This window comes from Capra hircus, chromosome 25 (genome assembly GCF_001704415.2).
Source record: "Capra hircus breed San Clemente chromosome 25, ASM170441v1, whole genome shotgun sequence".
Taxonomy (NCBI): Eukaryota; Metazoa; Chordata; class Mammalia; order Artiodactyla; family Bovidae; genus Capra; species Capra hircus.
Genome location: NC_030832.1, coordinates 30,869,769 through 30,941,857, shown reverse-complemented (window position 1 = coordinate 30,941,857; position 72,089 = coordinate 30,869,769).

Below are 72,089 nucleotides of genomic sequence, written 5' to 3'. Positions count from 1 at the left end.
TGTGGCCCATTAGGAACCAGGCTTCACAGCAGAAGGTGAGTGGTGGGTGAGCGAGTGAAGCTTCATCAGTATTTACATTACTGCCTGAGCTGATCAGATCAGCAGCGGCATTAGATTCTTTCAGCAGCGCAAACACAAATGTGAACAACGCAAGGGAGGGATCTAGTTTGCACACTCCTTATGAGAATCTAATGCCTAATGATATAATGTAGAGCTGAAGCAGTGATGCTAGCTCTGGGGAGTAGCTGCAAATATAGATTATCATTAGCACAATAAATGTTAACGCGCTTGAATCATCCTGAAACCATCTCCCACCCTCCCCATCAGGTCCATGGAAAAATTATCATCCACGAAACTGGCCCCAGGTGCCAAAAAGATTGGGGACTGCGGCTCTAGGGGGAGTCTGCCCAAGTGGTGTCAGGGCTGGTACCTTAAATGGGGCAACACATCAGAAGTCCTTAAAACTAAGAATTCTCCAGATGGTGAGTGGAAGAAAGGCAAGCAAGGCAGAGGACACAGCATGTGCAAAGGTCAGGAGGCTTGAAACTGGAAATTTTCAGTGGCTTGGAAGTGCAGAGCAGGTGCATGGAGTGCAGGCATGGAGCACAGACTCCATGACAAGGAATGCTGAAGGCAAGGTTGGTATGGCAGTTGGGCATCAGACACTGAAGGACCTTGAATGCCATGCAAAGGCATTTAGAATTCATCCCATAGGCAATGGGGAGCCACTGAAGATTTTTACAGGTAACATGATCCAAAATGTATAAGAGATTCCTTGGCCCCAGAGGGAAGCTGGGAAAGACATCTGGCAGAAGACCTCTTTCCAAAGGTGTTAACAACAAATGCCCCCAGTGATGTGTGCCTCCTCTTTCCTGCTCATCTTCACAGGGTGGATGCTGCTGAGAAACAATTCCTAAGAACCTACTGGGTGTGGTTAGGACAGTGCTTTCACTGAAGGGGATCTGGGTTGACTCTGATAGGGAACTAATATCTTACAAGCTGTGCAGTCCAGCCAAAAAAAAAAAAAGAGAGAGATAAAGATTAATTAATTTAATTAACCCATAGAAACAGGATAGAATGGTGGTTGCCAGGGGCTGAGGGGTGGGTAAAATGGGGAGATGTTTGTCACAGGGCATAAACTTGATAACAGATACAAGTTTGGGGCGCTAATGCACTGATGCAGGTCTATAGTTACAATACTGTAGTACATACTTGAAAGTTGCTAAGGGAGTAAATCTTAAATGTTCTCAGCACAAAAGAGAAGTGATAGTTATACGAGATGACAGAGTTGTTAACCAACCCTATTGTGGTAAATGTTTTATAGCACATAAATGTATCAAGCCATCACACCGCACACCTTAAATTCACACAATATTAAATGTCAATTATATCTCAATCAATCTTCACTGGGGAGTGCAAGAGGCTTCATAAATAGAAAGACAATTCATTGACTCTCTCTGTGCAGATGAATGTGCTAAACGCATAAAACATGAAATGAGGTCAAAGCTCAAAAGATTCCTAAAGTTTTTGGTCTGTGTTGTGCTAGAACCTAAGTTTAAAATTCAGATGGATGTTTCATCTCTTTCCAGTCATAGTGAGAAAGAAGGGGGAATGGCATTCCAGAGCGAACATACTGACCCTTCCTAAGTTCACAGCTGTTGGTAAAGTTACAGAACCCTAAGATGTCAGTTATTAAAGCGCTCTTTTGGATTATCTAGTCCAGGGCTTACAGATTGGTTTCACTGCATGCATAGGCATCATCTGAGAAGGGTGACTGCCTGGGGTGCTAGGGAGAAATGAAGCTATAACTGAGCCCAAAGGAGGAAAAAAAAGGCTGTGAATCAAACTTCTTACATCTGCTGTGGACTCTGGAAGAAGGAAGGCAGCATGCCTTGGAGACCCAGGCATATTCCCTTGTTATTATCAGGGAAATCAAGGCAGCAAAGTACTGGTCTTCTCCCTTGGACAGAAAGAAGATAAAACTAGCCAATCCTAAAGGAAATCAATCCTGAATACTCACTGGAAGGACTGATGCTGAAGCTCCAATACTTTAGCCTCCTGATGTGAAGAGGGGACTCATTGGAAAAAACTGTGATGCTGGGAAAGATTGAAGGCAGCAGCAGAAGGGGATGACAGAAGATGAGACAGTTCAGTGGCAGCACTGACTCAATGGACATGAGATTGAGCAACCTCTGGGAGATAGTGATAAACAGGGAAGCCTGGTGTGCTGCAGTCCATAGGTTCGCAAAGTCGGATATGACTGAGTGACTGAACAACAAGGCAGCAAAGTAATCCGTCTAGTATATCGGGCTCACCAAGGTCCAACCCTGTCCTCCTGCCTTCAGCCTTGTATCCTGTTCTTCCCACCGTCTTCAACACATCAACCTCAATCTGTTCCTAGTTCTTATTTTCTCATCAATTCACAAACTGAACCCCGTGTGACACCTGCTAGCAATTCCCCCTTCCTGGTCCTCCCCTTCCAGGACTTTCTTTCTCCTTCTATAACAAGCTGGAAATTCAGAGTCCATAGTGTTCTACCTGCTCCAGGGGGCCCCATAGGGAGTTTTGATTCTGGAACGTTCTGTCTGCCCTACTTGAGCCATTCTTGGCTGGCAGGTTTTTGAGGTGACATTTCTCATCTCCTTAACTCGAGCCCCTGTGCCTTTACCTAGATTGTCACTTACTACACTTCACTAGTGTTTGAGTTGTAGCTGCTCCTGCGCTTCTAACCCATATGGTCCTTTAGAGAAGGGGATGGGTCTTTGTGTTCTATATGGTGCATAATACAGGGCACAAGATAAATATATGCGAAATGAGCAAATGCGAGGCTCCAAGTCTCATGTTACTCTTTGGTACTTCAGAACTTCAGGACCAAAGTATGTGTTTTTAAATCTGACCAAGGTACTTCTCTTGGCCCTCACCCCTGCCTGGGGTCCTCTGCATGTACCTTCTGCCTGGACCCCTCTGAACCCCTCCCTGGAATCCCCTGCTTCTCCCTCCATGATATCTCATCCCCCACCCCCGGGGAGAGGCGACTCCTTCAGTCTCACTGTGTCAGTCCCTCCTGCGTCTTCCCACGGAGCCTTCTTTGTGCTTCTGTTATACAACCTGCCCTGTTATACTGTGATTTCTGATCTCTCTCTTTCCCACTCAACCAAGAGCTCCTGGGAGCCACAGCCACATCTCACTCATGGAATAGATGCTCAGTATGTGTTTGGTTAAGTCAGTCTTCCAGCAATTTAGAAAAGCCCCACCTCCTCACAGCTGCCCACCTTCCCTCCTACACACAATTCAAGACTTTCACACATCTAGAGCCTCCCCAGAGCTTGCTTTGTGTGGAGCTAAGCACGTAGTAGGTATTCAATAAAAACTCTGCTGATATGAATGTATCTCCTCCCTCCAAAATGAGGACATAACAGCACTTCTTAGCTGAAATCAAGAGACCCAGCTGGGGCCGAGTAAACCAGGAATGAGCTGCCAAAAACAGCTAAGCACACTCGTTCGTGCAGCTGGCAGGCCAAGAACTGCTCACTCCAGCTCTGCCTCGTAGAGCAGGAGCAGCTTTGCCAGGACCTCCTCCCCCACCCCAGGAGCTGTTCTTCTTGCCCTCCGTGGAGATCCCAAATAAGGCAGCCCAAAGCCAAGCCAGAGGAAGATAAAGGAGGAGCTCAAAGAAGGGGCTCATTCCAGCTGCATGGTGCTGTGTGTTTTTAAAGGAGAAAGAAAACAGAATTAGAAGAATGCCTTTTCTCTTTCAGAGACAACCACAAGCAAAATCACCCAGGCTTCCCCACCTCCAGCAGATTTTTTTTTCCCCCTAACAGGACTTAGAACATAGAGAAGAATGGGTCTTGTCTCCTAGGCTTAGAGCAACTACATCTGATAAACAGGAGTGTCATCAGGGCTTCCTGGGCAGGCTGGGGAGGAAGGAAGGAAGGAGGGAGCAAGGGAAGGAAAGAAAGAAGAAAGGGAGGGAGGGAAGGAAGGAAAGAGGGAGGGCAGAAGGACGGAAGGAAAGGGAGGGAGGGAGGAAGCCAGGGAGGACACATGCAATCGGCAGCTACCACAGGCCAGGCACTGTGCCAAGGGCTTTGCACGTGTCCTCTCCCTGAACAATGAAGACAGCCCTCTGAGCTTGTTTTAAAGCAGAGAGAACTGAGGCTTGGGCAAGCACTGTGAGGTGCCCAAGGGTAAAGGGCCAGCAAGTGATGGGGCTGAAATATCAGCCAACGTGTCTGACTGTGATTCTAACACGCTCTCTGCAGCACTGACCCATCTCTCCCTTCCTTTGGGCTTTTCCCAAATCTCCAACAGGTTCAAGCTTTGCTTGACATCCAGTCACTCTCCCCACTTTCTGCTTGATGGAGCAGGTCTACACCCGCTGTGGCTTCTCAACATCAAGGGAACTGACTCAACACCCGCATGCGTGCACGTGTTTTTCACAAGGTCAGAGCTAAAGATCCATGGTGGTGGGGATTAAGGGCAGAACCGTCTCCACACGCCCAAGGCAAGTGGAACACTGAAACCACCCCTTATTTGAGCATCTGTGTGAAGTTTCACCCTGTGCTGACAGGCTTCCTTTGGGCCCCTACCTAGTGCTCTCTGCCCCACGTCCTCCCCTCTATCACAACACACTTGCAGTTTCTCCTTTTCCCTGTGACAGTCTGGAATTACTGTCACCCACGTGCTTCCTTGTCCAGTGTCTATCTTCCCACCAGAAGGTGAAGTTCGGCCACGACGAGGCAGAGCGGGCTGTCCAGGAGTTCTGAGTCAGACCAGCACCTCACCTTGGTTCAGTCCACAGGCCAAACCTGTCTACCTGGTGTGTCTTCCCACCGCTCAATTCACTTGGCCTGAAAGAGATGCATGTCATATATTACCTAGCATGAAGCTGGTCTCCAGCTGGGTACACAGTCTCAACTCTGCCGGCTTCTATCTCTAAGAGATTTCTCCAGAAGCAGCTGCTTAGATCTCTTCTAGATCCTCGAACAGGCACTGCAAAATAAGACAAGGGGTCCTCACCAAGGACGCCTGTCCTCCAGCTGCCCATACCTTCCTTCGGGTTGATGGAAGTACTGCCTCATTTTCCCATGAACTGGTTCTTTGCCAGGCATAAGTATTTGGTTATAAATTGAGAGCAGTTACTGGAATGCCTGTTAAAAGCAGGGCCTTGAACTTTTGATTCTGACCTTCAAACCTTTCTTTCTTATTGGAGAAACGAGAGAAATTGAGCTATCTCTGCACTTGTTTCTTGTGGACAAGCCATCAGCCCTGGTAATTCAGAGCTCATTCATACAAGTAATGGCTGGGCCAACATTGTTTTAAAAACTCTTGCAATGGTGATTTCTGAAAGACCAATCATTCAGACGCCCACCTATACCAAGGGGCAATGTCACACAGCAATAGGTTCCCACCCATCCCCAGTCCTTCAGGCAACTTGCAATTTGTGAACTTAGCTATCAACCTGGAGCTCCAAAATCTGTGTGTGGATAGGGTTAAACAGTTCCACCCAGTGCAGGAATCAGATCAGGCTGACGGCCACTTGCTCCTGTCCCATATCTCCAGGATGCTCTTTAGGACGAATGTCTTAAAATACCACTCAGAAAAATCTCACCCAGTCTGACCTTGTGCAAAGACCAAAACCTGGTCTGGGGAGAAAGTATATCCATGACAAGGTCTCTCCAGCCCCAGACCATATGCCTACCTTCTGCTGCTCCGTTTCCACGCTTGTTTCTCTCCAAGTAGGGAAGCTGGGAGGTACAATCTCTGTACAAGATAATCTCTGGCATCATCACATCTGAGAAGCTGAAGAAGCTGTGAAGTCACCATCAGCCATTCCAAAATCCTAAACCTAAGAGAAGCCAATGGCAAAATTCTTGTGACATCGCAAAACAGATCAATGGTGGTGAAAATGCGTGACTCATACAGACGCCATGGGACCCACCTCACTGATAAGCGTACTGTGAATTGGGTTCAGCTCAAGGCCGCCTCCCACAGTGGAAGCACCTCCTCTTCCCAGAGGCTCCGTGACCCTATCCCATTCATAAACCAGAGCCTGAGCTTATGAATGAATCACACACAGAGCTGAGAAGTCTCACAGAGAGGACTCCTGACCCTCTGCCCTCACTCCATCCCCCCTACAATCTAATTCATCAAATCTGGTTACTGGTTTCAAGTCTAAGTTAATTTTGGATATACTACTTCTCACTCCAAAGTAGAAAAGAGCTGGAGTGCTTCCTAGTTAGAGGAAATAATCATGGAAGTGTTTCTTAGAGTTAATCAAAGGTACTCTTCTTTCCTATATTAAAATATGCAAAATTAAATTATACCAAGATTGGTCTTTATTCTTTTCATTCCCTCATAGGTTTGAGTTGTCACCTTAATGGTGCTCTATTTCTAAATAGCATTTCTCTCCCCAGCACACGAGCTATTTTATTTGTCTGGCTTACACAGCTGCCAGCCTCAGCAGTGTCATACACCTGGCATTTCCACTCCCCCGTGTTTTTGCCTTTCCAGCCAAGAACTCTGGCCTTCTGTACCTGCTCCCCACTAAAGAACACTTTCTTCAATGTAACTTGACAACCCAATTCGATTCAATCCCCAAGCATTACATTTCCATTCCATTTGTACCTCTCAGTTTGCAATTAAGAAGGAAATATGGTCCATGTACCCCCTACATCTTACAGCAGGAAGAAAAATGTATGTAGCTGGATTAAATGAAAACTCCCAGCAAGCGAAGATTCGAAAGTCAGATCAGAAGGAAAGAGCTGCCCTTCTCTGAGTGTTTTCTGCCCCCAGCCAAGTATTCCTTCTCCCTTGCCCCTCACATTGGGGGATTTCATACTTTCTTATGAAGGGGAAAGTCAAGGGCCACAGTTAAGTAGTTGAATTGCAACCCTGAGCCCTAACTCCAAGACACTACCTGTCCAAACACGTTACTGCCATTTACACATTTACCCAGAGGCTGATCTCCATCAATAGTTCTTTTGTTTGGAGTTTTGCAAACTCTGCTGTCAAAGGCAGTTACCGTTGGCAGATGTGAATTATAGCAGAGTTGGCTAGTGTTTCTCTGACCTAACCAATCTGTGGATTCCTCCTGATTATGAAAAGTGCCTGAATGACACCTCCACTGGCCAGAAATCTGTGGGGCCTCTTCTTCCAACCCTCTCCTTCCCCCACCCCCTCGTATGGGTCCCGTTTCAAGTGTTTTTGGTTACTGTGGCACGTTGCCTGCAAATGTTAAATATTCAGCAATCTTTGGGCTCCTTAGTGCTTTTGTGCAAATAGGTCTGCGGCATTGGAAAAAGAACAAGCTGATCTCAACGAAAGAGAGCAACATAACAAGCCAGCAGAGTCAACAGTTCAGATGAAGTTACAAAGGAAGAAGGCTGCCTAGTCAACAAGACTTACTATCTTTTGGGGAGGCAGGATGCCTGCGGGGAGGGGTGGGGGGAATGATTCCTTTCCGGGAAATGAATCCTGCAGGGCCTTGGACAAAAGTGAGAATCCCTAGATCTTGATGTCCTCAAGAACAAAGAGATTGTACCAGTTTGATAGGGTTGTTTGTGAAGACTTAATGAGAGGAGGCATGTGCTTGGCTCAGTAACTGTAAACTCAGATTAGTAACTAAACACACAGCTGAGGGAAGACCTGAAGATTATCCAGAGTAAATCTCCATCTGCAGGTACTTCAAATCTGGATGTTCAAAAAGGGATGCATACGCATGTTTTCTACACACACACACACACACACACACACACACACACACACACACAGCCTGTATTCTTTTTTTATTCCTTGGAATAAACAAAGATTACCATAATAATCAAACCAGTTAATCCTAAAGGAAATCAATCCTGAATATTCATCAGAAGAACGGATGCTGAAGCTGAAGCTCCAATACTTTGGCCACCTGATGCAAAGAGCTGACTCACTGGAAAAGACCCCGATGCTGGGAAAGATTGAGGGCAGGAGGAGAAGGGGGAAGACGGAGGATGAGATGGTTGGCTGACATCATACTCAATGGACATGAGTTTGAGCAAACTCCGGGAGATGGTGAAGGACAGGGAGGCCTGGCGTGCTGCAGTCCATGGGGTCGGAAAAAACTGAGTGACTGAACAACCACCACGATAACAGTAATTCGGCTACCACAAATTGAGCCCTTACTACATGTCAGGCACTGTTCAAAGCATTTTATCTACACTCTTTTCAGGTTCACAACAGCCTTTGAGGGGATGACAGGGTCCCAGTTCGGATTTGAGAAGAGAAGTAACTGACCTCTGAGTACATAGCAGTTATTGGCAGACCCCAGAGTTCACTATCTGGGCTGCCTCATGCCCATGTCCAGGTTCTTATCGCTATGCTGTATGACCTTTCTTCTTAGAGAGAAAACCTGCTAAGTAGGAATGAGAGACCTGCATTCAATCCCTGGGTTGGGAAGATTCCCTGGAGAAGGGAAAGGCTCCCAACTCCAGTGTTCTGGCCTGGAGAATTCTATGGACTGCATAGTCCATGGGGTCACAAAGAGTCGGACACGACTGAGCGGCTTTCACTTTCACTTCACATTTGGGGCTTCCCTGGTAGCTCAGTTGGTGAAGAATCCACCTGCAATGCAGGAGACCCCAGTTTGATTCCTGGGTTGGGAAGATCCACTGGAAACGGGCTAGGCTACTCCAGTATTCTTGGGCTTCCCTCATGGCTCAGCTGGTAAAGAATCTGCCTACAATGTGGGAGACCTGGGTTTGATCCCTGGGTTGGGAAGATCCCCTGGAGAAGGGAAACGCTACCCACTCCAGTATTCTGGCCTAGAGAATTCCATGAATTGTATAGTCCATGGGGTTGCAAAGAGTCAGACACAACTGAGCAACTTTCACTCACTCACTCACTCACTCATAAGTAGGAGAAGTCTGTCCAGTGGGGCCTCCTATTTCCCAGATGCTGGGTCTTATGAAAAACTGTTAAGCAAGCTTCGGTTCAGAGAGAGGGGGATTTCTCCTTGCTCGAGCCGCCAGTCTGTGCTTTCAACCAATGTGTTCCAATAGAACTACCCAAATCCCTGTCCTGCTCCGTGATTCCCTCCCCTGCGTGGCAGCCCCAACAAACAGGGCTGCCCAGTCCAGGGGCATGACCTCTCTCCAGTTTGCAGAGACAGCAAACATACCCAGGGAACACGGGACACTCTCAAAGCACAGCCACACGCCAGGCCTAATTAGCTTATTTTTACCTACGCTGCTCCTCCCAGCAGGGTCCAATCCCTGCAGCCAAAAGGCTAAGAACCCGGCTGCCAGCATCTCTGCAGCGGCTTCTCAGAGCCTGTTCATAATTAATTTTATAAAGGGCCTTGGCTCCCCATCCCCATTCCATGTGCCTGATTCAGGTGAGATCATGACAGTAATCATTGCCAAAGCTCTATCCACCGGAATAAGTATGTGCAGCGCATGCAAGTGTGCATGTGTGTTCATGTGTTTGTGTGTATGAGAGAGGCGTATTCCTCAATGTACCAAGAAGCAACTGATAACAAATGAAGCTCTCACACTTTTCAGATCCTGGATTGGCCTGAAATTCAGGAATATATCCAACTAATTGCGTGCTCTTGTGTGTGTCAGACACTGCCCTCTGCACTGGGGATGTAGAAATGACTCAGACACGGGATCTTGGTCCTTGAGGAAATTACCATCAAAAAGAGCATTTCTACACGTCAATGACAAGACAGGCAGTCAATGCTGTGAGAAGCATGAGGACAAGCTGCTACATAACCACAGAGAGGGAACATCTCACTCCATCTTAGGAGGTCCAAGAAGACGTCCTGAAAGTTATCAAAGCCTCAGATGCGCAGACCCTGGCACAATATAGGCATTCAACAAATATTTTTAGATCAAATAAGGTGTCTTCTACATTGACTGAAAGTAGCTCTACACTGACTCCCTGAAAACCTATTAAGAATTACCTAGGCATATTTGTATCCGCTAGGAATGCTTTCACCTACATTAAATAGCTTAACTAGGGGGTCTATTTTTTTTTCATATAATAAGAAATCCAAAGTTGTGGTACATACATATAACAGAATATTACTCAGCCAAAAAAAGAACAAATTTGAGTCAGTTGAAGTAAGGTGGATGAACCCAGAGTCTTGTGTAGAACCCAGAGTTATACAGGGAGAAGTGAGTCAGAAAGAGAAAAACAAATATTGTATATTAACGCATTTATATGGAATCTATGAAAATGGTTCGGATGATCCTATTTGCAGGAATGGAGATGTAGAAGTTGACAATGGACTTGCGGACACTGGGAGAAGGGGAGGGCAAATGAACTGAAAGGGTAGCATGGACATCAATGTGTAAAATAGACAGTTGGCGGAAAGCTTCTGTAGAGCACAGGGAGCTCAGCTCAGTACTCTGCTGATCTACAGGAGTGGACAGGGCGTAGGCAGGAGGAAGGCTAAAGAGGCGGGGATATATGTACACTTAGGGCTGATCACCTTGTACAGCAGAAACCAACACAAAGCTGTAAAGCCATTATCCTTCAATTAAAAAAAAATAAAAGGCATCCCAAGATAGGTGGCAGTTGGTATTGGTCCAGCATCTCAGTGACTTCAGAAATGACATCTCAGTGATTCTCTTCATCTTTCCTGCACGGTCACAAGATGGTCCCCATAGCTCTAGACATCACATCTACCACCAAAGCACAAAAAGAATGAAAAGCATGCCATCATTTTGGCTTCTCTTTTTAAAGAAGATCTTTCCCCCAATCCTTCAGCAGGTTTCTGCTCACTCTTTGGCCAAACCTTGCTACATGGCTACCCCTAGCTTCAGAGAACCCAAGAAAGTTACAACTTTTAGGCTTCATGGTGAAGACAAGTAGTGTCTTTTTGCATCTGGCATATTTCACTGAGCATAATGTCCATGTTGCAGGATGTGTCAGAATCTCCTTGCTTTTTAAGACTGAATAATATTCTGCTCTATGTATGTACCATATTTTATTTATCCATTCATCCGCTGACAGACATTAAAGTTCTACCTATTTTTATGTCCCCAAATAATGCTTTCTCCCATAACCACAACACTCTAGCCCTCGGTAAACTTTCTCAGTATATTCACCATTTCCGTATGAAATAAGTATCTGTTTTAGATAACTGACATTCCGCATTTTCTATTAGTCAAAGTCAAACCTAATCTTTAATAATATACCTCATTTTTCAGATGAGTACATTCATGGTACTACCTGTGAGGGCTGATAATCAGACAGTATGTAACTGTGTAATCATACCACTTGTTAACATACTTCCATACCAATCAATTAATAGAAGTTACCTCAACCCCCCAAGTGGCCCTGCTTCCCCCTTAATCCTTCAGAACTCCACCATCACCTTGTAATGAAATGGTTATTCCTGGACTAGTTGTTAAATACTTTTAATATCCACGCTACTCTTTTTTTTTTTCGGTCATGCCACATCGCAAGTGGGATGCAGGATCTTAGTTCCCCAACCAGGGATCAAACCCAGACCCCCTGCAGGAGAAGCAACGAGTCCTAACCACTAGCCAACCAAGGAATTCCCCTATCCACACTACTTCTATCCCAAAACTTGTGATAATTAACTGAGACATTATAAAATACTTCACCTAGTGCCTGTGTGTGTGTGTGTGTTTATTAGTTGCTCAGTTGTGTCTGACTTTGTGACCCTATAGACTGTAGCCCATCAGGCTCCTCTGTCCATGGGATTCTCCAGGCAAAAATACCAGAGTGGCTAGCCATACCCTTCTCCAGGGGATCTTGCTGACCCAGGGGTTGAACTCAGGTCTCTTGCATTGCAGGCAGATTCTTTACTGTCTGAGTCACTAAGGAAGCCTAACCTAATGCCGAGGACCTGGTAAATAGTAAATATTTTCACTCTTTTTAAATTAAAATTATTATGACAATTATGCTCCATATATCACTTTTTGAAAGAAGTTTTGGGGAAAACATTCTGTCCAAAAAACTGTTTACATCAGCTCAACTTCAGGGAAGTTGTTCCCCATCTGAGACATCAGCCTCCTCTGCACTGAGAGAAAGGATTTGTTGGAAGCCAGCTGATGGAGATTCTGCCAGGTGGTGGGAGGCCCTGGGGGTAGGGGGTGGGAGGGGATGGTGGAGGAAGAGGGGTACGAGCAGCTCAACGTCTTCACTCAAAGGGCTGCACTCCTCCCATGAATCTAACTGATTTCTCCTTAGCTTTCTGTTCTAGTTTGGCCACTGTCTACACCCAGGGGAAAAAAATATGACAAATTAAGATGATTTAGAACTCACTGACTTTGCTTCAGCTTTGTAAGCAGTTACAGTTAGTGGTTTGGTTGGTTGGTTGGTTGGTTGGTTGGTTGTTTTTTCAGTGAGAGATTTTTCTCACCTCTTGCACGACATCCATGCACCCACATGCACTTCGTAGTATAGTGTTTAATTTCATCCACAAGCAACGCTAATCCTCCTCACTTGTTTGCCTAAGAAATGCCCAAACCATCAGCCCGGTTCAATGCTTTTCTCTCAGCCATTGGTCCTGACGTTTACCCCACCCCTGCCTCTTAGAACAAGGACTCAGCCTGTGCGTCCCAAAAGAGACCTTGAATTCAAACTTGAATCCGCCTGGGGTCATCTTGGCTGAAACCGTGGTTTCAACAGCTCTCTCTCTCTCTCTCTCTCTCTCTCGCTCTCTCTCCCTCTGTGCTGCTGATTACAATCTTAAAATTTCCCCAAGAGGTAAGTCAAATCAGTAGAAGACATGTTACCAAAATGATTCAGGGTGGGGAGTCTGTCAAGCAGTCTGACCAACCAAAAATGCTGTGTGCCAGTGAACACATCAGGGTGGCCTCGGTGTAATAAGAACAGAGCACCTTGGGCCTGGAGGTGTTGGTTCTTCCCCCCACCCACACCCCGCCACATGGCAGTAGGGCATAAAGTACAGTGGCCGAAAAAAGAACGGGGAGCCCAAAATGATCTGATAAGGAGCCGGGCCCACCGCAGAATCTTAAACAGAGAGGGAACGTGATCAGAATAGTGATGGGGACTCCGCTGCATGGGCTGGCGGAGCGGAGAAGGAGCGAAGCAGAAGGAAGGACAACCAGGGCAGACACTGCCGCCGACAGCTGAGAAGCGGATGGAGCCTGATGGATGTCGGGCGACAGGAGGAAGAGGTGCAGGTGGGGCCGGGAATCTGCACACGAAAAACTGCAGGGAGGACAGGGATTCGATGATTGTCTGAATCTGGGGGGTGAAGTCCCTGGAATCAGAGTTAGAACTGCCAGATGTGACCCCGGAGGAAAAAGAAAATGACAGTGGTGGGGCTCAAATCCAGGCTCTCAGAAAACAAGCGAACGGAAGGGCTAAAGCCTGACATTCGAGAAAAGAAGCAGAGAAGCTCTCTGAACGCAGGTCTATGGGAAAACAGTATTATGCTGAAGTCTGGAGTAGCAAATCCAGCCCAACCCCAGGATATAAACACAGCCCACAAGATGACAGAACAAAAAATGGATAAAAGTGACCAAGGCTTGCCTTACAGTTATTGGGGTCCTGAAGCTAGCTCTTAACAGGAATGTTGCCCAGGCTTTATTAAAAAATAACTTATATAAATTTACAAGTAGATAAACTATATTAAAAACAAAGGTGAAGAATATTTAAAACTTATCACATGCTAATTATTTTACTACATTTTACTGTTATTATGGGCTTCCCAGATTGTGCAATGAAAAGAGTCCGCCTGCCAATGCAGGAGACACAAGAGATGTAGGTTCAATCCCTGGGTCAGGAAGATCCTGTGGAGGAGGAAATGGCAACCCACTCCAGTATTCTTGCCTGGAAAATCCCATGGACAGAGGAGCCTGGCTGGCTACAGTCCGTGGGGTAGCAAAGAGATGGACAAGACTGAGCACCATCACTGTTACTACAGTTTATGCCCCTGAGGTCATGGATGTGTGTTAGATCAACAGTGTAGAGATGCTATGGAATGGTGAGCTACTGCACATCTCTGCCCAGCTCTGGGTTTGGTCATGTCACATGAGCACTCTGCAATCATACACGGTGGGATTATTTGTGCCATGGAAATTGGCAAGTGCTCTCTATGGATCAGCTCTTCCAGGTCAGGACTCTGGAAAGCAGCCGCCTGCTAGGCTGAGAGCTGGCCTCTCTCCTTCAAGTAGGGCCACTTGACTTTGAAGTGCCTCTCTCACCAAGGCGATACTCAGGCTGTAAAAGTCTCTTCCATCCATCTTCCTTACCACCTCTGGCTTTTGCCACGCTAGGCCTGGGATGGAACCTAGACCTCAAATGCCCTGCATTAAAGCTCTTGGTATCCTCAGGATCTCCAAACTCTATCCAACTCTCTCTGGTTGTTTGAAGAGTCTTCTTGAGACTTCCCTGCTGGTCCAGTGGTTAAGATTCCGCACATCCACTGCAGGGGACACGGGTTCGATCCCTAGTCCGGGAACAAAGATCCCACATGCCATGCCACACCTTGCAGTCCAAAAAAAAAAAAAAAGAGCCTTCTTTATGGCAGCAGTACATCTTCTGCTGTTACCCAGGCACCTACAAAGATGTTAGCTTTGGGGTTAAATGAAGTTCCCAGAGATATGTTGTCAGGGTCTGCCAGGCTCCTACGGACAATCCCCACCCCATGCCTCATCAGTTCACATCAAACAGGTTTCTGTCAAGACACCTGGCTAACTATAATATAAGGACAGAGGAAGTCACCGAAAGGCAGCTGACTAGGCCTTTTCAACCCACTCCAGTATTCTTGCCTGGGGAATCCCATGGACAGAGGAGCCTGGTAGGCTGCAATCCACGGGGTCACAAAGAGTCAGACACGACTGAGCGACTAAGCGCGCGCGCGCACACACACACACACACACACACGTTAAGTGGAGTGTTCTAGCCACACGAGCGGGTGCTGGAATCCAAGCCCCTCTCTCCAGCCCCACTATCAATACCATCCCCTCCACTCAGACCCCTTCATCTTCCCTGCTGCCTGTTTCTGTAACAAAGAGGCACAGGCGGCTCGTCTCCCTGCTTCTGTTTGGCACCCCTCGGCCCATTTCATCTGCTCTCCAGATGACAGGCACCAATCCGCCTTAGACGCATATCTGATAGAAGCGCACCGCCTTCGGCTGACAGCGCAAGGATGGGGTGCCTGGCCCTCCAAATCCAGCCTTCATACCCTCTCCCATCTCTGCTCTCAGCAGCCCGCCTGCTCCCCTCTCTCCTCCCCCTGCTCTCTCCACGAGGCCTCTCTCCACTCCTGGCCTTTGGCCCATCCTCAGGACTCAGCTCAAGGCTGGGTCGCGGGCCTCTCTCAGGGCCCCCCGCCTCCTAGGCTTCCTGCCATCATGGTACCAATCGCACAGTATTGCCACAATGCCCTTTCCTACTGAAGCCATCAAACCCCACACTGCGTGCCCCACAGCCAGGGCAGCATCTTACTTATGGTGAGACCTTATTCCAGGCATTTTGCTTGGCTTGGCACACACGGAAATGTTTGAAGGAACAGATGGATGATATCAGAGCCTTGGTGTGCTGGCACTTACAAGTATGTAGTCTCAAGGGCGAAAAGGTTAGTGGTTTAAGAGTACAGGCTCTGGAGGGACTTGGATGCATATTTCAAACATGTGTGACCTTGGGACTACCCCTGGTGTAAGTGCTTGTAAGAATTCTCTATGTATTAACTCATTTAATCCTCACAATCCCTCTATGAGGAACACACTGTTGTGGTTATTTATTTTTTTAAACAGAAGAGAAAGCTAAGGCATGAGAGCTATTAAATAACTTGGTAAGTAGGAAAAACAGGATTTTAAACCTCATACTCAACCCCTAGGCTTTACTACACATCAGTAGCTTAGCACAAGGACAGACATGCAGTGTGTCTTATTGTTGTTGATCAGTAGTTAAGTCAGGTCCAACTCTTTGTGATCCCACAGACTGCAGCATGCCAGGCTTCCCTGTCCTTCACTATCTCCCGGAGTTTGCTCAAACTCATGTCCACAGAATCCATGATGCCATCTAACCATCTCATCCTCTGTATCCCCCTTCTCCTTTTGCCTTCAATTTTTCCAGCATCAGGATCTTCTCCAATGAGTCAACCCTTTGCATCAGGCAGCCAAAGAATCGGGCTTCCCTGATGGCTCAGATGGTAAAGAATCTGCCTGCAGTGCAGAAGACCCAGGTTCCATCCCTGGGTCAGGAAGGTTGCCTAGAGAAGGGAATGGCTATCCACTCCAGTATTCTTGCCTGGAGAATCCCATGAACAGAGGAGCCTGGTGGGCTACAGTCCATGGGGTCCCAAAGAGTCAGACACGACTGATCAACTAACACACACACATACACACACACAGGTCTATTGCTAAGTACAAACAAAACAGAATTTCTGTTTGGGGAATTGCTATAGACTGAATTCTTGTGTCCCTCCACTCCCAAGAAAAATTTGTATACTACATTCTAGTCTCTAGTGTGATAGCAGTAGATGGTGATTTTGAAAGGTGATTAGACCAGGAGAGAAGAATCCTCATGAATGGGATTAGTGTCCTTATGAAGGGGACCCAGAGAGCTCCTTTATGTGCTCCACCATGTAAGACTGTAGCAAGAAGACAGCCATCTATGAACCAAGAAGTGGGCTTGCATAAGACACTGATTCTATCAGTGCCTTGATTTGGGACTTGCCAGCCTCCAAAATCCTGAGAAACAAATTTCTGTTGTTGACAAGTCACCCAGTGACTTGTATTCTGTTTTAGCAGCCCCAATAAACTAAGAAAGGATTTTTTATTACAAATTATTTTTAATTTACATAATTTCCAAAAGAAGATCTGCTGTACAACTATTTTAGCCTTGATATCATGGGGGAAAAAAGCTCCAAAACAGTAACAGTCATAACATAAACACACACACACATGCAGACACCCCTCAAACCATTATTTATAACTGGAAAAAATTTCTTGATGAAGTCCAATTCATACCAATTCCATACAGGGTTTTGTTTGTTTATTTGTAGTACAGACCATTAGTTGCTTGTTTTATATTCTGAATTACTAGGGTTTGAATTACTAGAAAAGCTATTACCAGCAAATAGGGTTGGCAGACTGACTTCACCAGACAGATCTGAATATTTGCATTTTCTGGCTTTTGTATGCTTAAGTTCACAAACTAAAGTCCTCATCAACAAGCTTTTTACATTTGAATAGATTACAAAGTGTTTATAGGTCTGAGTCCTTCCAAGACAGTAGTTAATTGGCCTCACAAAACAACAGCAGGAGAGTCTCATTATCCTGATTTAACAAAGGAAGACACTTCATCCGGAGAAGTTAAGGGACTGGATCCAGGCCCAAGCACTGAGTCTAATCATCATTGTCATCAGCATCATTATCGTCGTCACTAATTTTTAACATGCTAGGAGGGCACTCCAACAATCTGTCCTTGTCCTCCAGGAGCTCATAGATTAATAGACCTTTGATGGAACCATTTCTCAAAGAGCCAAGTAGGTAATAAATATATATTGAGAGTCATACTCTGATGTCCCAGACCTCTATTCTTCATTAGAAGCCAAACAGACCAAATCCAAAAGCCATGGGGAGGCCAGCCCTCTGCTGGGTCTCGGTTTCCCTATCTGCAGTAAAAGATTCATATTCCCTGATCATGCCTTCTTTCCTAACAATCAGCTGGCACACTGAAACAGTCAGATCCCCAGGTCCACACATCATCGGTCTAAAATGGGCCCAGGATCAGAGCCTAGGGAAAATATTGTTTTAACTAAGGATGCCGTAGAGGACAGGATGAAAGCTTTGGGGCTAAATGTGTCCAAGGCATTACCATTGTTCAGTGTCACCCTCACAGCTGCTGACCCAGAAACATGGACTATTTTTAGAAGTTTGGACAAGCCCAGAGCCTGACTTATCTCATAGTACATAGAACTGAATTCAACTGAGAACGCTGCATGGCAGTGATCACCGAAGTAGGGCCATGATGAGATACTTTTTCTATAGGGCAGTCTATACAGGAGTAGTCAGGAGAGCATATAAATGAGGAGTGGGCCAAACCAAAGAGCTTGGGCTCCACAACCTCAGACAAGCTACCCACCTCCTTAGAGCCTCGATTTCCTCAGCAGTAAAGAGCATTTAATACACAACACAGATAAACCTTGAAAACATTAAAGGAAAGCAGCCATTCACAAAAGACTACATATTACATGATTCCTTTTGACTCTTTGCGACCCCATGGACTGTAGCCTGCCAGGCTCCTCTGTCCATGGGATTCTCCAGGCAAGAATACTGGAGTGGGTTGCCATTTCCTTCTCCAAGGGTCTTCCCGACCCAGGGATTGAACCTGGGTCTCCCACATTGCAGGCAGATGCGTTAACCTCTGAGCCACCAGGGAAGCCCTGTATGAATGTTCAGGGTAGGCAAATCCACAGAGGCATAAAGCAGGTTAGTGGTACCAGGGGCTGTGGAGAATGGGAGTGATTGCTTTAATGGGTACAGGGTTTCCTTTAAGGGTAATGACGATGTCCCAGAACCGGATAGTGGTGATTGGTTGCACAGCACTGTGAATGTACTAAATTCCAGTGAACTGTACACTTCTGTTTGTTTGTTTGTTTGTTTTTGGCTCTGTCACACAGCTTGCACAGCCTCAGTTCCCCGACCAGGGACTGAACCCAGGCCCTCAGCAGTGAATCTGCTATATCCGAACTGCCAGACCACCAGGAACTCCCAGTACTTTAAAACAGTGAATTTCATATGTGCATTTTACCACAATTTTTTAAACTGTAATTAACAATAACTTGCCTCCACCCTCTGCCCTCATGCAGATGTGAGGAAGTCAGGAATAACAGGAAGAACACCCAGCCAGGCCGTCTGGAGTTACTGGTGTCTAAGCATCTTAGAAGCAGACTGATGGCCTATATCCCCACGAGGGTATCTCCTCTATAATCTGATTCTCCACTTGCATTACCTCATTCAATCTTTTCATCTTTTAAACTGCCCATACAGGAAGCCAAGGCTCAGAGCATCTCAGAGCTTGGCAGTGGGTGGCATAGCCAGATTTGAATACAGTCTGATACCAAAACCTGAGTTCTATTATCATACACTACCTCCTAAGAGCAATGATACTAATTTTTTTATAAGTATACAATTACTTTGTGTACATTTTACACTTTTCTAAAGGCTTTCAAACCCTTTACCTTTATTCTCATCACAGCCCTGTGAAGTAGGTACCATCTCCATTTCACAGATGAGGCTGAAATAAGGTGTTTTCCCCAAAGTTACTGGCTGGATCCTGAGAGTCTGTTCCTCTTCTTCCCCTGAGAGCAGTTTCCATGCAGAGTAATTAGATTATAAACAGAAATAGGGTAGGTCCTAGGAGATCTTCCTAGATCAAGCGTATGGAGGAGAAAACAAGAAAGCCTTTGTTTGGGGTTTGCTTTGTTTTTGGAAACCCTGTATTGCTAGTCCAATATTTTCCCATCATATATGGAGTCCCTAGCTGAAGAAATGCATATTAGCTCAGTTAAATGCACATTTCTTCCCTAAGAAAAACCCCAGGGAAGGAAGTATGCTTAATCTGATGCTTACAGCATCTGAGACAGAGCAGAAGAAAACAAGGCAATAGACAAGAAGCGCTGGGAACCATGCTATATTAAGACTTCTTTCATTAAACTAAGATTTATTGAGTATCTACTATACCCCAAGCATGGTTCTAGGCAAATCTGGGACATCCTTGGCAGTCGAGTGGTTAAAACTGCACTTTCACTGCAGGGGGCATGGGTTCAGTTCTCAGCTGGAGAACCGAGTGAGGCATGGCCACAAAAAAATGATATAATAGCAGACAAAGTCGGAAGAGGTACCTGTAGGACCTGTAGGGCTCGCTCTCCTAAGATGGAACCCTATTATCAGAATGTTGAACAAGTCTATCAGGTATTTCCTGGGATCCAGCAAGTTTGGGAAACAATGCCCTGGAAGGCTTAGAAACACTACACAACCCAAACCTCATACCTCCCAAGAACTAATCATTTCACATAGAAACAGGACAGTCCTACAAGGCATTATGAAGCCCCCACTATAAAATGGTGGGCTTCCCTGATAGCTTAGTTGGTAAAGAATCCTCCTGCAATGCAAGAGACCCCAGTTCAATTTCTGGGTTGCAAAGATCTGCTGGAGAAGGGCACTCCAGTATTCTTAGGCTTCCCTGATGGCTCAGCTGGTAAAGAATCTGCCTGCAATGCGGGAGACCTGGGTTTGATCCCTGGGTTGGAAAGATCCCCTGGTGAAGGGAAAGGCTACCCACTCTAGTGTTCTAACCTGGAGAATTCCATGGACTGTATAGTCCATGGGGCTGCAAAGTGTCGGACACGACTGAGCGACTTTCACTTCACTATAAAATGAAACCAGTTGTCTATACCATTTGGGAAGCATTCCCTTCTCACAGGATTCTGCCCCTTTTAACAAAAATTCAAAAAGAAAGAAGACATACTCTCTATCTGTTTGTGCTATGAACCATCATCATCAAATCAACTTGAAAGAATTTTGATCTCACAGAAATTGTGCTGCTGTGCTAAGCCCTGCAATGCCAAGTTAACCAGAAGGCATTTCTCTCGTAAGGCCATGAACCTGGGTGTACCTCTAATACCTTATAAATAAATAATGGACGTAAAAATAGCAATAATGAACTCAGAAAAATACTAGCTAATTTACACCATAATAGAAATACCCAGGGATCTTTAACAACTGAAGGACGGATGCCAGCCTCCCTAATAAGTATACCAAACCATATTATTCCACATGTGAGTGTAATTTCTAAATTGCAGTGTGTAATTCAGAAGGGTGTATGCTCTCTGAAAGGCAAAAAGTATTTATATGAAGGCTATTACTCAGCTGCATCATCCCCTGATGAGAAAAATCAGAGAAATTATTGGAACAATGTATTCCTTGAGACCCAGGAGCAAAATGTTTCAGAAAAAGGCTGTCATTAACCTTTATGCGATTGTAGAGATAAACCACTGCTCCGTGCCACATGAAGCACACAGAGCTGTGAGCCTCCCTATGAATGCGTTCCCTCTTGACACCCCTCAGGGGCCAAGAGAGCTGCCAGTGCTGAGCATGTGCTGTGCTGTGCTCAGTCACTCAGTCATGTCTAACTCTTTGTGATCCTATGGACCATTGCCCACCAGGCTCCTCTGTCCATGGGATTTCTCAGGCAAGAAGACTGGAGCAGGCTACCATTTCCTCCAGAGAATTTTCCCGACTCAGGGATCAAACTCCTGCCTCCTGAGTCTCCTATATTGGCAGGCAGATTCTTTACCACTGTGCCCCCTGGGAAGCCCCTACTAAGCATCTGTACCCCAAAAAGAGCCCTGCCCCAAGACTGGCCAAGACTGATTGACATAGATAATGATAGAGTCAGCTGATGGGGGTCACCACATACTACAGTCAATTTCCCAAAACCCAAATCTGATGTCCTTTGATAAAATCTAAGTTCCTAATTTTAGCACATGGGATCCCCCCAAAATCAGCCTCTACCTACCTCTGCAACTGCATCTTTAGCCCATTTCACTCCTCTTTCCCTGTCCCCTATTTCCTTACTTTACATCTCACACTCCAACAATTTTAGAATATCTTGAATCTTCTGAACAGTGGTTCTCAAAGGGGGACAGTTTTGCCATACACACACACACACACACACATACACACCTGTACATTCAGAAACTCTGATGACATTTTTGATTGTCACAAGCAAAGCGAGCTATTCTAAGCATCTACAGGTAGAAACTGGGATGCTGCTAAACATCCTACTGTACACAGGACAGTTGCCCACAGGAAATAATAATCCAGCCCAAAATGTCAATACTGTCATTGTTGAGAAACTCCTCCTTGGTAAATTGTATTAATGGCCCCAAATTTTCACCAGTCCCTCTCTCTATACCCTCAGCCCTTTAAGTTTACAATGCTCACCCATCATGGGTAGGGCTTCATTCACTATCCCTTAACTCCGAGCTCGGTCATGTGACTTGCTTTGGTCAACTGAATGTAGCAGAACTGACAGAGTACATGTTTCCACTTGTTCTTTTGCACCTCTTCTGGTGCTGCGATCAACATGCTAGAGGTTTAGTACCGGAAGGAGAGTGAGAGAAATGTGAAATGGAGCCAGTTCTAAACCCAGGCTAAATCTTCCAGTATACTGGCAAACCCATGAGAAATGATTATCATTTGAAACCACTGAGTTTTGCGGTGATTTGTTACACAGTGATAGCTAACTATTACACATACATGCTATTTCATGCCTGTGTACATGCTGTTCCCTCTGCTTAGGAAACCCTCTAGCCTCTCTTATCTTACTTGGAAACTGTTACTAATCTCTCAAAATCCAATCTGAGTATCCCCTTTTCTGAAAAGCCTTCTTGGAGTCCCTACAGAAAAGTAATCTGCCCCTCCTCCTCAACACACTTTTACCGTTGTACTGTACTATATGTATTAACTTGTCTTTCTCTCTTACTGTATAGTGAACGTTGTAAAGGCAGAGAATTCGTCTTGACTCTCTAGCCCTAAGGCAGCACAGCAGTTAGAGTGGACACTCAGGAATATTTATGAAACGCAAAGGGATAGATTGGAAATCTGTGGGAAGGTGATTATCAAGGGCATTTATCAGCTTTGGCTCTCATACTGGAATGGTGCCCAGAACATGGCCCAACCCCTGTGACAAAAGAAGAGACCGTTTGGCTCCAGCCTGCAGTCTGGATTTCCCTGCCAGTCAAAGTTGTCATGGAGAAGAACAGCCTCTGCCATTATGGTTTAGCACAATGAAACTGTTTAGAGGAGAGCCTTACCTTCAGGAAATTCCAATGAGCCTGTTTTATTGTTACCCTCCAACAGTAATGACTCCTATGGGATTAAACAGAGTGTAAAGTAATTGCTAAAACATCCCCTGCTGTGGACAGAGAAGGCTGAACAAGATGTAATGATCCTACTTCACTTGGGAGGGAGGGGACTGGCTCATGGAAACTAAGAGTGTTATTGGAGTTTTACAGGGTAGGAAGGGGTAACCAAGAGAGGAAAAAGATTCAGTCTGATAGGAAAGAAAGACTTCAAATTTTGGAAATAAAGCAGCTAAGGCTGAAACCCCAATCACATCTCCCATCACTTTACACCTCTGAATCTTGATTTGTTCAGCTATAAAACAGGGTCGTAAAACACTTTTCCTCTAAAAGGTGATCATGGCATCCAGTCCCATCACTTCATGGCAAACAAAAGGGGGAAAAGTGGAAGCAGTGACTGATTTTATTTTCTTGAGCTCCAAAATCACTTCAGATGGTGACTGCAGCCATGAAATTGAAAGACACTTGCTTCTTGGAAGGAAAGCTATGACAATCCTAGACAGTGTATTAAAAAGCAGAGATATCACTTGGCCGACTTTGCTGACAAAGGTGCGTATAGTCAAAGCTATAGTTTTTCCAGTAGTCATGTACAATGTGAGAGTTGGACCATAAGGAAGGCTGAGCACTGAAAAATTGATGCTTTTGAACTGTAGTGCTGGAGAAGACTCTTGAGAGCCCCTTGGACTGCAGGGAGATCAAACCAGTCACTTCTAAAGGAAATCAACCCTGAATATTCATTGGAAGGACTGATGCTGAAGCTCCAATACTTTGGCCACCTGATGTGAAGAGCTGACTCATTGGAAAAGACCCTGATGCTGGGAAAGATTGAAGGCAAAAGAACGGGGCAGCAGAGGATGAGATGGTTAGATACCATCATGGATTCAATGGACTTGAATTTGAGCCAACTCCAGGAGGTAGTGAAGTAAAGAAGAGCCTGGTGTGCTGCTGTTCATGGAGTCACAAAGAGTCGGACATTGAATAACAACAACTAAAGGATGTGATGATAAAAGAGATAATACATACAAAAGTGCTTGGTACAAAAGGGACTTTTTTAGTTCCTTTTCCTCCTGTAGTAATTTGGAGTAGGAACATATCAGAACAAATACGCCAAAATTAAGGGGCCCCGGCCAAGAAAACATAATCTCCAAAGAGATAGTCTTACCAGAAAACTGAGTAGCAAACAACTCAGTGGCAATTGAAAAACACTAGAAACCTCCTTCCTCACCAGTAGAGAGCCATGTGGCTGGATTCTGGCCAGGAGCCAGCAACTCTCAACTGCCTTTCTTTGCAAGGATGGCTTCATGAACAAATGACCTTAACAGTCATACAATGTCCTCTGCTCAGAAGGGGCTCACACTTGGTTGAATGCTCTGCTTGTTACTGCCTTGAAATTCTCTATAATTTTTGAATAAGAGGTGTCAGATTTGTATTTTGCATTTCGCCTGCCCTGGCGGGTCAGCAGTAAAGAATCCACTTGCCAGTGCAGGAGACATGAGTTTGATCCCTGGATTGGGAAGATTTCCTGAGGAAGGAAATGGAAACCCCCTCCAGTATTCTTGCCTGGGAAATCCCATGGACAGAGGAGCCTGGAGGGTTACAGTGCATGGTGTTGCCCTGCTCTCTTGTCCTTCATTCCCTGCAGATAAGGGATAGGATAGCTTTTCTCTGGGTATGCCTATCTGCTAAAAGATATGTGTATCTCGAAGGGTCCCAACCACTGGGAAATTCTAGCCTGAAAATTGACAGTGCCATCCCTAGCACACAGAAGTCCCTAGGAGAGGACACTCAGGGGCAGAAGGTTGGGGAGGACGCTGACAACTGCAGATCAGGACTATCAGGTAGGATGCCTTCAGCTGCAGGTAACAGAATATGGGACCAAGAGAACTTCTCTGGTGGTACAGCGGCTAAGAATCCACCTGTGACTGCAGGGGACCCAGGTTGGATCCCCGATCCAGGAAGCATCCACATGTCTTGGGGCATCTAAGCCCGTGTGCCACAACTAATGAAGCCCATGCTCAGAGCCCACAGCCCGCAACTATTGAAGCCTGCATGCCTAGAGCCCATGCTCTGGAATAAAGAGACGGCATGGCAAGGAGAAGCCTGCTCACTGCAACTAGAGAAAGCATGCGTGGAACAATGAAGACCCAGTGCAGAAAAAAATAAATCAGTTAATTTTTTAAAAAGAGAGAGAATATGGGACCAAGAGTGATGATAGAGACATGTAATTATTTAATAGCTCATCTAACTAGAGACCTGGAAAGAAGCTCTACCTCTATGTTTCAGCATCTCTGTGACTCTCCTCGCCTTGATCTCTTGGTCACAATATGACTACAGTCATTCTAAACACAGGTCTTCCCACAACACCACTCAAAGGACAGAAAGGAAGAGAGCCTCTGCCTATATTTATTTTCATTAGAGGAAACTGTCTTACCAGAAGTTCCCCAGCAGACCGACTAGTGGGTCTCAATGTCTAGAACTCAGACCGATGGTCATACCTACCGATAAGGAGAGCTGCTGGGCAAGCACACATCTACCAGAGGGGAATGGGATGACCACAGCTGCCTCCTATGATCTCAACAAGGGTGGGTCCTGTTATCAAGGAGGAAGGAAGAATGGTCAGTGGATAAATGACATTGGATTAGGTGTCATTCAATTCCTGTATCTCTTCTTCCCCTGAGGAGCTGATGGAAGCCTGCCTTCCCACCTCTTGCCAGAACTGTTCAGTGCCACCCAAGCCCCCTTAGGCAGGGTGTGGGATAGGGAGTCAGGACAGTTCATCATCCCATGCGGACAACTCAACTAGTTTCAGAAACATCCAGAAGCTCTCTCATTTACTGCAAGATCCATGTTCTTGGGTAATTTCTATATTTACTCTGAGCCTGTTTTCTCTCCTGTAAAATGGGAATAAGCATGCATATTATATAAGGTTGTTGTTTTTGTTTACTCACTAAGTCATGTCTGAATTCTTTTGCAACTCCTGGACTATAGCCCTCCAGGCTTCTCTGTGCATGGAATTTCCCAGGCAAGAATACTAGAGCGGGTTGCCATTTCCTCCTCCAGGGAATCTTCCCAACCCAGCAATCCAACCTTTCTCTCCCACATTGGTAGGTGGATTCTTTACCACTGAGCCCCCAGGGAAGCCTATGGACAGGACTAAATGAGATCATTGTATAAAACACACAGCAAATGATAGTTTCACCTTCCCAGGGTGTTAGAGGCAAAGATACTGAGCCCCAGAAGAGTTAAAAACTTGACTAAGGTTATGAAGTCAGAGGGTAGTAGAACTGAAACCTGAACCCAGGCCTTGCTGATGTTGGGCCTGTGCTGCATCTCTGCTCCAGGGGCATTTTTCCACCCAGCAGACTCCAACAAACACTTGCCTCTGCACCTTGATGACTTTTAGGAGTTCAAGGGTTTCTTGCTAAAATGCAGATGCCCTTGGGAAAGACACCACCATTATGAGCTATTTCTGGCTGGAAGGTGGCTGTTCTCCTGACAAAGGAAGGTCTTGTGGGAGCTAAAGCCCCGGTGGAAAACAGAGTAAAAAACAGACCAAGAGCCCCCACGTGCATATTTTCTTACTCTGCAACTCTGTCTCCAAAAAAATCACATCCAAAGGAGTCAGATCTGTGTGACCCTGGGTGTCACCACCTCAAACACAGTTGTATTTTCTTTGAGCTGACAGAACAAGGGTAGAAATGTATTATAGAACTGTGTTAAGTCATATTAAATTAGGGCAGTGTTCAGATCCTGGCATGGAACTTTAGATAATAACGGTTTATTGACTTGGAAATTACGTTCAGTCAGAATTAGGTCTGTCAGCATAAAGCTGGATTTTGGCAATGCAATTATTTTCAGCAACACAGCATTTGGGTATCAATATCAATAACATTTACCTTTAAAGAAGAAAAAAAATAAACACCTACTACCGTGACCTCCCAGGTGACTCAGTGGTAAAGAATCCACCTGCCAATGCAGGAGATACAGGAGACGCAGGCAGGTTTGATTCCTGGCTTGGAAAAATCCCTGGAGTGGAAATGGCCCCCTGCTCTAGTATTCTTGCCTGAAAAATTCCAAGGACAGAGGCGCTGGGCAGTCTACAGTCCAGAGGGCCACAGAGCGGGCCATGACCGAGCATGCACACACCCCATGACCATTAAGAATTAGGCACTAAATAGGAGGGCCCCACAGGCTGTAGTCCCCAAAGCCTGAGGCGTCCATCGACAGAGTAACACAGATCCAATGACTCAGAGTCTGGCCAGAATCCACCTCCCGCTTCACCGGTAACTGTCCTAGTCTGCCCTTTTTTTTTTTTTAATGTCTATTTGGCTGTGTTGGGTCTGTCGTGGCACTAGGATTTTTGTTGTGGCACACAGACTCTTAGTTCTGTGGCAAGTGGGATCTTAGTGCCCTGACCAAGGATCGAACCCACATATGCTGCATTGCAAGGCAGATTCTTAACCACAGGACTACCAGGGAAGTCCCTAGAGAGCTATCTTCTCACTGTACCCTCACATGGTGGAAGGGGAAAGGGCGCTCTCTGAGGTCTCTTTTATAAGGACACTCACTAATCCCATTCATGAGAGTTCTGCCCTCATGACCTAATCAACTTCCAAAGCCCACACCTCCTAATACAAGCAGACTGCTTACTGGAAGGTAGCATATGAATTTGGGGGCGACACAAACATTCTGTCTATAGCACCCACCCATCTGCCTTCCCCATGTTATAAATAGCAAGAAACCCACAAACTGTGATTTGAAGAAGGTTAAGAGATGAGCTCCCCAAATATCATTTTCCTGTGGCATCAGGTCTGGACTTCAACCCTTGATACGCGTGTATTCACTCACAGGCGGTACAGATATTCTGTTCCAACTCTAACTGGTTCCTGCAATTCAATTCTAGGGTTACCGCCTGCAGTTACTATAGAGCCACTAGTTAAAGACTCAGTCCTCGGTAAGGCTGTCCTCACTTCCAATGCCAATTGTGCTTCAGGGTTTCTCAGACCACCAATGCTTTTGACTGACTGACTATAAATTTGTATGTTCCCATGACAGGCTTGATAATTTGTTAGAATGACTCACAGAACTCCGGAAAGTGCTATACTTATGATGACAGTTTTATTACAAGGGATACAAATCCCAACTAGTCAAATGAAGAGACACATAGGATAAGGTCTGGGAGGGTCCCCAGTGCAAAGCTTCCACACCTTCTCCCTGCGGAATCAAGGCACTTCACTCTCTAAGTACACTGAGGATGCTCCACTGAGTGCCGGTGTCCAGAGCTTTGGGGTTTCATTGTGTTAACAATGAAATCATTGATTAAATCACTGGCCATGTGACTGAACTCAATCTCCAATCCCCTTGCTGCCTAGAGGTGAGGCTGGCTCAAAGTCGAATGCTCTAATCATATGGCCAGACTTTCTGGGGATCAGCCCCCATCTTGAAGCTATCTAGGGGTTAATTAGGAGTCACCTTATTAGCACAAGCTCAGGTATAATGGGGGGTTCATGAGTTAAAAAAAAAATAAGACACTCATTATGTGGGAAATTCCAGTTTTAGAAGCTCTGTGCTGGGAACCTGAGACAAAGACCAGACAAGTTCTTTATTATATGACACACATAAGCTGCCTTTGCCAGCATAAATATAGCAAGGCAGGTAAGCTGCAGGGCCTTGGAGCCTGTCATTTCCCTTTTAAGAGGAGACAGAGAAAGAGTTAGTTACCTTGGCTTTTCGTTTCTATAATATTTATTTCTTTTTGTTTTTCTGAACAAATATTTCTTCTCCTGATACCTTAATCCAAATTCTGGACTGCTAATGTTGCCTGCCCAAAATACCAAAGTAGGACCCCCTCCCCACCCCCAGACCCAATCTCCTAACACAAACACATCACCATCAACCACCAAGCATTGTTTCAATGACATTATAAACCCAGAGAAATTTTTAAATAGGATACTCATTTTGTATTCCTCACAGTCAGCACCTATTAAACTGCCAAGAACTTATCTGGTGCTCAATAAATACTTGTTCAGTTTAATTAGCTAGTTAATCTGAATATTAGCCATAACATATCCAATTCAAAAAGCCACAAACATTTAATGAACACAAACTGTAAGCCAAGCTCTTGAAAAATAACAATGAATGAAGCATAGTCCCTGGTCCCAAGGAGCTGACTATGGCATAAAGAAGACCAAAACAAAAATGACAATAAGAATTTTATTATGAAATTTAAATTATATAATAGAATAAAAACAAAGAACTATGAGAACTTTAGCAATGATTATATCTGAGTAGCAGTGTGTGTGTTGTGGGATTGGAAGGTAAGAATGCAGAGGATGGAATTTACAGAAGAGAGTGTGTGTGAGCCATCCAAGTGGTCTTCAATGCTGCTGTATTTGAAATGCCCTGGAATGGCAATCTCCCCACTGCTACATTCAGTTCGAAAACATATCAAACACAACGATAGATTTCTCTCAACACAAAGCCCTTTTAAAAATGATTACGTGACATTCCAAAAATTCCATCCACCTTTCATTTCAGTCTTGAAATATGAATGTGTTCCCTCCAAATGAACTTTATGTGTCCGAGGTAAAATTGAAACCATGAGCTATGAGTGTGACGATTTTATAATTACTCTTAAATGATGGCTGAGCAAAGCTATGTAGTATAAGTTAGTAAAAACATGAAAACTAATTAGAAATCATTTGAAGAGGCAATATAACATGATGGTCATGAAGACAGGCATTGACAAATGATAGACACACTAGGTACGGATCTTGGTTTCAACACTGACTAGCAGTATAATCTTGGACAATTTACCAAACCTCTTACAACTTCCATTTCCTCATCTGTAAAATGAGGTTTTTAAAAAAAGTGTTTAGATATAGTACCTCACAGTAGGATAATTATGAGAAATGAATGAAACGCCTGGCACATACTAAGTCCCCAAACAAATGTTAACTTGTAGTGGCAATGCTATAGTAATAGTAGTAGTAATCTATGCCTACTTAGTTTCATGTATATTGTAATTTCGTATCATACAAACTAAGTTTCTTGAATTACTGGAGGAATGTTTTTAGTTATATAGTCACTCATCAACTTGCCAAGACTGTATAATATTTTACAGTAAATGAGTAATAAAACATTGAATCAATTCATTTTGTCACTGGTTTACGACTTTAGGAAAAAGGAGCCTGGCTTAAGAGGGGGAGAAAAATGAGTCAGTTATATCTTTTTATTTATAGTTTTTTTCAGATGGTTGGCATTTTTAAACCCTCCTTTTGAGAGGAAAAGTCAGTTCTCCCAGCTTCATAGAAAACATGTCTTTCCTAACACCTAGAAGGACTCCAGAGGAAGCTAAGGTGATACATATACCCGTTGTGATGTCACAGACTTTCTGAGAAAACTTGATGAACATGCCAGGCCAAACAGAAAGGAATGTTGTAGGCAAAATTACAAGGTTTGTAAAAACATCAGCAAAAACAAATCCCACCTATTTAAAGGCTGACATTTCATGGAAGCACAATGGAATTAGCTCTCTTTGTACAAAAATTTAAGGGCAGTTACCTTGCAAGGAAAGAAAGAAAATATAATTAATTAATGCCAGTGATGGTTGACCATAGCAGGAAAAACACAATGTGTCACCACCGAACTCCTTTGCATTCAATTCAGAAGACACTGTTCATGCAAATGCATCCATTTTAAGTTATTAGTTAAGTGACAGATTGAAACCAGGAATCTTGAACCTAGCAAAGAGCACTTTCTTCTAGTCCTTTTTACACATGCCCAGCATGATGTCCTGCACCTTGTGGGCAGCTAAGAACTGTTGATAATTTTGACCTTGAGATGAGTAATTAGAAGAGAAATTAATTCTAAATCTTGAGTGTCAACAAACAATTTTAAATCTTGCAATTGATTTCAGAGACTGAAGACAAAACAGAGCAGGGATTAAAAGCCACTCAATAGCTATGAAGTTGTGGGTGACTGGTCTCAAGTTCATTATCTGCAAAGTGGAAATATAAAGGCAAGGCTTACCCTATAGAAGATATTAGGTGTGAGGACAGCTATCACACCCAGTACAGGGCCTGCAAAGATGTCAGACATCGATAACTAGTCCTTCTTATAAATAATTAGCAAACACTTGTCAGTGGCTGCACTTAGAAAGGTGTCATTTCTCCTAGACCTATGAAGGGTCTCTGGCTGACCTTAAGAATTAAACTGACATAAAATAGATCAACAGTATAAAAGCATACAAATTTATTTAGTAAGTTTTACATATACCTGGGAGCTTTCACAAGAAACATGAAGACCCAATGAAGTAGGTATGGCCCAAAGCATATATACCAGGTTGGAAGAAAAGCAGTAAATGGTAAAAACATGGCAAGACAAACAGGTTTGGGCTGGCATGGTTAATTATGGAAAAGTAACTAGGAACACAAAGGCTAGTTTAACAAGGTCTGTTTGTACAGATTTCTCTTTTCCTTGATTGCCCGTCTCTGGTGATAAGAATGTTTCTTTCCTCCTGGTACAGAGAAGGCACCTTGCACTGGGGAGTTTTATCTCCTGCTTTCAAGAAGAGAAAGGAAGGTCAGAGTGCCCTTCTTGCATCTGCTGCTCTTTAAAGTACCTTTAAAGTAATCAATATGCCCAAATGGTATGTTCTGGAGTGACATATTCTAACCTCCTAAACTGCCTTTACACACTTGGGGCACGATCCAAATCAAAGGTGATAAAATGAGAAATGCTGCTTTGGAGGTAGAAACTCTAACTAGATCTGTTTCACTGATGAGGAAACAAGGTGCAGAGAAGCTGAGTTGCCCAGGGGCTCACAGAGACAGAAGCAAATCCATATTCCTTTGACTTTGGAGCAGTTCTTCACACTATTCAAAGACTGCCTCTCTCAAAGGGGCATGAAGGTCATCAGAAGACATGCTCCCCAACACCCATAAAACTTCCAAGGCAACAAAGAAGTGAATTTTGGAAAGGATTAGAGTATCAAAAGATGTTTCACAACTTCTACATGAACCCGCCCCCCATACATACACTCCACAAAAGCAGCTGATTCCCCATGGAATCAGAGACTCCCAACCCCAAAGATCAAATGACCCTCAACCCCAAAGATGCACAGACAGTGGTTCTTTCCAGGCCAGGGTAAAGAAGGGAAGCCCAGGAGAAGAGAACCGGGGCTGTCTAGGACGCAGTCTACTTCTAGCCTAAAGATGGAAGGAAGGATAATATTTCACATTGGAATAATCATTGTAATACATGAATTTCATTAAAGATCTTTCTCAAGCCATATTTTTATCTCGTTACAAAAGTAATACACATTCATTGTAACAGACTTGCAAAACATACAAGGGAAGAAAGCAAGTCACAATACCATCACCAGACACAACCACACTTAACAGTCTGACACATGAATTTGTTTTATGTAAATATGCATATTTTAATAGCAAAAAAAGACATCATCCTGTTCTTGTTATTTTGTAACCTGCTTCTCAGGTAATATTTCACCTACCTTTTCCCAAAGTTGAGTTTTCCCCTCCAGGTCCCCTGATAGCTCATTTAGTGGCTATAGGCATGATATTCTCCTTTGTGCATTTATGAAGACTTACTCAAACACTAATTCTGAGATGCCAAGGTGGTTTTTAACTTATTGCTGCTACAAACCATGCTTTTTGTACAAACTTATTCAGCCTGGTCATGATGATCTCCCTAGTATAAACTCATAGATGTAACTATTAGGCCAAATCACATGTTATTTTTAAGACTTTTAATGAATGTTGACAAAATGACCTCCACAAAGGATGCACTGATTTATACTCCCACTAGCAAGGTATGAGGACACTCTCTTCAAAGACAAAGAACAAAAAGCTGCTCAATGATTGAATGCAAACAGTTCTATTAATACATTTGAACCGTCAAAATATAACTAAGTAAGAATAAGTTTATTCTATCCTCTCTACAAGGCTTGCTCACCTTTCAGGAACTCCCCAGGCTCCTTCTATTCTCAGCACTGCAGGAGAACCGCCCTAACTCTGTCACTGGTTTATCCAGGAAAGGATGGTGCCCACCTCCTACTGCTGAGGTAATCCACTGACCAGATTTTATCTGACTTTGTAAATTCTTATCCTTTAAAAGACAGGATTACTTTCTGGGTTGCTGACTTAAAGAGAGCATTTCTTTGAAAGTAAAAGATCTATTAACATATAAAAGAACAGTACACCTGGGCAAATCACCCATCAGCTCAGATAGTCTGTCTCCCAGGGAAAGTACATAAAACTGTGTAAAAGTGAAAGTGAAAAGGTCGCCCAGTCGTGTCGGACTCTTTGCGACCCCATGGACTATACAGTCCATGGAATTCTCCAGACCAGAATACTGGCATGGTTAGCCTTTCCCTTCTCCAGAGGATCTTCCCAACCCAGGGATCGAACCCAGGTCTCCTTCATTGCAGGCAGATTCTTAAAAAGCTGAGCCACCAGGAAAGCCCAATAATACTGGGGTGGGTAGCCCATCCCTTCTCCAGCAGATCTTACCAACCCAGGAATGGAACCAGGGTCTCTTGCATTGCAGGTGGATTCTTTACCAACTGAGCTACTAGGGAAGCCTAAAGTTCACTTCTAAAATCCCAATGGGTTTGACCTATTTGGGTTCCTTTAGTCCAAAGAAAAGCTCATTGATCCTGGAAACCTAAAAAGCCCGGGATCAGTAAGGAAGGAAATGGCAACCCACTCCAGTATTCTTGCCTGGAAAATCCCATGGACAGTGGAGCCTGAAAAGTTGAAGTGCTAGTTGCTCAGTCGTCTCTGACTCTTTGTGACCCCATGGACTGTAACCTGCCAGGCTCCACTGTCCATGGAATTCTCCAGGCAAGAACACTGGAGTGGGTTGCCATTCCCTTCTCCAGGGGATCTTCCCAACCCAGGGATCAAACTTGGGTCTCCTGCACTCCAGGCAGATTCAGTGGAGCCTGGTGAGCTACGGTTCACAGGGTCACAAAGAGTTGGACACGACTAAGCAACTCAGCGCATAGTAAGAAAGACTGGAAGCTACTGATAAAATAAATAGTTATTAGAGTTCAGGATCAATTCACTTCCAGTCTGTTGGAGAAGAGCTAATTTATGGAAGACCACCATGATTAATCTTAGAATAAACAATATTAGGACTCAAGTAAGGTATGAGTTCCTGGAGATAGGAAGCACATTTAGTAGAACATGACTTATTCAGACATGTAATTCTATCCTTAACTCCGTAAAGTTAAGTGTGGCAAAAATGCCAGGAACAGCTTAGCAATTGGAATATGCAATTTAAAATAAGTAAAGATTACTCCCAGGTAGTTTATTGCTTTAACTACATTGAGGCACGTCCCTGTAGCAGACAGCGTAATGACTCTCATTTCATTTTTGGTTTGTGCCAAATACCTTCAGTTAGTTTTGCTTTATTGGCTTCACTCAATTTATTGCAGCACTAGAATGCGATTGTAATGCAACTAGTATTTTAGTTTTATCTTCCACTGGTAATTTTTCTTCTTTATGGTGACTATACTGTCTGCATTAATACAAGCCATAGAAATCATACAGTGTGGAACCTTGTTTTCGGCAGCTCCTTCTCTCATGAAGAGCAGAACCATAAGAGCCAACTTCCATAACACGATGATAGCCAAGTGTGTGCCAGGGGAGAGGCAACAACATAGATAGCAGCATTTACAACTCAATAAAGTGACTGACTTGACTAATAATTTACTAGAAAGCCTAATTTTCCCATCAATTCAAAAACAGGTAAAATCTTCTTTAAGATCTTCTATTTGTAAGCACTCTTCAAGTAAATCCCTGGAATGCAGACGAGCATCCAAGGTGGTAGCTTTTGGAGAAGACCAGAACCCTTTAGAACTGGAGAAGACAATGGCAACCCACTCCAGTGTTCTTGCCTGGAGAATCCCAGGGATGGGGGAGCTTGGTGGGCTGCCGTCTATGGGGTCGCACAGAGTCGGACAGGACTGATGTGACTTAGCAGTAGCAGTAGCAAAACCCTTTAGACACTCTTTGAAAATATATATAGTTAGTCTGATTTGAATCCATTGATTTGACCAACTTCCCAATACCAGTGTAATCTGCTAAGGATTAACTGTTTTATTTTCCTGAATGTAGCTATGTAATAAGCCAAGTATGATTTTACTTACATTTAGACCAAAACAATAGTATACAGTATTACCTTAGTGGTGGTTTTGTAGGACAGGAAGAACGAGGACTGTATCTTCCAGTTCTGAGAGCTCCTTATCCTAGACACCTTTGCAGAGCTGTCCAAGAAAAGAAACAAATTAAGTCAGATCAGTGACATGGGTTCAGCTGAAAAAATATTTCTCAACCATTCCTTGCATCCTACCTATACTTTGCTATGACTAACTTATTCCATAGACTAAGGTATCCTGTAGACTCTTCAACAGTCTTCTATTAAAATCCAGAATTCCAGGGAGAGGTAGCATGGCAAAATATTATCAGTCATTGCTTCTTTAAAAAATAAGTTTATTAAATTGATATATAAACACAGCAGAGTCATAATGAACTAGCTTATGGGATGGCTATATTTTGAAGGATAAAGGGAAAGTTTAAAATATGAGTTCCGCACACAATAATCTCAGCTAGCTCATTGCAATAGGGGCTCTGGGGCAGCCAGGAAACAGACTGGCAAACTGGGCACCAGTGGACAGGAGGGCACAGAAAGTGAGAATAAAGAGGCTTCATTACAAACTGAGAGTAACAAAATATAATAAGTGTTGGCAACTATGTGAAGAAATTGAATTCTTCAAGCATCACTGATAGGAATGTAAAGTGTACAGTCTTTGTGGAAAATAGCCTGGCCATTCCTCAAAAAACCCTAGGATTTCATTCCTAAATATATAACAAGAGAACGAAAAACATATGTACACACCAAAACTCTACATGAGTGTTCACAGCAGTATGATTCATAGTAGCTCAAAAGTGGAAACAGCCCCAATATTCATCAACTGATGAATGGATAACCAAATGTGGTCTATCCATACAATGGAATATTATTTAGCAACAAAAAAGAATGAAGTACGGATATATGCTACAACACTACGACACAAATGAATCTTGAAAACATTATGCAAGGTAAAGGAAGCTAGTCAGGAAAGACCACATGTTGTAAGATTCCATTTATATGAAATATTCAGAATAGACAAACTCTATAGATACACAAAGTAGATTAGTAGTTGCCTAGGGCTGGGGGTTCCGGAGAAGGCAATGGCAACCCACTCCAGTGTTCTTGCCTGGAGAGTCCCAGGGATGGAGGAGCCTGGTGGGCTGCCGTCTATGGGGTCGCACAGAGTCGGACACGACTGAAGTGACTTAGCAGCAGCAGCAGCAGCAGCAGCAGCAGGGCTGGGGGTTCAGTAGATGAGCAGTGTCTGCTAACAGATTTGGGGTTCCGAGGGGTCAAAAATGTTCTAAAATTAGATGATCGTGATGATAGAGAAACTCTGTGAACATACTAGAGAACACTGAACTGTATATCTTAAAGGAATAAATTAAATTATATATAGATCCCACATGCTAAACTAGAAAATCCCATATGCTACAACAAAAACTGAAGATCAAATAGATAAAAATAAATAATTTTTAAAATTGTGTAACTCAAAGTAAGATTACTTAAAAAAAAAAAAAAAACAAGTTGGCCCAAGTTCTTCATTCATTTCTATTACCTATATTTCTAATAAATCTCTAACTTATTCTGAAAAACCATAGAAATGGTGGTGGTGTATGCATGCTCAGTCATGTCCAACTCTTTGCAACCCATGGACTGTAGTCCACTGTCTCCTCTGTCCATGGACTTCTCCAGGCAAGAATACTGGAGCGTGTTGCCATTTCCTTCTGCAGGGGATCTTCCTGGACCAGGGATCAAACCCAGGTCTCCTGTATCTCTTGCATTGGCAGGTGGATTTTTTAAACCGCTGAGCCACCTGGGAAACCCAGTATAGAAATGGATAACCTAATAATTAAAAATATAAAGGATGTGAACCCCAAACCAAATAGAACTGGATTTGAATCTGATAAACACTTTTTGGATTCCTGAGGTAGACAATTTGTCTGGACCATGACTAAATGCTCTGAGTTCAGTTCAGTCGCTCAGTCGTATACAACTCAGGCCTCCCTGTCCATCACCAACTCCCAGAGTTTACTCAAACTCATGTCCGTTGAGTCGGTGATGCCATCCAGCCATCTCATCCTTGGTCGTCACCTTCTCTTCCTGCTCCCAATCCCTCCCAGCATCAGGGTCTTTTCCAGTGAGTCAGTTCTTCACAGCAGGTGGCCAAAATATTGGAGTTTCAGCTTCAGCATCAGTCCTTTCAATGAACATCCAGGACTGATCTCCTTTAGGATGGACTGGTTGGATCTTGCAGTCCAAGGGACTCTCAAGAGTCTTCTCCAACACCACACCACAGTTCAAAAGCATCAGTTCTTTGGCGCTCAGCTTGCTTCACAGTCCAACTCTCACATCCATACATGACTACTGGAAAAACCATAGCTTTGACTAGACAGACCTTTGTGGGCAAAGTAATGTCTCTGCTTTTCAACATGCTATCTAGGCTGGTCATAACTTTCCTTCCAAGGAGTAAGTGTCTTTTAATTTCATGGCTGCAGTCACCATCTGCAGTGATTTTGGAGCCCCAAAAAATAAACTCTGACACTGTTTCCACTGTTTTCCCATCTATTTCCCATGATGGGAACAGATGCCATGATCTTCGTTTTCTGAATATTGAGTTTTAAGCCAACTTTTCATCTCCTCTTTCACTTCCATCAAGAGGCTTTTTAGTTCCTCTTCACTTTCTGCCATAAGGATGGTGTCATCGGCATATCTGAGGTTATTGATATTTCTCCCAGCAATCTTGATTCTAGCTTGTGCTTTATCCAGCCCAGCATTTCTCATGATGTACTCTGCATATAAGTTAAATAAGCAGGGTGACAATATACAGCCTTGACATACTCCTTTTCCTATTTGGAACCAGTCTGGTTGTTCCATGTCCAGTTCCAACTGTTGCTTCCTGACGTGCATATAGGTTTCTCAAGAGGCAAGTCAGGGGGTCTCGTATTCCCATTTCAGAATTTTCCACAGTTTATTGTGATCCACACAGTCAAAGGCTTTGGCATAGTCAATAAAGCAGAAATAGATGTTTTTCTGGAACTCTCTTGCTTTTTCCATGATCCAGCAGATGTTGGCAATTTGATTTCTGGTTCCTTTGCCTTTTCTAAAACCAGCTTGAACATCTGGAAGTTCACGGTTCACGTATTGCTGAAGCCTGAGGTGGAGAATTCTGAGCATTACTTTACTAGTGTGTGAGATGAGTGCAATTGTGCAGTAGTTTGAGAATTCTTTGGCATTGCCTTTCTTTGGGTTTGGAATGAAAACTGACCTTTTCCAGTCCTGTGGCCACTGCTGAGTTTTCCAAACTTGCTGGCATATTGAGTGCAGCACTTTTGCAGCATCACTTTCAGGATTTGAAATAGCTCAACTGGAATTCCATCACCTCCACTAGCTTTGTTTGTAGTGATGTTTCCTAAGGCCCACTTGACTTCACACTCCAGGATGTCTGGCTGTAGGTGAGTGATCACACCATCATGATTATCTGGGTTGTGAAGATCTTTTTTGTACAATTCTTCTGTGTATTCTTGCCACCTCTTCTTAAAATCTTCTGCTTCCATTAGGTCCATACCATTTCTGTCCTTTATCGAGCCCATCTTTGCATGAAATATTCCCTTGGTATCTCTAATTTTCTTGAAGAGATCTCTAGTCTTTCCCATTCTGTTGTTTTCCTCTATTTCTTTACATTGATCGCTAAGGAAGGCTTTCTTATCTCTCCTTGCTATTCTTTGGAACTCACATTCAAATGGGAATATCTTTCCTTTTCTCCTTTGCTTTTCGCTTCTCTTCTTTTCACAGCTATTTGTAAGGCCTCCTCAGACAGCCATTTTGCTTTTTTGCATTTCTTTTCCATGGGGATGGTCTTGATACCTGTCTCCTGTACAATGTCATGAACCTCCATCCATAGTTCATCAGGCACTCTGTCTATCAGATCTAGTCCCTTAAATCTACTTCTCACTTTCACTGTATAATCATAAGGGATTTGATTTAGGTGATACTTGGAAGGCCTAGTGGTTTTCCCTACTTTCTTCAATTTAAGTCTGAATTTGGCAATAAGGAGTTCATGATCTGAGCCACAGTCAGCTCCCAGTCTATACAGTCTTTGCTGACTGTATAGAGCTTCTCCATCTGAGTACAAGCCCTCAAACCTATTTCCCATCTTCTCTTGCTGTGAGTAAACAACTATATCTTCACAAGAAATTCCAGATTTTAAGTTTTCATAAATAACATTCTAGGATACAAAGGGTGAAATAATAATAAAAAACCCAACTGCTAATTAAAGGCTGTTTAAACATATTCCTGATTGCTATCCAATACATCCAATCCATCAGGAGAATGATGACCTGGTATGTTAATTGAAATGCTAAGAAAGAAAAAGTACAACCTTGAAAAAACTAGGCAATTGACATCACAATTGGAATGAGTAAGAAGCTACACAGAAATTCAAGCTCAAAGCCTCTCATAAACAATTTTATTTGCTGAAATTTTACTTTTAATGAAATTTGGATTTAGCTTAAACAGATATGGTAGCACAGCTGCCACAACATGACTTCTGTAAGGAACAGTAGAAAAACAAGTACTGACCACTAGAAGAATTAGTCTCTTGGAGTATACATCCTAAAGATGAACTCTCTATATTTCACAAACTCTAGAATTCTCTATATCTGGCAAAGGAAAACTCCTCTGTAACAACACATCTCATTATCTTAGGTATTTACCCCAATCCTTGCCAAAAATTCTACATGAAATGCCTTTTCAGATTACAGATCCCTCAGAATGAATATAGAGTTTACCCCATCTTCAAAAAAAAAGGCTTTCTGTCATCCAGAAGATGTTACAGACTCCTTGATTTAGTGGATTTATCTCAGAATTCCATGTTGTCTTTCTTTTCAGCAAGCCTCTGAAATAAGCATCTTGCATGAAGAGCAAGAAGGTTTTGGGTACAACTTGCCCACAGGTGCAACTCTACACTCTGCTGTATGTGGCAAATCTTGAGGGCCGCTACATGAAGTATAGTTAGTTACAAACAATGAAGGCTTTATAACGCTTTTATTAATCTATCATCAGCCTTCGATTCTGTGGACAGTTTTTGCACTAAACTTGATTATCTTTGCAAAAGTCCCAGATGATTCAGTCAGTTCAGTCACTCAGTCACGTCCAGGTCTTTGTGACCCTATGGACTGCAGCATGACAGGGTTCCCTGTCCATCACCAACTCCCGGAGACTACTCAAACTCATGTCCATCACGTTGGTGATACCATCCAACCATCTAGTCTTCTGGCATCCCCTTTTCCTCACACTTCCAATCTTTCCCAGCATCAGGGTCTTTTCCAGTGAGTCAGTTCTTCACATCAGGTGGCCAAAGTACTGGAGTCTCAGCTTCAGCATCAGTCCTTCCAGTGAATATTCAGGACTGATTTTCTTTAGGATTGACTGGTTGGATTTCCTTGCAGTCCAAGGGATTGTCAAGAGTCTTCTCCAACACCACAGTTCAAAAGCATCATTTCTCTGGCACTCAGCTTTCTTTATAGTCCAACTCTCACATCCATACATGACTACCGGAAAAACCATAGCTTTGAATAGACAGACCTTTGTTGGTAAAGTAACATCTCTGCTTTTTAATATGCTATCTAGGTTGGTCATAGATTTCCTTCCAAAGAGCAAGCATCTTTTAATTTCATGGCTGCAGTCCCCATCTACAGTTGATTTCGGAGCCCAAAAAAATAGTCTCTTAGTGTTTCCCCATCTATTTGCCATGAAGTGATGAGACCAGATGCCATGATCTTAGTTTCCTGAATGTTGAGTTTTAAGCCAACTTTTTCACTCTCTTTCACTTTTATCAAGAGGGTCTTTAGTTCTTCTTCACTTTCTTCCATAAGGGTGGTGCCATCTGTGTATGTGAGGCTATTGATATTTCTCCCAGCCATCTTGATTCCAGCTTGTGCTTCATCCAGCCTGGCATTTTGCATGATGTACTCTGCATATAAGTTAAATAAGCAGGGTGACAATATACAGCCTTGACATACTCTTTTCCTGATTTGGAACCAGTCTGTTGTTCCATGTCCAGTTCTAACTGTTGCTTCTTGACCTGCACACAGATTTCTCAGGAGGCAGGTCAGGTGGTCTGGTATTCCCATCTCTTTCAAAATTTTCCACAGTTTGTTGTGGATCCACACAGTCAAAGGCTTTCGCATAGTCAATAAAGCAGAAGTAGATGCTTTTCTGGAACTCTCTTGCTTTTTCGATGATCCAGCAGATGTCGGCAATTTATCTCTGGTTTCTTTGCCTTTTCTAAATCCAGCTTGAACATCTGGAAGTTTACGGTTCACATATTGCTGAAGCCTGGGTTGGAGAATTTTAAGCATTACTTTGCTAGTGTGTGAGATGAGTGCAATTGTGTGGTAGTTTGAGCATTCTTTGGCACTGCCTTTCTTTGAGATTGGAATGAAACCTGACATTTTCCAGTCCTGTGGCCACCGCTGAGTTTTCCAGATTTGCTGGCACGTTGAGTGCAGCACTTTCACAGCATCATCTTTTAGGATCTGAAATAGCTCAACTGGAATTCCGTCACCTCCGCCAGCTTTGTTTGTAGTGATGCTTCTTCCTAAGGCCCACTTGACTTCACATTCCAGGATGTCTGGTTCTAGGTGAGTGATCACACCATCGTGGTTATCTGGGTAATGAAGGTCTTTTTTTGTATAGTTCTGTATATTCTTGCACCTCTTCCTAATATCTTCTGCTTTTATTAGGTCCATAACATTTCTGTCCTTTTTTGTGCTCATCTTTGATTAACACTGCCAGATGATTAACACTGCCTAAAACCTTGTCATAATACTTGCCAGAATCAGAAGGGCTAGGAATGCTCTTAGGTCAGACGAGATTCCAATTTTAGACAGAATAAAAGAGGGCTTTCTGAGTCCTACTTCATTTTAGCTTGTATACAGGAGGCAACTTGATTCCTATTTCAGACACATGGGTAGCCTGCCCACCCACCATAGTTAATAGGAAGATGGATGAATACACTGGGGTGAAGCTTTTCAACAGGAAAAGCCTTAACACCCAGTGCAAACTGTAGGCTAATCACTGTTCAAAAAACAAAGAAACAAACAAATAGTTCAAATTCAACTATGCCAAAGAGAAATGATTGATTTTGGCAGGAATCTGTCAATGTTCATCTAGACTATACTACAGAGTGCCATCTATGAAGATACCCCATGCTGCAATTTAAGGGTGTGATTTTTAAATAATTCATCCTGGTGGGATATCAAAGGACTGTAAGAGGCTTCCACAGGGATTCCCCGCAGGTCATTTCATGTCCAGAAAACCAACTGGAACCATGGCCTTCCAATTTTTCTTGCCAAAATGGTCTTTTGTGGCTCTGAGAGATAGATTGGTGGTGGTGGTGGTGGTGGTATAGTACCTCAGTTGTGTCCAACTCCTTGGTATCCATGGACTGTAGCCTGTGAGGCTCCTCTGACCATGGGATTTCCCAGGCAAGAATTCTGGAGTGGGTTGCCATTTCCTTCTCCAAGGGATCTTGCTGACCCAAGGATGGAACCCAAGTCTCCTGGCAGTTGCCTGCACTGCAGGTGGATTCTTTACCACTGAGCCACCAGGGAAGCCGTGATATAGTCTGAACTTCCCTGGTGGCTCAGACGGTAAAGCATCTGTCTACAATGCAGAAGACCCAGGTTCGATCCCTGGGTCAGGAAGATCCCCTGGAGAAGGAAATGGCAACCCACTCCAGTACGCTTGCCTGGAAAATCCCATGGGCAGAGGAGCTTGGTAGGCTGCAGTCCATGGGGTCACTACGAGTCGGACACGACTGAGACAGGAACCCAAGTCTCCTGGCAGTTGCCTGCACTGCAGGTGGATTCTTTACCACTAAGCCTCCAGGGAAGCCGTGATACAGTTTACAGGGTCTCAAATAAAAACCTCTCTAGGCATTCAAAATATATTCCTAGCTGCATTTTGAGAGAAATTTTTTTTTTCTTGTCTATAGGCTCCTCTGTAGCTTACAACCATGCAAACTTGAGATAACCCTTGCTTCAGGACAAAAACCCAGCCTTCTACAACTTCTTTCCTGTGTAGAAAGGCATCTTTATGCATGGGGATCTTTGCCTCCCTGGATAACATTACAATAGACCATCCTTGGAAGTTCATATGCTGAGGCTCACTCCATAGGATCAATCGGAAAAGGAAGGTTTTTCGGTTTGTATGCTTGAGGGGTTGTCTGTTTGTTATTTTACAGATAAAGGATAGCTCATACACTCACCAGGGCATGAAGAACCACGTTTGAGTTTCAGCTTCCAGGCACAATACCCAAAATCACACCACAAAACTGAATTAATGAGGATCCCATTGATGCTGGCCCTGAGCTCTGGACACTTCGCTTGGCCTCTTTAACACCAGGACCACCACTTTGCCACCACTAATGCTGTGACCTCCTGTACTGAGAAAGCACCACATCTCTGCCTTCTCACAACTTTGAGACCTAATGTCACCACCCCTCTTTTGAATCAGGCCCCAGGGAGACTGAACTCAGTTCAGAAACAAAGGAACATTCTGGACTTCAATCAAAGAGTGGAGAGACAGAAGCTCATGTTCTAAAGCAGCGGTTTTCAACGTTTTAGGCACCAGGGACCTGGTTTTGTGGAAAACAATTTTTCCGCGGGAATGGGCTGAGGTGAGGGGGTGGGATGGTTCAGGAGGTAACGTGAGCGATGCGGAGGGGAGCGGCAGATGAAGCTTCACTCATTCACTGCCATTCACCTCCTACTTTGCAGTCCAGTTCCTAACGGGCCAAAGACCCTGAGTTGGGGACCCTTGTTAAGTACCTGTTTCCCCTGGACAGGCCTTTGTGGGGGTTGGTTTATGGGATTCCTGTTCACAGAGGGAGGGGCGGAGTTCTCTCGGAGAACAAGCGGACCGGAGTTCTTGCGGGTCCAGCGCAGGCCTATTGCTCGCAGCACACCCTGGCCATCTCGAATGGAGCTGTTGACCCCAGCTGTTCTCCTCCCACCCACGCACCAAGATGAAGAGTAGGGTGCAGGCTAGAAACTCTAATCCTAAGCGTGAAGTGCAAGGACTGCAGACAGCCTCCTTCAGGCGAGTGAAACTAGACTAAGCACAAAGCAAGGGGCTGGGCCTTATCTTATTGTTACTGACCTTTTCGAGTGGGGCCCCAACAAGTGTCCTCCTGCCTGGGGTCCTTGGAGCCAATAGGAGGAGAACGCATTCACTTCAAAAGCAAAGGAAGGTTTTTCCTCTTTCATTAAACAAGTAAGACCTAGGAGCACCCACTCCAGAGCGCACCCCTCCCAACACGCTGCTTTATGGAGATCTCGACAGTGGGGAGGGGAGCGGGCGGAGTTCTCGCGGGGCTGGCGCTTCTCACGCTCCAGATCCGAGTACCGTCGGCCTCTGCGCACAGCCCGCCGCTGCCGCCATCTTGAACTGAGGTGCCGTGCGCGGCAATTCTGCCCACGGCCCGCCCAGCTAAAGCGTCAGTGCAGCCTTAGAACTCCAGGCCTCAACCCACCACACTCTATGAGCAATTGAACCTAGACTAAGCGCAAAGGATTTTTTTTAAAAAAAGGGTTAGCCTTTATTTTATTACCTAGATTGTCTTGTTATTTCCTGAGAATTGTTAATGGGCTTTGCCAGTGACAAAACCCTTCTCTGCCTCAGGTAAGGAATAATAGCTCTTCATTTGGGGCAGAAGCCCCTGGGGGTCGGCTTCTTGCTTCCAAGGCTTGAGTGGTATATTACTGTTTCCTGCCAGCCTTTCTCCCTTCCAGAAATCTGCTCCCTCCTGTGAGCCAACCCTCCCCAGCATTTGCTAGAGGCCTACTTTCTAGGTGAGGGGTGACTGGATGGTGTCTGTGGAGTCGTGCTCCAGCGGCCCTGTTTCTGTGGGGAACAGGTGACAGGCTTTTCTGGTAGCAAGTGGGTTGCCTAAAAGCATAGCCTCTTTTGAGTTCCCCGAGTCGTGCAGCAAATTCCCATTGACTATCTGTTTTACATATGGTAGTGTATATGTTTCCATTCTGCTCTCCGGATTCGTTCCACCCTCTCCCTCTCTGCCTGTGGTGTCTGTAAGTCTTTTCTCTATGTCTGTGTGTCCATTGCTGCCCTGCAAATAGATTAATTCAAAAGAAATAATTTTTTTTTTTTTCCCCAAAAAAGCATAGTCTGACTTGAAGCAAACTTCTGGAGGATAACCAGCCTGTTCCCATAGAACTTACTAAGGCCTGAACCTGGTGTGGAGTCCACATAGGGATTGCCTGACCCAACATGAACCTTTTAGCCTCCTTTAGAGCAGGGTGATAATAGCTGCTCCTGGAGGCAAGGAAACCACTGGAGTAAAGGGTTCCCAGTTTTTAAGCTAACACCCCTCGGGCAATTCCCCCATCTCATGAATACAAAGGTTAGGGTTAGGTTTCAGCTGTATCTGGGAGGGCCAGGGCAGGGACCTGAAGTAATTGCTTTTTCGGTTCTTTTTTCTTTTTCTTTTTTTCTCTCACTGAGTGGCCTGCAGGCTCTCAGTTCCCCAACCAGGGCTTGAACATGGAACATAGCGGTGAAAACCCAGACGCCTAACAATTAGGCCACCAGGGAACTGTCTTGCTTTTCCTATTCTTGAAAGGCCCTTTCGCATTCTGAATTCCACTGGGGAAAAAAAAAATCCTTAACCATTGCTTTCAACTTTTCATGCAGAGGCCTAGCTATCAGACTGGACAGTTAAGGATCCAGATGTGGCAAAACCCAGACTTCCCCTAAGAAGCTTCTAGTTTTAGGAGGGTTGAGGCTTCAGGTGGTTTCCTTCCTTTCCTGGGGTAGGTTTTCCTGACCTTCTGTGAGCATGAAGCTTCATTAAGTCACCTTGTGTTTTAAGGCACTTCAGTCTTGTCCGACTCTGACCCCATGGACTGTAGCCCTCCAGGCTCCTCTGTCCATGGAATTTCCCAGGCAAGAATACTGGAATGGGTAGCCATGCCCTTCTGCAGGGGATCTTCCCAATCCAGGGACCAAACCTGAGTCTCCTGCAGCTCCTGCATTGCAGATGGATTCTTTACTGCTGAGCCACTTGGGAAGCCCATTAAGTTACCCTAGATTATTATATTTGAAACTTTGTCTTGGGCACCTTAAATCCTTTATCAGCTAAATTGTTCAGAGTGGTTACAGTATCTTTATCAGACGCCTCCTTAATAGGGCTGATAATCAGAATATCATTAACACACTGGAGGAGAGTTTTATCCCCCAGATGTAGATCTTTAGGGCTTTTAGATCTTTAGCTAAAGTTTCCCTAAAGATGACGGGGGAATTTTTAAATACTTGGAGCAGGACTGTCCAGCAGTATTGTTATTGTTGCTCATTTGGGTCCTGACACTCAACAGGAAGTATCTCTTGTGACTCTGTGGCTAATGGAATACAGAATAAGACATATTTTCTATCTAATATAGAACACAAGGTCTTGGTGGACAAGAGAGTGCTCAGCAGGGTGTAGGGATGAGGAGCCACTGGCTATATCCTGGGTGCTTCATTGACTGCCCTGAGGTCCTATACCATCTAGTATTTCCACTGGATGTCTTAACAGGAAGAATGAGGATATTACAGGCTGATTGGCATGGTCTAACAAGGCTGGGAGAGATTGAAGACGGGAGAAGAAGGGGATGACAGAGGATGAGATGGTTGAATGGCATCACCGACTCTTATGGACATGAGTTTGAGTAAACTCTGGGAGTTGATGATGGACAGGGAGGCCTGGCGTGCTGCAGTCCATGGAGTTGCAAAGAGTCAGACACAACTGAGCGACTGAACTGAACAAGGCCCTGGTCAGTTAGGTCCTCTATAACAAAGGCAGTCCCAATAAGGCCTATCAATAGAAAGGGAACTGTTTAGTTTCTATCTCTCTCTTTTTTTCTTTCTTTTCTTTGGCTGTACCAAACAGCATGAGAAATGTTAGTTCCCTGACCAGGGCCCCATGCATTGAGAACTCAGAGTCATAACCACTGGACAATCAGGATAGTCCCAAGAGAGTACTGTTTTCTTCTGGGCCGGGTTTTAGATGAACTATCACAGGACTGGCTCCTACAGCTCATCTCACCATCCCTGGGCCTCAGGATTTACTCCAGAGAGGTTGACTTGCTATGTCTGCAAGACTTGGTAGTAGTCATCCACAATATCACTTTATTCCCTTAGTCAAAGAGGGCATCAGTCTTCAGTTTGCCTTCCATTAGGTGGATAGCAACCCCCGGGTAATATAAGATACCTATTCCTAGCAGGAAGGGCACTCAGAGACATACAGAAAGGAATGGGTGAGCTCATGTTCAACCAATTTACATTTTAATGGCTCTATGGGTGCCCATCTGGGGGCCTTCCCTGACATTCCCTTAATTGGACAGCTCTTGTAACTGAGTTCTCCTGAGTTGGTGTTCAGAACTAAGTGGCATGGGTGTCTACTAAGAAACCAGCAGGCTTTCCCCTCATGTTCAAGGTCAGCACGGCCTCTTTGGGAGTCAGTTGTATTGCCAGTTTAGAAGCCCTCTGGCCCCATCATTCTTCACCTATTTGGACCATCTGCCTTCAAGGGTAGTGACCTGGATCTGTCATTTCCATCCCCCTTATGGGGGCAGCAAGGGCATCTCTCCCAGTGTCTCTCTTGTTTTGTTGGGTTGGTCAAAAAGTTCATTGGCCAACCCAGAAAGTTTGGCTCACTGACTGGGTCCTAGTGTCCTTGGCTTGCTATCCTTCATCCCTATGTCAGGAAGATCACCTGAAGTAGGAAATGGCAACCCCCTCCAGTATTTTTGCTGGAATAATCCCAGGACAGAGGAGCCTGGCAGGCTACAGTCCATGATACTGCAAAGAGCTGGACATGACTGAGCAACTGAGCACACATCCCTCAGAGGGGCACCAGGGGTCACTTACCAGAGTCCAAAGTCTGGGTAATTTGTCCAGTTTACCGTGCCAAGTGATGAACTTTGGAGGGCCATAGCCAGTAGGTGTACTTGTCTCTGGACCTTTTTAATCTTCTGACTTTTCCTTCTCTTGTTAGTTGCTCAGTCATGTCCATGGACTGCAGCACGCCAGGCTTCCCTGCCCTTCACCATCTCCTGGAGCTTGCTCAAACTCATGTCCATTGAGTCAGTGATGCCAGCCAACCATCTTGTCATCTGTCGCCCCTTTCTTCTCCTGCTGGGTCTTTTCCAATGAGTCAGCTCGTCACATCAGATGGCCAAAGTATTAGAGCTTCAGCTTCAGCATTAGTCCTTAAATACCTAGTAGGCAACCTCTACCAGAGAGAGGTGAGGGTATCTGGTTCTATACCTAGTTTCTAAAATTAAGACTGATGTTCAGGTCATTCTGGGAAATGAAATGCAACCTCAGGACTGCATTCCCTTCCAGTGGCTCAGAGTCAGTGGTACCATGGATTCAGAGACACTCCAGGAATGCAGAAGGGTTTCCCTTGGCTCCTGATTGATTTCTTTTATCTTATTCCAGTTGACAGGTTTCTTTCCTGTTGCCCATATTCCCTTTAGGATCATATTTTTATAACAGGTCAGCCTCTGTCTTCCTTCCCTTTCTTTGTTGTTTTAGGTCGCTGTTGGGTTCATTTTCTGGGATTGTTTGATTCCCCCGTCTGAAAAGAACATGACTTGAGTTGCTCTGTTCTTTGTCTGCTTCCTCTTGGGCTTTTGAAAAGACTGTGCCCTTTTCTTCACCTGTTAGGAGTACACTGAGGAGACTCTGGATGTCAGCCCAGGTGGGATCATGGGTTTGAAAGATTTCCCTAACCAGGTTCAAGAATCCCACTGAATCTTCCTTCAACACCTTATTGCGACTTTTCCAATTTTACAGATCAGAAAGGGTAAATGAGACATGTACGTGGATGAGCCCTCTTTCTCCATCAGGGACCTGCCTCGAAGAAAGTACTTTCCCTGGTGGGTTGTTGGACCCTGGCTGGTAATTACTGGACTGGGTTCTAAGGAATGGGGCTGGTGTAGAGAGGGCCCTCATGCCTGTGGCCCAAATTGGGACATATGAAGGAAGGGGGTAGGGAGGGAGCAGGAGGAGGAGGGTTACGGAGGAGATCAAGGAGGTCTTCAGGGGAGGGCCAAGGACTGGTATTACCTCAGTGAAGGAGAGCTCACATCTCTCTTGAAGGCCTTTGTTCTGATGTAAGGTCATAAAAAACCAGACACAGGGAATTTCATCCCATTTCTTTTGTCTCAAACATAACAGGCCTAATTGTAAAATGGTGTTGTAATTTATATACCCACTTATGGGTCAACTTTCCCCATTTCCCAGGTGGTATTGAGGCCAAGCTATATAGCATAGGAAGATTAAATATTTGGGGGTTAGAAAAGATACCTGAAAATCTTCTAGTTCTGTAGGATGCAACCTAATGGGCTATCTTTTTATATGCATGCTAAGTCACTTCAGTTGTGACTGACCCTTTGCGACCCAAGGGACTGTAGCCTGCCAGTCTCCTCTGTCCATGGGATTCTCCAGGCATGGAGAGGGGTTACCTGGAGAAGGAACTGGAGGGGGTTGCTGTGCCTTCCTCCAGGGGATCTTCCTGACCCAGAGATTGAACCAGGGTCTCCTTCATTGGCAGGTGGGTTCTTAACCAGCAGCACCACCTGGGAAGCCCATCTTTCAATATGCTGGATGTTTGGTTTCCCATGCCTTAGGTATTCTGTCTCGGATTTGTTTCTAATTACAGAGGGGCCAGTTGGAGTGATTTATTGGCATGCAAATACCATGAGATTTGACCCCAAATAAGATTTCTGATCTCAGAAACTTGGAGTCAGTGCCAAACTGTTCATGAATTCCTTAAAAATCAAAATAGGAGATATCCAAATGGCATGGACTCTGATATAACTAGGGAGTCCCCCTTGAATTTGTAATGGCACATGCTTGAGATAGTTAGAATGTTCCACAGGACCACATCTGAGCGAAAGCAGCTTAGTCATGTTCTTGAACAACTTGGTCCATTAAAGGGTGGCACAGCTGTTCAAGGGTTCAGATGATAAAGAATCTGCCTGCAACTCAAGAGACCTGGGTTTGATCCGAGGGTCAGGAAGATCCCCTGGAGAAGGGAATGGCCCACTCCGGTATTCTTGCCTAGAGAGTTCCACAGGCAAAGGAGCCTGGTGGGCTACAGTTGAACACAACCACACGCACATACACACAGCTCTTCAAGTCAGGGATCTTCTCTTTCCTCTTTTCCCCCTTCACTCACAATAAAAGCATAATTATGGCCTTTATTTAAAAAAAAAAAAAGCAAATTATGGTTACATGCTTTAATTATCTGCTGAACAATGCAGGGTGTTTAGTTACCATGCAAGGGGATTCTGATTTAGTACATTGGAGTCAGGATCTTAGAATCTGTATTTTTAACAAATACCCAGGAAATTCAAATAAAATCAGTCTTCAATCATTTGGAAACTACTTGTTGAAACCCTGTCCTCATATTTCTAGCCCACAGAAAACAAACACTGGCCTACATTAGCTTGGCTCCTAAGGTCCAAAATGGACACAGAAAGAATCCATCATATTTTATAAATTGACTAAGAAAGACACTAAATTCACGGAAAATTAATAGGCAGTGATTAAGTGTGGTTTATCTATATGACGAACTGTTAGGTAGAATTTTTTTAATGTTCATTACAAAGAGTTTTTAATGGCATGGGAAAACACCTATCATATAATATCTAGAGAAAAAAGCATAATACTTAGTATTGTGTTGTGTGTGTGTGTGTGTATAATGTGCTCTCAACTATGTAAAATAAATGTACACATGAGTACATTTATTACTTACAAAAAATAAGATTTAATGCATATATTTCACACTTCTCATTCTCCACCCACTAATGGAAGACAGGATGGGAAAAACAGGAGGAAGATTTAAGCAAAGAAACTAAATCTGTCAATATATTCAAGATCTGGGGGAGAGAGAAAAGAGAAAAAACTCCAGTTTACGAAAGAGAAAAAGCGTCTCTTGAGAAAAGCGGCTGTCACTTATTACACTGGTCCAATCAGGACCCTTTTCAGGCAATTCTAGAACTTAGATGATTCTCTCATCCCTATTAGACATAGAAGAGAAAGCATGTAGCCCAGGAACAGGTTTCCTCATGGCAGCACGACTGACATTTTACTCTGAATAATTGTCGGGCAGACCAGTCTGTTCTGTATACTCCTGGCCTCTACCTACTAGGCACCAGTAGCATCATGCCCCTTCTCCCCAGCTGTATCAACCAAAAATGTCTCCTGACATTGCCAAATACCTCCAGGGGGGCAATATTACTCCCAGTTGAGAACCATTGTCCTGTCTGCAGCCATACCACCCTGAATGTACCCTGTCTCATCTGATCTTGGAAGCTAAACCGGGGCAGGCCTGGTTAGTAATTGAATGGGAGAACCACTGTCCTGGAGGAAAAGAGTGCCAATCTGGGAAAACCTGTAGCAAACTCTGTTGAGAACAGAACCAATTCAGGGCAAGCAGAACTCAGAAATGGAGGCGGGAATAGAAATGCTTCTGACTACTAGTAGTTTCCGGGTCACATTTTTTCTGCCCAAAAAAAGCACCCCCTGAGACCACACTTGACCCCAGTCTCTATAGGAGCATATAATTAACCTCCCTCCTCCATTTTGTTTTTTTTGTTAAGCTCATTTAGGTTGAATTTTTTTGTTGCTTGCATCAAAAATTACCCTCTCTAATACCATTAAAGTTTTTCAAGGGAATCGAGGTTAGTGGAGAAATGGGATAAAAGAATTGGAACCCCTAAAAACATCTTCAGCTGGTTGGAGGGATAGACCATCTTCCTAAATTTCTAGATGTTAAAATGTCACCTCAAAGAAATCAAAATCCCAAACTGGTACCATTTGCAAGAGTGAACCCAGGTTCACAACCACTCATAAGATGCAGGAACCATACACTGAAAATTCAATATATCCACTAGCCTGGAACTCATGAAATTTGAAAGGCAAACATGGGACCATCCTGTTGGGATGCTTCTGAATCCCAAGGCCATAGGTCACACAAAGAAAATCCGCTCCATTCAAGATACGCACTCAGGGAGCAAGCAGCAAGGGAATCTGTTGTTTGTTCTCACTCCCCCTTTCCTGCAGCAGGGGCCCCAATAAAGACTTGCTTCAATTCTTTGTCTAGCCTCTGGTCAATTTTTATTGATTGGGGGAGGCTAAGAATCCTGGTCAGTATCAGACTTAACGGTGCCCAACATGGGGCAGTTGTCGAGAGAATCTGGGCACCTCCAGGCCACTGGAACACATTTCCCAGTTGGGTGACAAGCGGCCAACTGAAACTCTTGATTCAGTGTCCCCGTGTTTGGTGAGTCTGCCCCTTGGGGTCCTTAGTACCCTCACTCGGGCAATGCTTTCCCCTCCTCCTTGTCCTTCTCCCTCTCCTGGCATCTCTCTACTCCTCCTTTCTCTGTCCTCTCCTACTTTGTCCTTTCCTTTCGAGAGAGTGGACGTTGGACAGCTACAGCATCACTCCTCTCAGCTTGTGAGACCATGCTCCCTCTGGCTGGCAATGGCTCACCTTGACAGGTGATAAGCAGAGGTGGGAGAGGCTGGCTTCATACCAGCAGGTTCTCCCTGGGTTCTCCCAGATTTGTGAAAATAACAGAAGTTTAAACCTCATACTGTGTAGTGGCTGGAACCCTATTGTCCCAGTATTCTCGCCTTTATTTTCCTGCTGGCTCTCTCTCTTTTTCAGTCTTACCTGTCCCTCCTCCCTTTACCTCTCCTTTGATCGTCATACCTACAATCCCATCTCCTTCATCCTGAAAACTTCTTGTTTGTGACTTTAAGGTTTTTTTTCATTGGTATCTTGTTTTATGTAGTTCTGTCTGTCCTATTGCTCCTGCAATTCTCTGCCAAAATTGTGAGTATGGTGGAGCATTTAAAACTTGAAGTACAAACGCAGCAAACACAGCCTACATTGCTTGGGTTACTTAATGGGATTTTAAAGAACAAAAAGAAAAGAAAGGAACTTGTATTTTCCTCTCCTCTGCTTTTACAATATAACTATCCTTTGGACTGAGCTGGAGGGGCTTGCATTTCTCCCCTCTGCCTTTACAATGTTACTCTTTTGTCTGGGCTCTCAGGAACTACCTGACTCTTCTGTAGTCCCCCAGCCTGGGGGTGGAAAAGGGGGGCATTTTAAACTGAAGCAGAAAAACCATGACATTTCTGGTTCTGTCTTTATGTAAAAAATATCTTGTGAGCCATATTTAATTGGCCTAAAGGAAATTGAGTGCTTATATACATTCTCAGTAGTATAAAGGAGGCTTACCAGAATACATTTTGGGTTTGTGTGATCTGGGAAATATTCAGTGGTATTAGAGCTTAAAAAAAAAAAATACGTGCACTCAGTAAGAAATTATTCAACAAGTTGAGATCCTATGTTGATAGATACAGGGTTCCAAAATAAGTTGTGAGGCAGCCTTCCATGCAGAAATTAACAAAAAGGTCAAGAACTAGTTCAAAGACTCTTAAACACCTCACCCAAATCAAGGAGGAGACTTGGGTATTAGAAAACAATTTTTTTGGAGAGAGTTGCTGTTGTGCCAAGACCTACTTCACACACAATGGGGAGAGAGAAAGAAAGGTAAGGGGCTAGTGTCTGACTCCCACCTGAGAAATATAATGCGCAAGAAGCAGTCTGGTGGACTTTGTGGACAGATGCTCTGAGATCAGCCTGCCTTCCAGAAAGTGTTGGGGCAAAAGATGCGTGTGTGTTTCCCATGTCCTAGATGCGGGCCACATGGGACAGAGGACTGACAATTGACATAAGATTCACCAACAGGTTTGGCCATGTTTCAGTGGAGAGCTACTGAGGGTACCGCCAGACCCCAGGAGCCGTAAGAGCAGAAGACCACGGAAGTCTCCATCACTCAGGTGGAGGGAATGTGAGATAGCTGGACAGGGAAGTCCTTGAAGAATCCACAAACATGCCCAAAGAAAACACGTCAGCTTTAAACAGTTGCCAGGCCCAGAAAGCACAAGGCCTTTTAATCACAGAATCAGTCAGTTAAGAAAATTCCCACCCCCTACCCCGCCTCAGCCACAGAGAGAGAATATTCTCATTGAAGCGGCAGAAAAGAACTGGGGAAAGAAAGAATCCAACCTTGCCCCTGCTTTCCAGGATTTTAAACTGCTGCAGCAGAAGGACAAGGTTATGACCTTTTATTGCAAATTAAAGTGCTGATTATTATGTGGGACTGGAGATACATATATATATATATATATATATATATATATATATATATGTATCTCCATGAGACTGCTTTCAATGTAAAGTAACTGTAGAACCTTTTTTTTTCTAAAAGTGAAAAATTGGCCTGAGGCCTGCACAAGTTTACATACAAAGGCACTCTAAAAACTAGCCCAACTGAGAAAATCTTAGAGGGTGGCAGAAATAAAAGTAAAGCTGCTTTTTTTTTTTACCACATACTGTCCAAAGTACCAGTTATCTTTACAATTCATCTGATGGAACTAATCCCTGAAAGGGAGAGAGAGAGACAACAAAGGCAAAAACTTGCAGAATGCACACGTTTAAGAAATTCAGATAGTGGATCAATCTTTTAAAAAAAAAACTTAAAATAGAAAAGCTTTAGATTTTACATATCAAGGAATAGAATTCATTCAACAAGATTGTACATTATTTTAAAAGAATAGGAACATTTGGAAAACATTAGCCAAATAGAAGTTTGAAAATAAATACAGTTCGTGAAATAAAAATAATCAGACTAGGTTAGACAGCACACTAGACACTGGGGAAAAGAAATTTAGTGAATTGGAAGGTAAGTCCTAGGAAATCATCCAGGGCTTCTTTGAGCTTTTCAAAGATGCTGGCTTCCCATTAGTGGTGGGTTTCTCAGAATCTACTGTTCCCCATGTTTCCCTTCAGACCCACCAGTTCATATGAGCCAAGTCCTACAACTGGAGTTAGGGGGCTATTTCCTCCTCGAGCAGTGACTGTATTTCCTGCCTTGGGGTGCTCTGTGACCTGATTTTACCTCTTGACCAAGAACAACAAGTAGCAAGACCTTAAGGAAGATAGGCTTCATCTTGTGAGGCTTTGCAGGTTTATAAGCAAGAGAAGCCTGCCTTCCCCTAGCAAAGGAGAAATTCATCCCAAAGTTGCAGGAGAAACCAGGGGCTCCAGATTCTCAGGCCTGTCTATCCAAATGTCCCAATGGCGGAACTCAGTCTTCTCTCAGGGTGCTGCCTTTGGTGAGGCTGTACTTCAGTTTCTTTTGTAACATCGCCTTCCTTAAAATTGGCCCCTGAGCCTGGATTTCAGCACTGTCTGCCCTACAGTTACAAGAGATGAATCCCTTTAAAAGCTGCTTTGGGGGCTTTCCGATATTCATAGTGTGCCTGAGTTGACAGCTGAATTGAGGCTGCATTTTCTATTTTCAGACATTCTGTATCAGTCAGGATTTGATCAGAAAAATAGAACCACTAGGAATGATCTAGATTGTGGGACTTACTATAGGGATTCAACCTTATGCAGTTGTGGGAACTGATTGTACAGTCTACATATAGCTATTGCCTCTGCATCACTACTGGTTTCCACATACTCCTCCAAAGAGTTTCCCCAGGATAGCTATTCCTGTTGCTCTCCTAAATTATACTAAACTCATCTGAAGACAAACCTCAGATGAAAGTGACTCACGTAAATGAAGGATCAAGATGATAACAGCAAATACCAGATATCTAAGTGACTCGGTTATATACATTTTATTGACTTAAGGCTAAGAGAATGAAATCAAGAGAGAAAGAGTGGCACTGCTATAAAGCAAGGGCCAGGAGGAGACTAGAAATCTAAATGTCCTCTCCAGTGAATCATGCAAGAGTACTTCTTCACAGCATGAATCCTTCCCTGGCAAGTTCCTATTTTCGATTTTGTCTCTGAAGAACCGCTTGGGTGAAGAGGAAGGGCACTGAAGATGGGTTTATTTGAGAATGTTGACCTATCTTAGCCCACCCGTAGAAAGAGATTCCTTTTTCTTCAGCAGACACCTTAGAAATGTTTCCAGAGAGGGCAACCGCTCCCAGAAGATGTGTAATCCTTATCAGTGTGGGGGCTATCAAAGTGGCAAAGATCACATGGCTGTTAAGATAAAGGTTTGGCAGTTCCTGGGTGGGCTTATCAAGGTTTAGCAGTAAGCGAGGTTTGCTGCTTCGACTACATTTAAAAAGTTCATTGATTTGTAGCTAATACCAAGTTGTCATAGTTTCATGAGTAACAGCTTGTGGTTTGCAGAATCAAAGCCTTTTCCTGAATCAATAATAGCAGATTCACTGAGGTGGCCTGAGCATCTATAGAGAGAGGGGGGAAGCCAAGAAACAGGCCCTGGTAGAGAGAAGGAGTAAATTTGGTCAGACTATAAGTGGTTTATAAAAGAAGGAAAATGACACTCTCCTTCCCAAAGCAGCAGAAATTGAGCCTTTTAAAAATTCAAACTGACCCATAAAGAGACTATTGTTGTGAAAACATTTATAGATTAAATATGTGCATACATACATACAATAAATTGACTCTAAGGGAGGGAAAAGGCCGAATTGAAGATTTTATAAAAGCTCATCAATCGGTTTAATCGTCATCAAGATGACTTTTCCACATCCTGAGCCTGGCATAACTGAGTATTTTTCTAGACCTAGCTTCTTGGAAAACATTGACCTCTACTTCTCTTTATTCCCTGGAGGAAAATATGCACGTGTGGGCAGGCACACATCCAGACTTGCACACAGAAACCCATTATGTTGTCCCTAACTATACTAAGACATATTTCTAATAATATTTTAGTGTTGTGCTGGACTTTCACAGCATTTTCTCAGCCTGCTCCATTTAAGCTTCATAGTATCCATGTTGAAATGAAAGCTGTCATTCTTATCCCCTTTTGAATGAGAAAAAATTTTAGTCTTAGAATCAGAGCAACTAGCCCAGTTTTCCTAGTGGTGCCCAGGGCATGCATGCTCAGTCACTCAGTCATGTCCGACTCTTTGTGACCCTATAGACTGTAGCGCAACAGGCTCCTCTGTCCATGAAATTTTCCAGGAAAGTGGGTTGCCATGTCCCCCTCCAGGGATCTTCCTGACTCAGGGATCAAACCCTCATTTCCTGTGTCCAGGGAAGACAGCACTAACTGATCAATGTACTGCTTTCCAAGAAGCTCAGACTAAATTTTATAATCCTTCCTCAGTTAACCTCTAGGCAGTCACTATCAATTGATAAGATGACATGAAAAGTAAAGCCTAGTTAATGTTCTGGACCCAAGTGATCTACCCAAAGTCATAGGACTACTTCATGGTAAAGTCAAGTCACACATCTCTTCTTTCCATACTTTCTTTATGAGGTGGAAAGATTTTACCCCTGTGAGGTAAGTTTGCCTTTGTCACAACCAAAAGCTATGGTCACTTGGGGATTTTTACATCCTTTCTTACAACTGCCAAACCCTATTCAGGCTTGCTATTTTAGAAAGCTTAAAACATAACAGAGAGCTCCTAGAAAATTTGAAATTACGTACCACATATGATATGTGGTTCACATCATCTTTCTACAAGACCATATTGCTCTAGATAATATGTAGCTGTCAGAATCTTTCCAAGCAAAGAATAGTCTTTTTTTTTTTTTTTCAACCATGTGACATGTGGGCTCTTAGTTCTTTGACCAGGGATCAAGATCAAACCCACATCCCCTGCCTTGGAAGGGTAGAGTCTTAACCACTGGACTGCCAGGGAAGTTCCTAAAGACTTGTAATCTTTAATTAAAATATCTGTTGAGCCCAAATAATTTCTCAGAGTGATAAATGCCAAGGAAAAGATGAAGAAAGCAGAGTAAAGGGATAAAGAATGACAGTGGGTGGGGATGGGGTGAGCGATTCCAGACGGGGTGATTGGGGAAAGTCTCTTTGAGGAGGTGAAAACTGGAGCAGAAACTTGAATGAAGTGAAAGGTTTGCCATCTGAAGAGCTGGGAATAGCAAGAGGAAAAGCCTCAAGAAGAATAAGTTGTATATGATTGAGAAACAGGGTGGGAATGTACTAGGAGATGTCAGAGAGGCCATGGTGAGGAGTTGCCATTGTATTCTGAGCATGATGGGAGAGCTCCGCTGAATTTAAGGCATGTAAGTTGTGATTCAGCCCACTCCAGTGTTCTTGCCTGGAGAATCCCAGGGACGGGGGAGCCTGGTTGGCTGCTATCTATGGGGTCGCATGGAGTCGGACACGACTGAAGCGACTTAGCAGCAGCAGCAAGTCGTGATTCAGTTTTAAAAGATTACATGAGTGAGTGAGTGAGTGAAGTAGCTCAGTCGTGTCCAACTCTTTGTGACCCCATGACCAAATATTTATTTTTAAAGATCACTCTGAGTAGTGTGAACAATGGGGGGAAAAGAATAATGATGGCGGGGGGGAAGGGGGAAAGAATAATGGTGCAGCAACAAGTTGGGGTCCCTCACTACAAAATTCCTGTTAAAATTGTCCAATAGGAAGATAAGCCTGATGATCAGAAGGGAGTAATCCATAAACAGAGACTGACTGGGGGTCATTAGCTGTGTAGGCTTGGGTCTTCCTAGAAGCAGACCTGTAGACAGAATTACACATGCAAGAGATTCATTGAGGGAAATGGCTGTGAAACCCTGTAATTCAGATTGGGACTTGAACCCACGGTCTTTTAACTGAGATCACACACCTGGTTTCAGGACTTGGTGAAGCTTAGGTTCTTGATGTCTCATTGCAGAAAGAATTCAGTGAGAGACAAACTGATAGATAAGAGGTGGATTTATTTATAGAGGAACACACACCACAGGCAGAGTGGAAAAGACTGCTAGAATAAAGTGGGAAAGACTGAAGGCAGAGGGAGAAGAGGGCAACAGAGGATGGGATGGTTGGATGGCATCACCAATTCAAGGGACATGAACTTGGGCAAATTCCAGGAGATGGTGAGGGACAGGGAAGCCTGGCGTGCTGCAGTCTGTGGGGTTGTGAAGAGTCAGACATGACTTGGCGACTGCACAACATGGCTGCTTCATTCTTTTAAAGTTTGTGCCCTGCCCCCTTCCCTCGTGTTTCAGCTATAAAGGATAAAAAGGAGGAGGCAGACAAAGTAGAGAGAGCCACCAGGCAACAGGGCAGATGGGGCACTTGCAAAGGAGTAGGGGAAGGAAGCTTTGACCAGAGGAGTCTCAGACTGCAGTGCAGTTCCAAGCAAGGTTTAGCAGGAGAACTCCTGATACCATAATTGCCACTGGAATGGCCTGCTATGCTTAGTCATTTATCAGAAAACACCTCTGGGAAGCATGCCTTCATCAGGGATGTGGAGGTATATCCAGAAGGACAGCAACTGAGGACATCAGTCAGTTATGCGTCCCACAGCAGATCAGAGCAGCTGGTTTTCATGGCCACCTTAGTAGCCAGAATGTGGGCATGCCCATCCTCGCCTGCCTTCTCAGGGACTTAGCTCCAACATCTTCATCCTATTCATCTCCACTCAAACAAGCTTCAGGAATATGCATCTTTAGAAAGCCTCCTCTTGATCTCAAATCCTCTTCCAGACAATGCTTTCTCTTGTCCCCATAAACACCCATGACAAGTCTACCAAAGATGCTTCTACTTTCTCATCTCCATTCACTCGTCAATCCACACCTCTCTCTCTTCTGCTCCTCCAATGGCACTAAGGCTTTAAGACCACCAGCAACCTCCATTTTGCAACCTCTATTGCTGAATCCAATAGAGACTGACTTTCTCTTCTTACCTAATCTTGGCAGCATTTGATGAGGTCAATTGCTGCTGCTGCTGCTGCTAAGTCACTTCAGTCGTGTCCAACTCTGTGTGACCCCATAGATGACAGCCCACCAGACTCCCCCGTCCCTGGGATTCTCCAGGCAAGAACACTGGAGTGAGTTGATTATTCACTGGATGAGGTTGATTATTCACTCCTTAAAATACTTTCTCTTTGCTGGTTTCTATGAAATCACATTCACAATATTCCTACCCCTCTTGTCATTCCTTGCTGGCTCCACACTCCTAAACCTTCTCACTCTATTTTCCTTCAGTTCGGAAAAGCCTATTGCCTTCCTTTGTGGTGGGAAGCTGCCTTTACATCATATCTTTCATCCTTTCTTCTCTTGGGGCTTAAACTAAAAACTCTGTGCTCAGTCCTCTAAGTTTTACCTCTTTGGAAATCATAAATCTTTCTTCTCTCCACAAAAATCTATCCCTTGCAAATGAAAAAGATTTATTTTTCCTTTTTTTTTTTTTTGGCCATACCTCATAGCATATGGAATTATAGTTGCTTAACCAGAGATCAAACTCCAGCTTCCTGCCATTGCAAGCACCAAGTCTTAACCTTTGGTGGTGGTGGTTTAGTCACTAAGTCATATCCGAGTCTTGCAATCCTGTGGAGTGTAGCCTGCCAGGCTCCTCTGTCCATGGGATTTCCCAGACAAGAATACTGGAGTGGGTTGCCATTTTCTTCTCCAGGTGATCTTCCTGACCCAGGGATCAAACCCACATCTGCATAAAGGTGGATTCTTTACTGTTGATCCTGTAAGGAAGCCCATTTTAACCATTGGACTGCCAAGCAAATCCCCCTACTTTTTTTGGAGGGGGGCTTCCCTGGTGGTGCAGAGGTTAAAGCGTCTGCCGGCAATGTGGGAGACCTGGGTTCGATCCCTGGGTCAGGAAGATCCCCTGGAAAAGGAAATGGCAACCCACTCCAGTATTCTTGCCTGGAGAATCCCATGGACAGAGGAGCTTGGTGGGCTATAGTCCACGGGTCGCAAAGAGTAGGACATGACTGAGCAACTTCACTTTCACTTTTTTTTTAAAGTGATCTATTTTGAAAACAAGGCTAATCCTTATCTCTGTTCTAAACTTTGGCTGCCCTTCCCTGAAGCAATGGGATGTCTCATCTTCAATGGTGGGGAGTCTGGGACAAACCAAATTGCTGAGAATGAAATATCTCAGCACCAGACTGTCCATCAAGCATATCCACTTGCCTATCTCAGAGGTATAGCAAAACATTACATGCTTAAAACCTGTGATCCTCCCCATATCCAAATCTGCACTGTCTCTAATCCAGCTCCATAAGAGAATGCTTCCTCTGTTCATTCAGTTGCTCAAGTCATGAATCTGGGAAACAGGTTCTTGTTTCCAACCCCTCCCTTTCATCCATCACCTCCAGTGAAAGACCAGACCTTGCCCATTCTGCTATTCCCACTCCCAATTTTCTCTCACCTGTGTTCACTTTTCTCCATCTCTACTCTCCTGCCCAACTCTTAACCATCAACGTATCTTCTCTGGGTTACTGAAATAACCTTCCACTGGTCTCCCTGCTTCCCTTCTTACTTCTTTATAATCCCATCTAGATGCAGTTGCTGAATGATCAGACAAAGCCCAGCAGGTCATGTGAATACCTTGTTCTATATTTTTTCAATGGTTTCCCATTGGGCTTGCAATAAAATACAAGATGCTTAATGTGACTTACAAAGCATCACACATTCTGTCTGCTGTCTCTGTCTCTAGACTCACAGCAAGCTGCTTTGTTGCCCCAGGTGCCAACACAGGTGTTCCCATATTCTCTGAATGCCCTGAGCATTTTCCTCCCTCTGAGACATCACAAAGGCTAATCCTTTTTCTCCCCAACACCCATCCTTTGCCTTCTATTCTACTTCATACCTCAGACTCCTCAAAGGGAATTTTCCTCAATCCAAATTAGATCCCTAAGTAACACTCATGGTACCCTTTTCTTTTCCATCATGGCAATGATTGTTGCCTGTGGTTTAAAGTCATTTATGAGATGTACCTATTAAATGTTTGCATCCCTACTAGACTTAAGGGGAGGATATGTCATTGCTCATCAATTAGCATAATCTCTAACACAAAGTACAGACTCACTATTTGCTAAATAAGTAAACAGTCTCGTATAGGTTGAATAAAAAAGGAAGAAGGAAGAAGATGGAACCTTGGGCAAAAAAGAACATGCAAAGGGCTTCCCTGCTTGTCCAGTGGTTAATAATCCAGCTGCCAAAGCAGGGGACATGGGGTTCCATCCCATGTGTCCGGGAAGATCCCACATGTAGTGGAGCAACTACGCCGACACGCCGTAGCTCTTGAGCCAGGGTCCTAGAGCCGATGAGCTATAAATACTGAGGTCCATGTGTTGTAGAGCTCATGCTCTACAGCCAGAGAAGCCACCACAATGAGAAGCCTGGGCACCACAATGAAGAGTAGCCCCTGCCGGCCACAACTAGAGAAAGCCACGCACAGCAATGAAGACCTAACACAGCCAAAAATAAGAATAAATAAATGAATAAACCTTTAAAAGAGAGAGAGAAAGAGAACTTATAAAGAGGAAGCAAAGGAAGAGTAACCAGAAAAGGAAATAGGAAATTGTGGAGTCAGAAGAGAAAAAAAAAAAAAAGTATGATTTTGAAAGAATTGCATGTTGGAAAACTGGGCAGAGTTTTCCTATATGCCCCACACAGAGCATACCAAGTGTTGGTGAGGAACAACTGGAGTTATCACACATTACTGATACAAGTGTAAAATGGTACATGCACTGTTTGGCAATATCAAAGCTCAGCATATGCGTACTTACTGCACCAGCAATTCTTCTCCCAAGTTTATGCCCAAAAGAAAGAAGTATGCACATATGCATACCATAAATACATGTACAGGAATGTTTATTGCAGCACTATTTATTGTAGTTTAAAATTGTCGTTGTTGTTTTCAGTTGCTAAGTCATGTCTAACTCTTTTGTGACCCTATGGACTGTAGCCTGCCAGGCTCCTCTGTCCATGGAGTTTCCCAGGCAAGAATACTGGAGTGGGTTGACATTTCCTTCTCCAGGGGGTCTTCCCAACCCAGGGGTTGAACCCGCATCTTCTTCATTGGCAGGCAAAGTCTTTGTCACTGAGCCACCCGGGAAGCAGTTAAAAATTAGAATAATTCAAATGCCCATCAAGAGTAAAATGGACGAATAATCATATGTTCATGCAATTGGATATCATATAATAATGAAAATGAATGAATTACACCGCACACAATGACCTGGATGTATCTCACAAACGTGTTGTTGTGCAAAAGTAGTCAGGCATAAAAGAGTGTATAGTATTTGATTCTCTTTGTTTTAAATTCAAAACCAAGCAAAACTAATCAGCAGTATTAGAACTCAGAATAGTGGTTGCCTTAGGGGAGAGTATGAAGTGTTGGGACACAAGTGGGATTTTGGGGAGCTGCCTTGTTCTGGTTCTTGACCTGGGTTTACTTTGTGAATATTCATTGAACTGTACACTCATGATTGTGCATCCTATGTTAGACGTCAATAAAAATTTACTTAAAAAGACAACTTGGTAGTCTTCTATTTAAATTGCTTAGCTGCTAGCTGCTAATAGATTATCACTGAATCTTTTCAGGAAATGAAAGTGTTGGTGTGTATGCCGCTTAGTGTGTATGTATGTGTGGGTGTTGAACAGTGAATATTCTTCAGAAATGCAGTCAGGTGAAAGGAAACATCAAATTTATTATGTTCTCTTAAATAACTTGGCTTATGTGCCACAATGTTTCCATAAACGATTCTCTATTCAATGAGAGTCAATCTACTTGTATTGTTAGAAGGATCTGAAGTAACCCCAACCCTATGCTACATCTATCAAATTTCATTTTACCCTCTCCTTTTATTCAGTAAATCATTCAATCACTGAGCATTTTGTCTGCACCAATCCCAGTGAGAGCTGGTGGGGATTCAGAGAAAACTCTATATCTCCCTTTCTTATCTCTTTTCTTAGGGCCTGAGGAATTCAGCAGGGATGCTTGCCAAGAGTGTCTGAGCCTCAGGAACAAGGGCAAGACTGTGTGAGGTTTTCACCTAGAATAGCTGGAAACTGTATAATCAAAGGGGCAAGGGAAACCAGAGTCCACTGGGAGAGAGAATTGGTTCAAAGAATCTGAAATGGTAGGCATGCTGACCTCAGGAAACAGATGCTAAAGAGATCAGGCACAGGTCAGGAAATAGCTGTAAAGATGACCCAAGGGGACTTCCTTGGCAGTTCAGTAGTTAAGACTCCCTGCTTCCACTGAGCAGGCCAGGGGTTCCATCTCTTGTGGGAGAACTTAGATTCCACCAGTCATGCAGCCAATGAGATAACCCAGGGCTTCCCTGGTGGCTCAGTGGTAAAGAGTCTGCCTGCCAGTTCGGGAGACATGGGTTTGATCCCATGTGGAGGATCCCACATGCCACAGAGCAACAAAGCCCATGTGCCCCAGCTGTTGAGTCTATGCTCTAGAGCTAGGAGCCGCAACTACTGAGCCCATGTGCTGGAACTACTGGATCCCTTGCACCTTGGAGCCTGTGCTCCACAACAAGAGAGGCCACCACAATGAGAAGCCTGTGCACCACAACTGGAGAGGGGCCTGTGTAGCAGAGAAAAGAATAGCACAGCCAAAAAGAATAAATAAAATTATTTAAAAAAAAAAAGAGATGGTCCAAGATAACAGAGATGGCAGAGAATCAAGAGTGGCAATAGGTGGGATCCATAACTGGGTGGATTTGTAAGGGGTGCATGGTCTCTAAAACTTTAGAAACAATGTTAACTGACTAAAAGTCTAGCAGCCTTCTATTATCCCTGCATTCATGCTAAGTCGCTTCAGTCGTGTCCAAATTTTTGTGAGCCTATGGACTATAGCCCGCCAGGCTCCTCTGTCCATGGATTTCTCCAGGCAAGAATACTGGAGTGGGTTGCCATGTCCTCCCCCAGGGGATCTTCCCTTGCACCAGCAATCCTTAAAAAAAATGTTTGTAAAATACTTCAACCTCTGAATGCTAAATGAAAGCAGCCTAAATGTCTCTCACCTGAAGAATGGATTAGTGAGTCATGGTATATTCATATAGGGCAGTAGAAGCAGACGACCCAGCACTCCATGTATCAGCCTGGGCAACGCCAAAGCGTAATGTTACTAGTTGCAGAAATCTACACTCTAATGGCATTTACACAGAGTTTTAAAACACATAGAAAATGAGGGTTGCGTGTAGATCCAGGTTGTAAAAGTACAGAGTGCATGGGCATGACCATTGCTGGAGAGAGAAGTGACTCCCAAAAATAGGGAGAAAGGAAAGTAACCAGAAAGGGAACGTAGTACATATATTTGTAGTATTTTTAAGCTTAGAAGTGGAAACCCCAAGTTCACTATTTTTACCACCTGTTTTTTTTTCCCTACATATCAGAAATATTTCATAAATACAAAAAATTTTTGAGCCACATGCCAAAAAAGTCCTGCCTGCCAGGGAGGACTGTGCCTGCCTGACCTTTAATACACCAGTGCAGGTGAATGAGTCACAAAAAAAAACTGACATAGGTATCAAAGATATCCAGAGCCCATTTCTATTGGTGGCAAGAGGGAGGGCATGGGGCCAAGTTAAAAACAAAAAAAACTGGCTTTTGGGAAAGAAGCTTTGGCAGTATGTTATCTGAAAACAAAATGACCTGTTCTCAGCACTGATGCAGGGTTAAAAGGTTAACATCCATGTGAAAACCTGCCCAAACTACCACGTCCAGACCCTGTTACATGTAGGCAGGCAGAGAGGCAGGCAAGGATGACTCAACTCTCAATAGCTGGAGTCTGGGAAACAGCATGCCCACAGAACTAGGCGCTGTGATGTTTTGGAATATATGTCAGTGAGGTTCTCCATGTTAAGCAGCTTTACATGTTGTTATTAGAATCACGTTAGCGCAGTGCTACAGCAAACGTCCCACGTCCACAGATGATTCTTTCCTAGAAACCTATTGGTTTGCTTTTCTTCTCTTTTCCTTCTGAATAGCGGCTGACAGACAAAGGCGAGCTGGCCTGGGCCTTTGATGCCAATGCCAACTGAACAATAGCCCTGCTTGTGGCAGTCACCCTCTTTGTTCAGCCAGGAGAATGCTGAAGCTGTTGCTCTCATTGGATCCCGTGTATGTGGGTGGCCAGAGCAAGGTGCATTTGGCAGCCAGATGTAGATTCTGGGTGGTATGAGCTGACTGTCCACATAGCTAAAGCTGGGGACTTGGCTGGGACTCCCCTGACCAGTGCAATCAGAGAGACCAGATGGACTCGCCTCCTGGTCCTTTGAAGATGGTATCCTTTATTTAGCTAAAGGGGAGAGGCAGCCAACCATCTGACCTGGAAAGCGTTCTCGGGCAGCCTGGTTCTTTCTGTGCACATCTAAAAGAAAAGGAAAGGGCACTGTTGAAAGGAAATTTAGGGAGCGCCTTTGCAAGCCACTGAGGAGTTTGTAAAATCACGCTTTACAAATGGGCACCAGAGGTTCCTTTAACCATTGGCAACTTCCCATTTATTTTCCTGGGGCAGCTCCACTAAGAAGGCAGATGACACTACAGGGAATTTGCCACCATTTCTAGGGGTTTTCTTGCTAGTGTTGCTATGGCCACCAGAGCCATTTCTGGCTGTGAGAGCTGCTCCTCTCTGTAGATCACCCTCCTTAGAAAGATAATCTGGACATGACTGGTAGGTTGGAGTGCAAGGGCTTTGCTTGCCACACCCTTGTTTGTGCTGTTCTCAGGGGGAGGTACTGAGTTCTTATCACATTCCCAAGGGGATCCAGTTATGACTAAGGTGTGTTGTGTTAGCCAGTCAGTCGTGTCTGACTCTTTTCGACCCCATATAGCCCGCCAGGCTCCTAAGTCCATGGGATTCTCTAGGCAAGAATACTGGAGTGGGTAGCCATTCCCTTCTCCAGGGGATCTTCCCGGCCTAGGCATCAAACCCAGGTCTCCTGCACTGCAGGCGGATTCTTTACCATCTGAGCCACCAGGGAAGCCCTATGACCATGGTGGGCTCAGCATAGAGCTCCACCCTGCCCACATCGGGTCCTGGGATTCTTCTAAAATGCAACTAGGGCTAGGCTCTCTACTCAACAAATCCATTTGAAATCAACCAACCACCTTGTATTTTGAACTCTAATCCAGTTTCCACACTGTGGCTTCATACTCTCTCCCTGGCTAAGCCCTTTTAGATAGTCTGCCTAATTGGATGGTATTCCCAGTTTGGATGAGTGTTTCATCCCTTAATACAAACTCTTTCCCCATAGAGCCTGCTCTAATATCCTGCTCAACTCAATACTTGTTGGAGTCAAGGTGGAGATATAGGAGCACAGGGCCACTGTGCACAGATGCATAAGTTATTCACTGCACAAAGTCTTCCAGACAAGATGGTGAATGGGGACAAAAATACCATTAAAGAGTCCTATGGACTTACAGTATCTCCATCTCATCAATACCTAATTGGTGCAAGTGCCAGTGTTAGTGTTTTACCTAATCAAATCAACACACCTTTTTTTTTTCATTATTTTTTTTTTTTTTGCCCATTGCAAACAGCTCTCGGGATCTTCGTTCCCTGAAGAAAAGTGAAAGTGAAAGTCGCTCAGTGGTGTCCAACTCTTTGCAACCCCATGGACTAAACAGTTCTCGGAATTCTCCAGGCCAGAATACTGGAGTGGGTAGCCGTTCCCTTCTCCAGGGGATCTTCCCAACCCAGGAATTGAACCAGAGTCTCCTGCATTCTAGGTGGATTCTTTTCCAGCTGACTTACCAGGGAAGCCCTTGAAAGGGAAAGTTGCTCAGTCATATCTGACTCTTTGCGACCCCATGGACTATACAGTCCATGGAATTCTCTAGGCCAGAATACTGGAGTGAGTAGTCTTTCCCTTCTGCAGTGGATCTTCCTGACCCAAGAATTGAAGTGGGGTCTCCTGCATTGCAGGCAGATTGTTTACCAGCTGAGCTACCAGGAAAGCCCCCTGACCAGAGATCATACCCACACCCTGGGGAGTGAAAGCTCAGATTCCTAACCACTAGACTAATTTCTGTTAATAGTGTTACCTATTTTTATTCCACGGTGACTGAAGAACATACTTTGCATAATTCCAATCCTTTTAGACTTATTGAAGGTTTTTTTATGGCCTAGTATATGATCTGTATCAGAGGATGTTCTAGGTGCTCTTGAGAAGAATATATATTTTGCTGTCCTGTGGAGTATTTTATAGAAATTTGTTATCTCTAGTTTGTTTATAATGTTGTTCAAGTTCTTTATTTCCCTGTCGAGCTTCTGCCTAGTTGTTCTATCCATTATAGAAAGTGGGGTATTGAAGTTCCCAATAATAATTATTGAATTTTCTGTTTCTCTCTTCAGTTCTATCAGGCTTTTGCTTCATGTATTACGGAGCTTTGTTTTTATCTTTATTGTTATTTATTTATTTTTATTTATGTTTTGGCTGCACCCCACAGTTTGCAGGATCTAAGTTCCCCAGTCAGGAATCGATCCTGTACCCTCGGCAGTGGGAAGTATGGGGTCCTAACCACTGGACTGCTTATGATTTTAGATGCATTTATATTTGTAATTGTTAAATCTTCCTGATGAATTGACCCTTTTATCATTATAAAGTTTCCCTTCTTATCTCTAGCTACATTTTTGTTTTAAAGACTATAGTATCTGATAATAGTATAGCCGCTCCAGCTTTCTTATAGTTGCTATTTGCATGATACACATTTTTCCAACCCTTTTACTTTCAAAATATTTGTATCTTTGAATCTAAAGTATGCATTCTGTAGACAGAATATACTTGGACCTCGTTTTTTATCCAGTATGTTAATCTCTGCCTCTTAATAGAGTTATTTAATCTGTTCACATTTAATGTTATTATCGAGATAGTTGAATTTACATATGCCATTTTACATTTTGCTATCTATATGTCTCATATAATTTTCATTCTTCTGTCCTCCTTTACTCTTTTCTTTTGCATCAATTAACTATTTTCTAGTGGAACATGTGGTGTTGGAGAAGACTCTTAAGAGTCCCTTGGACTGCAAGGAGATCCAACCAGTCCATTCTAAAGGAGATCAGTCCTGGGTGTTCTTTGGAAGGACTGATGCTAAAGCTAAAACTCCAATACTTTGGCCACCTCACGCGAAGAGTTGATTCATTGGAAAAGACTCTGATCCTGGAAGGGATTGGGGGCAGGAGGAGAAGAGGACGACAGAGGATGAGATGGCTGGATGGCGTCACGGACTCGATGGACGTGAGTTTGTGTGAACTCTAGGAGTTGGTGAATGACAGGGAGGCCTGGCGTGCTGCGATTCATGGGGTTGCAAAGAGTCGGACACGACTGAGCTACTGAACTGAACTGAACTGAGTGGAACATTTAAACTCCTTCTAATGATTCTTTCACTATGTACGGTTTTAGGACTTAATAGTTTCTCAATGACTTACTATATACATCTTAACTTATAAGAATCTACTTCAGATTAACTTCAGTGAGATATAAAAGTGTTCAGGAAGATTCCCTGAAGAAGGAAACGGCAACACACTCCAGTGTTCTCGCCTGGGAAATTCCATGGACAGAGGAGTCTGGTGGGCTGGGTCCATGGGGTCGCAAAAAGTCAGACACGACTTAGTGACTCAACAATAACAACATATAGCTCTATTCCCTCCTCCAAAGACCTCCTCAGACTTTCCATTCTGGAACGTTAACTCCAAAATATACTTTGAAAAGCTGCATAGCTTTATATGCCTCTTTTATTAAATTTAATAATTCCCTATATTATTACAAACTCTTCATAAATATCATTTCTAATTATTTCTTTTTTTGGCTGCACCATGGGGCTTGTGAGCTTCCCTCATGGCTCAGCTGGTAAAGAATCTGCCTGCAATGTGTGAGACCTGGGTTTGATCCCAGGGTTGGGAAGATCCCCTGGAGAAGGGAAAGGCTACCCACTCCAGTATTCTGGCCTGGAGAATTCCATGGTCTGTGTAGTCCATGGGGTTGCAAAGAGTCAGACACAACTGAGCGACTTTCACTTACTCACTCATGGGGTTTGTAGGATCTCAGTTTCTTGACCAGGGATTGAAAACCAGGCCATAGCAGTGAAAGCTGGGAACTCTAACCACTAGGCAACCAGGGAACCCCTTCATTTCTAATTATTGCACAACCAGTCCATCATGTTGAATATACCATAATTTTTAAAACTTAAAAAAAAGCTTTTATTTTATATTGGAGTATAGCCATTTAATAATGTTGTGATAGTGTCAGGTGGACAGCAAAGGGACTCAGCCATAAAAAACTTTATTTTAGAATAGTTTTAGAGAAAGAATGGGAAGATAATACATATTTTCAATACATGCTATACCCAGTTTTACCTCTATTGTCTATGATTTACTTTTGTTTGCTTCTAATTTTTCACCATTTTAAGTAATGCCACGGTGAATATCTTGTGCATTAGCATTTTTGTATTTTAAGTTTTTTACATGAGGTAGATTTTTTACGGAGATTCAATTACCAAGTCAAAATATTTTAGAATGTATTAGACTTTATAAGATTAAAGTTCCAGGCTTGGGTCTGTTGTCACAATTCTGCTTGGCATCAGCATAGTAATTACATTATGATTTCCAGGTTTGTCACGTGAAAGGTGTACTTCCTAAGTATAGTCTCTAGTGTAAGATGGTCATGAAACTAAATAGTTTGTAAGAATTGACTGAGATCCTCGGTATGAGATGATCTAAACATCCCCAAATAGACCTGTTCAAGTCTAACCGTGCCAGTCACACTTACTGATCAGCCTAACCATAGTTAAATATATAACAAGGCAATTAGCCTTTTCAATTTGACCACAAGATAGAGAATTCAACAACAGTTATTTACATTTGGTCCCATGTGGTAGAAAGTTCGTCTAGACCAGTCAATCATTCTCAAAGTATGGTCCCCAGACAATCAGAATCACTGGTCTGGAGAGACCAGATAGTGAAGAATGACCTTAACATTCATGTCCAGGAGTCAAAACCCCTAAACCTTCAAATCTGACATGTTTAACCTCACATTCAGCCCCAAGTAGCTGTGCATGTTGGCTACAAACACTTCACCTTTCCCCAGTTGATAAGATAAAGGACAAAGGAAGGATATAGATAAACATCAAGATAACCATTTGGGAGTGATCTGATACAGGAAAAGGAGGTAATAAATCACTGACATTATAAAACCACTCTTTGGTATTCAGGCTAGGCTGACTATGGCTAGAGTGAGGTTGCTTGAGCTCAAAGCCGGTAGCAGGCAAATTCAATATTCTCTCTCAACTGGCATTTGAGAGCAAGGTCTTGGTAGAGCCTGTTCCTCTCCTGCCATGAATAACTCCCAAGATGTAGAGAAATGGCAAGTTAGAAGGCCCCTGGGACTCTTCATTATTTTTTAAAATTTATTTATATGTTTTTGGCTGCACTGGGTCTGCGTTGCTGTGCAATGGCTTTATCTAGTTGCAACAAGCGGGGGCCACTCTCTAGTTGCAGTGCACAGGCTTCACGGTGCAGTGGCTTCTCTTGTTGCAGAGCACGGGCTCGAGGTGTGTGGGCATCAGTGGCTGTGATCAGCAGGCTCTGGACCACAGGCTCAGTAGTTGTGGCGCCCCACAGGCTTAGTTGCCCACAGCATGTGTAATCTTCCCAGACCAGGGACTGAACTCATGTCCCCTGCACTGGCAGGTGGATTCTTAACCCCTGGTCCACCAGAAAAGTCTTGGGACTCTTGAACTTGAAGGCTACAGAGGCTACCATGCCACCTGAGTAGCCATTGCCCAATGGCCCACGGTGAGTGACACTGTGGCAGAAGGGAACCATGGTCACATAGCCTGGGAGAGTCATCTGAGAGGGCATGAAAGTTTCTGAGGCTTTGCAGAAAAGCTGCACCACTGTGCTTTCCCTCACCCCCCCTGGTGGCGATGAGAACGTGAATGTTGTAGTATGAAAAACAGGGCTTAGTTTGCACGCCTTGTGTTCATTTTTAAAATCGTATAAAGTCTGGGGAATTATAAATACTTCAGAGCATAAAGGATTAAGCCAAACCCTAGCAAGCTGAAGGGTTCTCCCAGAGTGCATGAGCTCCAAATTCTTCCTCATCCTGGTCCCTGGGAGTAGGTGATTGGCTGTGGGGTAGTCAGAGTATAAATGGGGATGAAGCATAGCAAACCATGGAATGGCCC